This window comes from Acomys russatus, chromosome 22, assembly GCF_903995435.1.
Source record: "Acomys russatus chromosome 22, mAcoRus1.1, whole genome shotgun sequence".
Classification (NCBI taxonomy): domain Eukaryota; kingdom Metazoa; phylum Chordata; class Mammalia; order Rodentia; family Muridae; genus Acomys; species Acomys russatus.
The window spans coordinates 46,734,739-46,806,827 of record NC_067158.1 but is presented as its reverse complement, the minus strand read 5'-3'; the positions used below and the strand labels follow the sequence as shown (position 1 = coordinate 46,806,827).

General features: G+C 34.6%; 1 non-coding gene across 1 annotated transcript; it reads left to right on the top strand.

The window, feature by feature from the left end:
• Nucleotides 1-49,422: 49,422 nt before the first annotated feature.
• Nucleotides 49,423-49,553, top strand: LOC127206037 (small nucleolar RNA SNORA17). Its single transcript, XR_007832732.1, has one exon. It is a non-coding gene; the product is annotated as a small nucleolar RNA SNORA17 (small nucleolar RNA).
• The last annotated feature ends 22,536 nt before the right edge of the window (nucleotides 49,554-72,089 follow it).

Genomic DNA, 72,089 nt, shown 5'->3' with positions numbered 1-72,089 from the left:
TGCTTCTCCTTGTCATAAGAAAAAATAAATATTGTCATTTCTAAAAATAAATAAATAAATAAATAAAATATAAATACACTGTATTCTTGAGAATTAGATGCTTTTTCACTTTTGATTGTTTTTTTTACTCATTTCACTTAAGATTTCTTGAAATTTGAATATCAAAGGAAATTTATTCATTCATAACACTTACACTTAGCTCTCTGCCTACTGGAAGAACTTCCATAGACTTTAAAATATTGATTACTATAATTCCAGTTTTACTTTGAACAATGGTTTGGGGTTCTGTGAGGAAGACTGAGATACTTGGAAACACTGAAATTTTTGCTGTGGTTTCCAGTATAGATTGGAAGATGATATGTAAAAAACACTTTAGATATGAATTTATAGAAGATAGTAACTAATTCGAGTTTAATTGAAAAAAGAGGAGTATGTCAAAAGCCACAATATGATCAGGTAAGTGATTAAAGAGATAAGAAGTCAATATTACATTGGGATGACTGTACCAAGGTGATCAACTCATTATGAATTACTCAAAAGAAGAGAATTTAGGTGTGTGCTATTGCTATTGATTGTTATATATTTATACATTGATTCCTCTGTCTTTCCATTTGATTTCCATATTTCTGCTTACCAACCTCATAGCTATGTAATGTTTACAATATCTCAAATTCCTCCTGATCCAAAGCCACTGCAAACGTTAAGTAAAATAAAGGAGCTTTTATAATAGTGGTGCTCTGTTACTAGTGTGCTGGCTAAATATTTGTGAGAATTTGAAAAGCCATTTGTATGATAGAGCTTTTTTGTTTTTTAAGAAAAAGAAGACCAGCCAGTCATGGTAACACATGCCTTTAATCCTAGTATTAGAGAGGCAGAGACATGTGGATCTCTGTGAGTCTGAGGCCAGCTTGCTCTATAAAGCTAGTTTCTGGACAGCCAGAGGAGGTGGAGGGAGATGAGGAGAAAGATGGAAAAGAAGGAAAGAATAAAGAAAAGAAGAAAAGAAAGGAAAATGAAGAGCAAGTAGAAGAGTGCACTTTCATAAGGAATGATCATCAATAGCTTGGGTACCTGCTACTGTGATTTAATATGAACATTGAAGTCTTTTAAAGACCTAAGAAATTATTCTGGTGAAATTCCATTAAGGACTCGTAACGGAGGAAGGAGGTGGGAAGTCATGAGCGTGAAATTAGATTTTATGAGCTAGACAATTTTTAAAAATTTTAGTTATCTATTTACTTATATATTTGTCTATTTATAAATAGAGTTTCACATACTTGTGGGTTGGCTGGAATCTCAGTACATAGTGGCAGATGGCGCTGCACTTCAGATCTTTTGCCTCTACTTCTCAAATGCTGGGGATACCAGTGTGTTCTACTCTGTTTAGTTGTTAAACCCTGGTGAAAAATAGTAATGCGCTCTAACAATTTAGCCACATCCCGAAGGACACAAAAAGATTTGTTTTAAAGTGGAACAAATGAAAAATTTCTAGGATAATGTACTGTCTGGATTAAATGGAGGGGATCTTTTCAAGATGGAAGATATGCTATATATTTCTCGAGAGGCTGAAGAAAAATAAGGTAATCCTCAGGTGGCTGTGAGTGGAAGGACCCGAATATCTGTGATAGGAACAAAACTTGGGCAGCGTTGGGCCAGACCAAATACCAGGTGGAGTGGGAGCATGGCAGGAAGCCTCACCCCTAACAAGGAACATTGTTCGTACAAAGTTCTGAAAGAGATGCCATCTGTTCGCTTTAAGAGTGTGAACCTTGGTTGGTGGAGCACCTTTCAGTGAAGGCAACACTCTCAAGACAATAAATAAAGAAATAGAGCATGAATTAAACTTGGAGACAAAAGAAAAAAAAGTTGGTGAGTAGAGAAGGCAGATTTTTCTGAGAGGTGGGAATAAAGGGAAATATAAAAAAATGCATTGTATTCTTAAAGAACTACTTATTAATGAGAAAAAAGAGAAAAGTAAAAAGATCCAGAGAAACTAATAATGGTATTATAAAATTATCTATTGATTCAATATTTTATATCTTTATTTTATTTTTAAATAACTATTTAATAAATAAAAGTAGGAAATAAAATTAATTAGATTGTGAAAATGTATGATTATATTATAACTTAATAATAACATTTGAAAATATATTTAAAGTACCCAATTCACTAGAAAATATAATGATTGAAAATATGAAATTTTATTATTTAAATCTCAAAAAATTAAAGTAGTGTTCAAACTGTTAAGATTACAGAGAGCTCAAATAAGGACACAAAGAATTACCAAGAAGAGACTTGATACCCTATGAGCATATACAGGGGGAGGTAATCCCCCTCAGGAACAGTCATAGGGGAGGGGATTAAGGGGAAAATGGGAGGGAGGGAAGAATGGGAGGATACAAAGGATGGGATAACCATTGAGATGTAACAAGAATAAATTAATAAAAAAAAGAATTTTTAAGCTTCAAAATAGCATATTAATTACTATAAAAACTAAGATTATATGATGCTTTCAATTAAATGGTCAAAAATTAAAAGTGAAAGTTCACATCCACTAAGTCATTAAATTATAATCCAAACTGATTAAAATATGTGATTTATATAAGTTCACAAATTTTACATTTATAGATGTACAATTTGAACAGTGTGACTAGAAGCACTCAAAATTTATTCTATTCACAATTAGTGTGAATGTGTCGGTCAATGTAATAAGTCATAAAGAAGGCAAGAACATATGGCATGAAAGGCAAGCTTTCATTTTTTTTAAAGAACATATTCTGTTTGTGCTTATACACATACATACACGATTACATATGTGAATGTTTATATGAAAACACATACATGTGTGGGTGAGAAGTGAATATAAGGGGATTGAAGAAGGAAAGGAAGGAGAGGAGTTATATATTACCACAAAAGTAATTTCTGGAAGACCAAAGTTTTCTGGAAAATAAAGAGGAAATTCAAAGCACCCAGAAATTACAAAAATAATGTATTATACTCACAAAGCAAATATTGTAAAATTCCTGGAAAATATATTATTATTATTTATCTAGAAGAATTTTTTTCACTAGAAATTGATTGACAGATGAAATATAATTTTGTCAAAATTCTATTAGAATTTTTGTAGAAATTATAAATATAAGTTTAAACTTCAAAAGAAAAGAAGTTGTGAATTGAAATGTCATTAGGAAAAAAAAACCTGTTTATGCCCAGTTATCATACATTTACCAAAGCAACAAGAATAAACTTCTTTTGGCTTTAAATCAAAAATAAAGTAATTGATCCAAACCATATAAAGATAGCTGACCTAAAGGTCTCATAAAGAAACTTGATATATGCCAAAATAGAATGCCATTTCCCCTCTACAGAAGTGATCTTTCCAAACAGGGTTCTGGATAATTTCCCATTGGGAAGTCAATTATAAGTTGCAACTTCACCGATTTCAAACCATAAGATATCAATTCCAGTTGGGTTGAAAGCTTATATGTGAAAGCAAAGCAAATTTGAATGCAATATAAAATCCTTTAATGTTTTTGTTCTCATGGAGGAAACAATAATTTATTCAAAGAAGCAAGAAGAAATTGTTTGAATAAACTAAAACCTAAAAGTTGTCTACTGGGTGATCTATTATTTAAAAATGACTAAGTCACTAACCAGAACAAGACACCAAGATCAGAATATTTAAAAGAGTATACCAATCCAATGAGAAATATTGAGGAAGAATTCAGAAACTGGATATAAAAAGCAGACAAAAGTAATATTAGAGCATTTTAAAGAGACTCAAACACAAACATATTTACAAAAATAAACTAAATTAACTCAGTAAACATAGTCTTTTGAATGTCTTCAACACAGCAGTCTGATATACTTTAATATTCAATACATAGATCAATATTAAGATACTGGGAAATTCCAAAGTTTTTAATGAATATCAATCCAAAGAAAATTATAACACTATGGTAAAAAGGCTGGCAAAATGACATTTTATTATTGATTTATTTTATTAAATGTTTTCTCTTCTTTTTTTCATAGATCACTACTGGAGTTATTTAGCTTATTTAATAGACATCTTATTTAATTGTGTGTAATTTTACTAACTCCTGGATTGTAGTACTAACATTTTTGCCTGAAAGGTATTACTCTTATAATTATGTGCAAACTGGTAATTTGAAAACAACAACAACAAAAAAAATTCCCCATTGGCTCATGTATTCGAACATTGGGTCCCTGAGTTGATGATGCTATTTGGAATGTTTTGGAACTTTTAAGAAGTAGAGATTTGTTGAAGGAAGTATGTCACCAAGGATGCAGTTTGAGAGTTTATAGCCTTGCCCCAAATCTAGTTCACTTTCTCCTTCATGATTATGGTTAATAACACAATCTCTAAGACCCCTGATCTGGCTGTCATCTGCCAGGCCTCCTCATCACTGATGGATGCTTCTCTGCAATTATAAACCAAAATAATCTCTCTTCTGTAAATGTTTTTCATAATGGTGTTTTAGCACAGTAACCATCAAGTAACCAATACATGCATGTAATCCTTTAAAATTCCTGACGATCTAAGGACTTTAAATGAAATATTTACACCAGTAAGTGTATCTTATTTTACATGTAAATAAGCCAAACCCCAAGAAAGTTCAAACTTCTATATAATAACAGGGTTGAATTAAAAAAATAAACATAAGCACCTAGTTTAATTCTGCCATCAATCTCTTGCTTAATTTGCATGCAAATGTAGCTTTGTGCCTTCCTGATACGTTTGAATTGAAATATTAAAAAAAAACCCTCGTGTTTTTTTTCTCTAGAATTTTACCTAGATGGATTTTTCCATTTCTGTGTCATAGTACAGGCACTTTATATTTTGATGTTGAAATGAAGTATCTGACACTTTTTACTTAGCCCTTATCACATGTCTGGACGAGAGAACACCTGTGAGCATCACATCTTTGAACAGTCTACCACCTCGGCAGCCTATGATATTTGCTTCCTTTCCCCTGTAGGGAAATGTCAAGAACTCATCTCCATTTTCAAGTTCTTGTCACCTTTGTTACCCAGCAACTGAGGCACTGTCATCTTGTCAGCAATGTCGAACCCTCTTTTACTAACAGCATTGCAACTGTCACTTTCGTGACAGACATATGGTGAAATTCACGTCCTTGCCAAATTTTAAACAAAGTGACTTTAAATCTTAAGTGTTGGAAAGAAGACCCATTCTAAAATGACATAATGAACAAAGTTCTACTCTTTTGACTTACTAACAAGTTCTGTGGGTAGTTGATCTTAAAAGCGTGGAGACAGACAGAAAGTGGAGCTAGACATGCTGAAATTGGTATGCTCCTCAGAATCAGCATGGCCCTGCTGATGTGGCTATCATAGAAAAGCCAGGTTAGATTTTCAGATTGGCTTCTAAGGCGTATGACTTGCATTACTTCCGCTGATGTTTGTTAGCATTTAGCACATTTTACCTATTTTCACACAACAACAACAACAAATTCCACAAGCACCACATGGTGTTAGTATTCTGCTTTCTCTCCATAGGAGTTCAAGTCCACCCGATAGCAGTTTGTACACAGAAGAAAAGTGATGATTGTTCGTTAAAAGCAGCAATTACATAGGTAGTATTAGCTTTGATATATTAAGCAGGAGACAGTGAATGAATCTAGGACACTATCACCAATAAACCTAAAAGATAACAGTACCTGGTATTCTCAAGATTCAGTTGGCTTCATCACGGTACACAGATGCGGGGAAAGTAACAGTAAGCTTCGATTACTCTCTTAGTACTGTCTCCTCATCTGTGAACCTAACTGCCAGTCAGAAGGCGAAGTTTACAGATTCGTATATTGACTGGTTCATCTCAGAATGTCAGTTTTCAAAGGCATAGAGCATTGTGGACAGGGGACATGAAGAAGACCAATCATGTCCATAGGAACATCACCTCCTAGCTAAGCACAGAGGGAAATTTATTCATGTAAGTTATATAAGCTTACACAGTGAAAAGGCATAAAGTTACTGAGGTAGATCGTACTCCGTTCAAATCCTAGCTTTACATCACTTACCCTATATTACTATTATGCCATTTCTTGTTAAAAAGAAGTTTATTCACTCTAACTTTTCTGATGCTATGCAACAGAATTTCATTTTATCTAAGTTTAAAGCAATGCAAGAACATACCACACAATATGATTGCTTGTTTCATCAGAAGAATCTAAAGACAATGTTCCTCCCATCAGCCATAGTGTAGATGTCTTCAAATGCATACCTATATACGCATACTCAGTATGGCTATAAAATTTACTTTAAAAAACCTCTTTTGTGTGTTATTGAAATACATAGACAAAAATCAAAGAGATATTCCTGTAATAAAATATTGAGTATCTACCAATGCACGGAGAAAGTGTTTTACAATAAAATATCTTATACTTGAATATTTTGCTCTAGTTTCTTATTAATAGGAGGAAGAAACATTCCACCCTTTTTAATTGAATCTAATAATTGCAGAGTTCATGCCTATGAGTCATAGTCCTTAATGCTGTGAAACAAAAAGTTGTTTTTTCTTGGTTTTTAGATTTAGATGTTTTGACTCAGTTTCACCTGTGCCTTTCTCTTTACAGCAGAGGTTTTCAACCAGTGGACTGTGACCTCTCCGGGGCCCATATGACCCTTTCACAGGGGTCACTTAAGACTACTGGTAAACAAAAATATTTACCTTGTGATTCAAACAGTAGCAAAATCACAGCTATGAAGTAGCAACCAAAATAATTTTATGGTTTGGGGTCATAACAACATGAGGAACTGTATTAAAGGGTCCAAACATTGCTAAAGTTGAGTACCACTGGTTTACAGGATATTTTGTAGCAATTTATTTGACTACAGGAGACAATACCAACTTCCCAGGAAGGAAAGCATATTTACAAACTAATCACAAAATTAAGGATTTTCCAAGCCATCTACACCTCTAAAATGAAGGAATGTTAAACATCAGCAAGGGAACTAGGCTACCCACACTGTGAATCTATTAGTATAAGCTTTCTTTCTTTCTTTTTTTCTTTTTTTTTTTTTCATATCAACTTTTATTTCTGTCCAGGATTTCTTCAGGTTTTCTATCTTTATTAAATTCTATTTTCTTTTTTTTTTCTTTATTAATTTATTCTTGTTACATCTCAATGTTTATCCCATCCCTTGTATCCTCCATTCCTCCTTCCCGCCCTCCACCATTTTCCCATTATTCCCCTCCCCTATGACTGTTCCTGAGGGGGATTACCTCTCCCTGTATATTCTCATAGGGTATCAAGTCTCTTCTTGGCAACCTGCTGTCCTTCCTCTGAGTGCCACCAGGTCTCCCCCTCCAGGGGACATGGTCAAATGTGAGGCACCCGCGTATGTGAGAAAGTCATATTACACTCTCCACTCAACTGTGGAGAATATTCTGACCATTGGCTAGATCTGGGAAGGGGTTTAAAGTTTACCTCCTGTATTGTCCTTGGCTGGTGCCTTAGTTTGAGCAGGACCCCTGGGCCCAAATCTGCCTATCATATTGTTCTACTTGTAGATTTCTAGGACCCTCTGTATCCTTTTATTTTGCTATTCTCCCATGCGTCTCTCATTTAGAGTCCTACAAATTGGCCTGATATCTTGCTTTTCCACTGACTCTGCATTTAGAAATACCTAGGCACTTTAATTCATAAGTGAAATCTCCAATAAATAAACTTTGGACGTAATGATGGACTGTTCAATCAGTTTAGGAATTCTTAAATTATTGACTATCTTTAATGTTCTTGGTTCAATATTACCTTCCAATTATATCATGTGTCTTTCAGAAACAAATAGATAACTTGGGTACATGCCATTAATCTAAAATGGGGTATTAATTTATTCTAATTTTTAAAAGATGAAACAGAGACTGTACCTTTCATGGTTAAGTGATTGTCCAGTCTCCTGACCCTTTTCTATCTGAACATGATCATAAAAATGGCAATATAGGGTGGACTTTTAACCTGCTTGTTTTATAAATTGCTTTCCGTAGCATTTCTCAAAAGCTCTTAAAGTTCGTGTTTATTATTGACTCTTGCTTTTAGTTGTAGAGCTGCTGGAAAGTTTTCCATTTCAAAGAAGCAAATATATATTTGTTAGAAGAGACTCAGCACTTTCAATGTATAGGAACAATGAACTACATTGCATATAAGGGTAACAGGACACTGACTATCAGATCACAGATATAGCACGAATGGAGAATACTGCTATGTATCTAGGTTCCATCAATGTACCTACCCAACTATATCACCAAGAGAAGTTATCACATGCAGTAGTAATAAAAACAGTTCTCCACGTGAAGAAAAATATGTATATCAGCATAATAGACAACAAATTCATATTCATTGAGCGCCTCATTATTATAAATGATTTTCTATTCTTCCCTAGCCTCCCTCATTGACACCACCTCAAGTACTATATAAATGAAAGCATAAATAAATGCCTTTAAATCTATAATATTCCTATTAAGCAAAGGAGAAACAGATAGATAACTATTTTTTCTCGAAGTATTCGTGGTTCTTCTTACTGTACGTAGTTTATTGTATATATATGTAGTAATATAAATGTACACGTAAAACTATTTAATAAAAATTGCAAAAAAATAAAAATAAATTACACATTAATTCACACACAAAAAGAAAACTCTTCCTTTCAGATAACTTTGAATAAAATTGCCCATTGCTCTTCAGTAGAATACTTGTGTGGAACAAATTACAAAACCTTTCTAAATATAAGGAGACTTGACTTACATATTTGTGTTTTCTTTGTTTTAAAATATATAACTTTGTAAGATTGGATTTGTTGTGTTGTGTATGTATTTATAGTCAGCAGTTTTTCAGATAGTCATAATAATTAAACAGCACATATATAGTTTGAAAAATTACAATTAAAGCTTAGGTAGGTTTTCATTATTTGCATCATGATGTACTTGACAGTGCTGAACTTAGAATTGAAAAAAATTGAATAATATCTAATAACCAATGGTAAGATAATCAAACAGCCAGCTATATGTCACAGGTTTGTAATCCTACCACTTGGAAAGTACAAGCAGAAAATAAGGGGCACAGTGTCCTTCTTGCCTTTACAGAAATACAGAGTCCAGCTTGCACTACATGATACCTTGCATCAAAACACAAACAGAATAAATGAAAACCAGAGTACAAAGCAAGTTGATAACATATTACAAATTACAGGACTACTTTTGTCATTCCCGTATACCTAAGACACATACTCCTGATGTTGGTAACATTTTGAGTTCATAAATAAATATCTAAACAATCAACATAATCTGGGTTGTCAAATATTATTTTGCCTTCTGTCATAATTCAGAGATTGCCAAAATGTTTTGTTCATGCTTCTGTACAGAAATGCAATTGCCTGAAGGAATTACTTTAAGTTTGGGATATGTGTAGTTTTTTCCCCCCACATCCTCAAAGATTGTCATATAGGCAAATATTTTAGTCCTTCCAAGCTAAAAAACATATTTGGATGACATTTAAAAATGGCTTTTGAATTTTGTAAATACATGAAATAAATTTCAAATACAAAAGATGTTATAAATACTAGGCAAGTAGCCAGCCTTTCTTTCTGTTAGAGAAAAACCATTCTAAGAAGCATAGCTTTTCTTTAACTCAAGTAATAACAGAAGAATTTCTATAGATGTTATTTGTTAGAGTTAAACTGAATTTCTTAGAAACTTATTTTAAGTAAATTGGGAATCTACTCTTAAACATTGCTTGAAGTGTTTTCTACCACTCATCTTAAATGAGTTAGCATTGTTACACTTCCAGAATAAAACAATAAGTTGATGAATCAAAGACTGTCAAAGGACTTTATAAGGAGAATAGAAAAATATTTTGAGTATGTGAATTAAAATAATGTCTTCTGGGTTACTCTTTCTGTGAGTGTAGCTTAGAAGGACATGGCCAAATCAACCTGAGTGAGAAAGTGTTTATTTCAGCTTATATTTCCTGGTAACGGCTCAGCATAGAGGGAGGTCAAGGCAGGACTCAATCAGGGCAAGAAACTAGAGGCAGGAAGAAGGAAGGAAGTATTGAACAGATATTTCTGAACTTTTCAATCTACCTTCTTATAGAACCCAGGACCAACAGCCCAGGTATGACTCCAATGACAATGGGTATGTGCCTTCTACATCAATCTTTAGTTAGGAAAATGCTTTTATAGGCTTGTCTAAAGCTCAATTTATGGAAGCGTGTCTTCAGTTGTGATTTCCTCCTTTCAGATGACTCTAGTCAGGATCAAGTTGACATAAACTTAACCAGTACAAATCGTAATTGGATATTTTGAAACACTGATTATTAAGTCCATATTGTTAAAAACTCTGTGTGGGGAGACCATATATAAAAGAAAACAAATAATCTGTGTTCACTGTTGAAGGATTTTGGTAAAATTGTGGAGAAGGAAAAGATTTTACATCTTAATGCTAACTTGATTACTATCTAACATGCTATTTAAATATATAATATATATATAGAGAGAGAAATGTAAAGGTATACATGAGTGTATACACACAAATGCATTCTCTTCACTCTCATTATATTATTCTAGAGAGAAAGGTAAAGAGAAGTATCAATTGCAAAATGATAAATTAATTACACACGACTTGAAGGAAATGATTTTTATATTAAATACTAACCAGAGACTAAAATGGGGTTGCCTGATTTGTTAATTCTGGAAAGTCGAGGGAGTTTCAGGATTAGATTTTGCTTTCCAGATCTTTAGCTGCAGACAGACTGTGCTCAGCATCATGTCATATTCTTTCCTGTGCTCCAGTGGAACCTTCCTGCTGACTCACAGTTTCCTAGAAACATACTAAATACTCTGTGGCTCATCAGTTACTATGCACTTGGCATACAGGCTAAATGGAGTTTTTGGCAAAACCCTGGAAAACTGAAGGATTGCATGCAATGTATATTGTGTGATAAGCACTAAAATCACTTCTTATTGTGTAAAATGTCATTTTGGAAAATAACAAGCATGATAAATATTTATAGAGTCTTAAGTGATGCAGCAAAATAATATGTTAAGTGATTTTGATTAACTTCTTTTAACGTAGAAATTATGTAAATCTAGAAGGTAAGTTGAATAGGTGATAATAGAAACTATAAGTAGCTGAACTTGCCCTCAGCAAGAAGAAAGCAAGTAAAGTGTCTCTTGCTAACCCCTGGGAATAGCATTCAGGAACTGCTTCATGTACCAAAATGCATTGAGGCCAAAGTTCTTTATATAAAACAGCATACTATTTATTAGCCTTTCCCATATACAGTAAGTCGATTTTGAGTTATTTACAGTACATATATAATATAAACTCTAGGAGAGTAATTATTCTTGAAAATCTTTGAAGAGTTTTCTTGAAAATTAATATAAAATAAATCCCATACATGCTAAATACAGTGATATTTTTCTTTATTTTAAGGCTTATCAAGTCTGAGGATTAAAAAAAAATTGCTGTGGCATACTACCTGTTTATGAAATGCGAATGTCATTTTCTGACCATCCTGGGAATTGTTTTGCAAATTATTCTCAAATGAAACTTATAAAGATGTCCACATCAACAGGCAGTTATGGCGTACTGAATGATGCTAAAACCTATTGCTTTTGAAAATTTAACACTTGCCATTATGATAATACTAAGTAGTCATTTCAAGGTAAATTCTTCAGTAGCTATGAATAGATCATAACATTTTTTTCACTCTGTCTCATTCTGCTGTGAGTAAATAGAATTCACAGGTAGGAAAGCAGATCAAAGAAGGTTGCTTCTGAGATAAAAAAGCTAAAGATGAGCAGGTTGCTAAGCTTGGTTGTTCTATCCTCTATGCTTTACATGTTTTGAGGTCTTTCTACAAGGAAGATAAATTTTATTTCAAATTATCCTTGAAATAAAAGCTATGTAAAACTTTATAGAATTGTGAATAGGAAGGAAACAGTAATCATAGCATATGACATACATCAAGCATTCATGACTTCCTGGAACTAGCCTGGCCTTGCACTGTGGCACAATTGTGTGAGGAGATGCTGCTGAGTGTTACTCACCAGAGATGCTGAGTGCTACTCACCAAAGATCTTCACTCACATGCAATTTATTATCAGCATAGCTTTTAAACTTTTTAGTATTTCTTTACTCATCATCTGACCTCTCTGCTCAATAATATATCTCTCCTGTACTACTTCATGGTATCTTCCTTTTTCTATTTTTAATTCTTATTCTACTCATTTTTCAATTGCCTGCCTATCGTAAGTTAGCACCTAACAAAATAAGTTCAATTTTTCACAGGTGATGAAAAACACACACACACACACTCACACACACACACTCTCACACACACACACACTCTCTCACACACACACACTCTCACACACACACACACTCACACACACACATCTCACACACACACACACACACTCCCCCCCACACACTCTCACACACACACTCACACACACACACTCTCACACACACACACTCTCACACACACACACACTCTCACACACACACTCTCACACACACACACTCACACACACACACTCTCAAACACACAATCTGTACATGTTGGCATGTGTCTGTAACCCAACACTGGGAAGGCTGAATAAGGAAGACAATGAATTGTATAAGCTGCATAGGAACACCTTCTCATAAAAATAAATAGATATGGTAGATATTGGGTTACATTCAGAATTTTAGACGGACCAAGATAGGAAAGATGCATTTTTCAAGGTTGCCAAATACAAATAGCCAAAATATTATGATTGTAACATTAATATAATTCCCGATCTTTTGTAGTTCTTCTTGTTGTGCGTAGCTTATTTTATATATGTGTAATAATATAAATGTATATAAATAAAATAATTAAAAAATAAAAATGAACACACAAGTGTAAACCAAACTCCAAAGCAAAACTAATAATAGATAAATAAAGTTTTTTAAATCTAAAAATAAATAGGTACATAAGTAAATATGCTTGAATTTAAATAAACAAAAAATACCAGTAAATCAAGACTCTCATTGTTACTCAAAACAATAACAGCAAATTTATACAAAGCTGTATGTCAATATGATTTTTTTTTGCATTTTCATTATGAAATGTCATATAAAAATAATATTGCCTATTGTGACTTCAGATGTATCAGTAACTTTATTTTCCATATTTACATTATATTTCATAAAGCAAGTCAAAATTCTGTTGTGCAGCAAGTCAGAAAATGTGACAAATAGGCTTTGTAGTTTTATAACAATTATTTTAAAATGAACAAACCTGGATGTTGTATATATTAATGACATGAGAGACATTCATAACCTTATGAGGAATTTGACAGAAATTAACAAAACCACATCCAACGACAACATCATTTTATAATCAAAAACTTATTAAAATAATGGGGAATGTTCAAATAATATTTGAGTAGGAGAAAAATAACAGAGGCAATTTCTTAAATAGTGATGCTTATATTGTTTATAAAGTTCTGAAAAGCTTCTAAAGAAATTAATAAACATGGACTTTGAAAGTGGCTCTCAATGAGAATTATAAAAAGTGATTCACTTGCCCAGAGAAGCCATTTTTGTGCACTTTAAGACATCCAGTAAAGCCAGATAATTTGGGATACATTTGCAGTAACTGTAAATGTATTGAATGAAAGGGCTGAGAGAACGTTCCTTCCTCTCCTGCGGCCAGTTAATAATGGAGGTCTCCTGGAAACCCATCTGCTCTGTTTACAGGATGCGTGGATGCAGTGCAGGGAGGGCCAGTATGGAGACAGCCAACGGAAGTTGCAATTTTGATTCAGAATGAGCAGAAAAAAGTTTTTTTTTTTTTCATTTGACAATTCAGATCCAGTTTGGCTTTGTCCCCTATGCTCTGATAGAAAGACCTTATTATGCATAGTGTTAGTAACCACATTTCACTTCTGCAGTACTCAGCTAAAGATACTATATCCAGGAGACATGGGTTGCTAAGTGCTCATTGTATTTTTAAGAGAGTATAGCTTATGCATGACATAGCTGCCATATTTAGGTAAAATACCTGCATGACCAATCACTCTGTCTCTTTATCTACAGACATGAACATCACAGTTCCCTGCAAGTTACTGGCATGAACTCTGGTGCCCCTTTTCTGACCATGTCCCCCGGATGGGGAGATCTGGTGGCACTCAGAGGAAGGATAGCAAGTTACCAAGAAGAGACTTGATATTCTGAGAGCATATATAGGGGGAGGAGGTCTCCCTCAGTCATAGACATAGGGGAGGGGAGAAGGGGAGAAATGGGAGGGAGGGAAGAAGGGGAGGAAACAGGGGAAGGGCTAACAATTGAGATGTAATATGAATAAATTAATTTAAAAAAAAGAAAAGAAAAGCACTATTACTGTTGGCTTCCTGGATCAATATTCATTCACAGATTATTTATTTTCTTCTACTTCTCAAATGGGATTAAATATACTGAATCTTTTATTCAGAAACACATTTGTATTGTGTTTAAGCAGATGCAAATTCCTTTAGTGCTGTTAGTATCCACTTATAATAAAAATAATTTATGTTGCATAGAGTCTAATGATCCTGCTGAAATTTTTTAAAATTTTGGCTGTTATCTTTTCATTGCTTGTTTTTAAAAACAAACATATGCAAGTAAACACATATGTACATATACATATACACAAACACATATATGTATTGAACTATTGAAATATTCAATTCTTATCACTTCTGTGACAATAACAATTCAAAATTTTTCGATATCTATCTATACATGAGAGTACTTTGCTCCAGCCATTTTTGTTAATTTCTTTCCCAACTACTTTGACTCTATTTAACTTCCTTGGATCATTCTTCTTACTAAATGCAAGATAGAGTCTTTATGATATAATAAAAAATGGAGTAGACATAAGTTGGAAAGACTAGCTACATTATGCCACAAAACCAAATCATCTATTACTTGACCAAGCCACACCGTAAACCTGGTTAAAATGCATGTGTGCATAGCCTTGATGGATAGCTCAACTGGAATGACAGGCTCTTGTGCTGGCATTGCATTGAAGATTTTGGGCTCAATTTACTGCCAGATATATTGTATCATTATTAATATGTTTTACATGTTTATTTAGATAATTTCATTTAATTTAAATTAATACCTAAATTAAATGAACTAAAATAAATATTAAGTTCAACATAAGACTAAATATTCCTTTCACACCAATCATCAGAAATATACTTATTTATTTTATTTTTTAGGTTTTAATGTAATTAAATCATTTCCTTGTCCCTGTCCCGCAGGTTTAGTTATTCGGGTTCTCGAAGGGGGTCGCGGCCTGTAAATGAAGAATAGGGCGGGAGAGAGACACGACTTTTGAAAGGTTGTCTTATCAAGAGTCATTTACTGAAAGCAGGTGTATGATTTTTAAAGTGTGCTTCAGGAAGGGCGGGGGAAGGAGGGAGAGCAGTGGGAAAGTACAGAATCTTCCGGGGAAGGAACCCCTGGAACAATGTGTGGGGCGGGGGGAGGAGACAGGTGGCCCTGCGGTCCTCTGCCAGAGACCACAGCACGTCAGATGTTCATGTACCGTGACTCCTGTGAAAGGCTACAAAGCCATGGTACACTGAGTGTTCCTTTTCTCAGGGCCAAGTTCCCTCTCCTGGGGCCAAGCACGATGTTTGTGGTTTGTTCGTTGCCAGGCAAAATGTTTGATAAGTTCTTTCTGTATAGGCTGGCTGGAAAGGGTCAGCTGGAGTTCAACGCAACCAGGGTCTCTCGGCTCCCAACATTTCCTTTTCCTTTTCTTCACTCCAAGACCTCATATATGCCCGTCTGCTTGTACATTTCTGTTTTACTAGGCCTTTTCTTGGGCTCTTTTCCTTTGTAAAGGTCGTCCTTTAGATCTATGGCCTATCAAAATGTTGTTACATATATTTTCCTATTATATAAGTGTCATTCTCTCAGTCTGTTTGATGTTACTTGATATACGTTTCAGGGCTAACCATTAGGCAGTACATAGCCAATGGTGTGCTCTTTCCTGAAGGAAATTTCTCCCATTTTCACCATTCTGACATTTCCTGTAGTCCTTTGTAGGTTTGAGACTTCATCAGGTTTCTCTCTTTCATGGTAGCATGTCTATTAGTGTGGTTTATTTTTTGGTATTGTTGATAAGACTTCATGGGTATAGCTTCTGACATTTCCAAGGTATATAAATATATGACAATTTCCCCTTTCTCTGTTTTTTATAAATGTTTCCTTCTACAACTTTCCAATAATGCCTGGGCATTAAATGAAGGAGTTGTGTTATTGATGTATTGACCTGAACTCTGGGCTCTACACTGGGAAACTGTAATTGGATGTAGCTTTTTGCTATGATATCTATCTATTGTCTGTTGAAAAGACAAGTTTTATTGACGAGGCATAAAGAGTTCACTTATCTCTGTGTCATAGACAAACATACATACACATATACTTACATACACACATAGAGACATATATACATACACACACACACACACAAACACAAACCCATACACACATGTGTAATGTAGTAAGGGATTATGCTGGCTTAGTGGAGCTTGCAGATTCTGCTCCAAGACCCAGAACCAAAGTAATTAGCTAGAAATGTGGTACAAAGAAACAAAAGAATAACAATTTTCTGATGTATTTTTTTCATAGCCTCTATATACCCATATTTTGTTATTTTTGCCTTTTATTGAAAATAACTCTTCTTTGCACACAATAATCTTGGCTCCACTTTTCTCTCCTTCCATTCCTCCTAGTTTCTCTCCTCCTCCCCTCCTATCTGATCTATCCCTTTTTGTCTATTACTAGGAAACAAATAAACTTCTGAAAGATAATAAGATAAACAAATAATACATACTAATATAAGACAAAAACTAATACATTGAAGTTGAATAAAACAAATACACAAAGAAAAGGAAGGACAAGAGCCCAAGAAAAGGCACATGAAACAGAAACAGAGAGAGATATTTTTATTGTTATGCTCAGGACCCCATAAAAACACTAAATGGAAGCCATACCTAAAGAATCTGCAAGATAAAAAATAAACACAAAAATACATACACACATATATATGTATGCATGCATATGTATATATATGCATACATATAACAAAAAGATAAATTTCAAAAATAGTTTTACATGACATTATGAGACAAGGAACCTCCTGTCACTCCATTGAGTTTGGTTTCTGTCAGCCAACTAGTACTGTGCCGTCAGTCTATTCTTTTTTTTTTTTTTTTTAATTTTTTATTAATTTATTCTTGTTACATCTCAATAGTTATCCTGTCCCTTGTATCCTCCCATTCTCCCCTCCTCCCATTTTCCCCTTATTCCCCTCCCCTATGACTGTTCCTGAGGGGGATTACCTGTCCCTGTATATGCTCATAGGGTATCAAGTCTCTTCTTGGTAAGCTGCTATCCTTTGTTTCCCTAGCTATACTCCCTTTAAAAGAGCTAAATTTTCTTTACCAAATGACTATTTATTGCAGATAGCTTCTGGCTTAGGGGCAGAGAATTACCTCACTTCTTTCAGCTCTAGACCTTGATGTGGTACAGACTTGTACAGGGCCAGTGCGTGCTGCCTAATCCTCTGTGAGTTCATCCATGCAGCTGTTCTGTGCCTTTAAGGGGCCTTGTTTTCTTGGTGTTCTCCATGCCATCTGGTTTAACACTTTCTGCTTCCTCTTCCAAATGGCTCCATTAGCCTTGAGGGAACTGGCTTCACAGAGACATCCTGTTTAAGACAGACAGTTCCACGTTCTCTCATTCTCTTCATTATTTGTGGTTGTGGGTTTTTCTATTTTCTCATATGTTACAGGATAAAGTTTTTCTGATTATTGTTGAGTAAGGCACTGATTTAGGAGTATAGCAGAATGTCATCAGGAGTAATTTTATTACTATTTTTTTTTTTTTTTGTTTTGCTTCTACCGCATTAATATTTGAGCTTTCTCAGGGTTCCTGAGATATCTACTCTCTGGTTCTTGGTCACTCAAGCAGTGTCATGTAAGGGCTCTATCTCATCAAGTGGACCTTAAGTCAAATAAAGTATTGAATGACTTTTCCCACAGGCTTTTTCCTACCATTACCATAGCATATTTTTTTCAGGCCAGACACCACTGTAGAAAGAGGGTTTTGTGGCTGGATTGGTGTTTTTCTCTTTTTAGATGTAGAATAGCTTCATATACCAACAAATGCTAGAAAGTGGGGGTAAAGGCTCTGCATAGGAAACTGCTCAACTGTTGCTGTCTTCAGCAATGGGGCCTTGCTGTCAGTTTACTGTCAGCAACCTTTTGTGTTGACAGCAGTGTATGCTATTTGATGATTCTTATATGATTACTTTGGCCAAAAACCCAATTAGATGTGATTTAGTGCCAGTACTGAAAGCTTCATTTGGTGACAAGAGATGGCCAGTTAGAGCTCAGTTTTTCTAATTATTTGACCATATTGTTGTTATCATCATTATATATGTTTTTATTTTAGGAACTTTCTAATGTTTTAGGATTTCATATTGTCTCTTAAATAGCCCTTAATTGTAGCTCTGTCTCTCCATATTCCATCTGTCACCTCTCTCTCTCTAATATCTCTCTCTACTTCTCCCCAATTCAGCCCTTGCTTACATGTCCATAAATGTCTATTCTATTTTCCTTTCGTAAAGAGAACTAACTCTCCACCTATAAGTCCTTACTGTATGTCTAACCTCTGTGGATGCATGAATGCAGCTAAATTATCATTTACCTTTTTGTGTGTCTGATATACCTTGCTCCGAATGACCCCTTCTATCTTCCTTCCTTCCGTTTTTCTTTCTTTTTCTTTTTTTCTTTTCTTTTGTAGTTCCATCCATTCATCTGCAAATTTCATGATGTCTTCCTGAAAAGATTTGGAGTATCTCAATGTTTATTTATATATCTTCAAATATTTTAAAGAGCAAGGTTCTCTAATAATCCACAGGTGTGAGACAACACATTAAGAATATCATTTGGCATCTGAAGGTATAATCCAGACTGCTCTCAGCTCCACTACTGCATATTTTACTGCAGAAATCAGGAAAATATGGAGTATCTCTTCATTGAGTCAATGGCAGCAGCAAAAATAATAACAAAGAATGTGATTTAAAATGGAGTTGTATTCTGTAACAACTGTTACAGTGAGAAAAATTAATTTTAACTGTTACAGTTTAGAACACTCTTAGAATGCAAATATACATCTAATTGGGGGGCAGATGAATAGCTAGTCAAGTTAAGAAGGAGAGAAATGAATTGTTTGACAACGTGACAGCCAGTTTTAATTATTTTCTAGTAGAATCTTCCATTTACATAGTATGGGACTGTGAGAAAGATATCAATAATATTTAATATTCCTAAGTGATTAATGAACAAAGGTAAAAATGGTAGCTATATCTAGTCATTGTATCAATGATATGAACATTGCATGTGATGTTTCTTGACCAAGATGTATAAACATCTCTATACCCAAAATGGGGAGAGAGACATTGACAACACACACACAAACACACACACACACACACACACACACACACACACACACACACACACACAATCCCATCCGAGCTTCTCTTGGTGAAACTTTGAGTTTATTGTTTATAAGAGATGCTTAGAGTATCATGGGTGAACGATTACTTAAAGAAACACACTTTAATGATAGTTAGATGGCCTAAATGGTTACACAAGCAAGGTGAAGGACTTATGAAAGCTGCTTCCTAGGAGTACACTGCTCAACAGTCTTCCTTCTTTCCTCTTTACCACATTAATACCCTGGGCAGATGTGAACATTGTGACTTTCTGTGTTTTTTGTATTGTGAATGTTTTTGGGGTTCTTGATTCTTAATGCATTCTTTATATTTTGAACTTTTGAAAATTCCTGTCTCTTCCTGAATAGGAATGCTTGAAGTTAATGAGGAAAATTACATAACAAGTATCCACGTACATACATGTATGCCTCATTTTTGTTTCTATTATAATGAGAGAGATACAGAACATATATCCTGATATTTTAGATTCTACATTCATATGAGCAAAACTGATAAAATTGAGAGATCTCTGGATAATTGATTTAGCTTTGTAGCACTCAATGACAATCTCAGAGTGAGAAGTTGATAAAAAAAAAAAAAAAGATTATTTGGAAGAATAAAGACACATAAAGCACAGAGATGTGTCTACAAATAAATATTCTTTGGGTTGACATATGTATGTGGATACTTGTGAAGACAGGCACAACCAACAAATATATCTGTTTTCTATTCACATGTGCATTTTCCTTCCCTAATACTTTGAATGGAGAATTTTCTCTTAATATGCTAAATATATATATAAATGTTCCTTTCAGTATATTTCATGTACCAAAGCAACAAATACATATGTAGACATCTACTAATCTATGGATTAAAAAGTAATGCATTGATTTAAATTATTTCGATATTTCAGCTAATACAATTTTCATTTTATACAATTTACTAGTTTTATATTTTATCCATAATATCTTTGTCAGTTGTCTATTTGTTCTCCTTGTTCTCTCTGGAAGCACAGTGTTGGTTTTTAAGCCTCCTTTCTACATAGAGAAAACTTGGTTACTGCAGGAGGATCTTTAAATTTCTCTTTATGTTAAAATATATACCCTATAACAGTCAAATAAGATAAGCAGGAATACATATTGTACAAGTTACAACCACAGCATTTTATATTGTGCCAGTTTGCATAACACTTTAATAAGGTTTTGCTCTAGTCTCTTATGCATAATGACTTCTTAATTTCAATGTACATGATTAAAGCAGTATCCTTAAAGGCTCTTTAGTGTATTACAAAAGTTTTGTAAAACTGTTGTGAGCTGTTTTATGAACTTTATTACTTCAGCATTTTTAAGCGATGACTCATCAGTTTTGCTTTAGATATTCCTTCTTTAAATTTTTATATGGAGTTAGGTTTTTATTTTTCTGTTATTTTCATTATACTATGATCTTAAAAAGAGAAGGAAATGAATGGAATCTACTTAGTAGTACCAAGAAAATTTGCTTTCTAATTTGTAAGTATCTGCCAAGCCTTAATGCATTCCTTGGATTACCAACAAAATTGCATATTATCACTGGTAAAACAAATTATAATCACAATAATATACAAGCAAAAATCCATCATAAAATCTTAAATTAAAAACACTACAATGTCCAAATGCTAGGAAGTTTCAGTAAAAAAAAAATTAGACTTGACACTATAAAACCAAAGAAATGAGTACAGCAAATTTATTTGTGAGTGGAAACATTTCATATTACTACAAGTGAGAGTTTGATTATGTTAGCATAAATTATACAAGGTTAATACAAGAGCTTCAGAAAAACAGTTGAGTATTATGTCTTATGATCCAAAATTGCAGTTCTATTCATCTTTAGATGCCTCCCACTGTTGTCCAATGTCTATTCAAAATCATGAACAAGAGCATTCATGTTAGATTGTTTTACAATTCTATCAAATTAAAAATACCCTTTATGGATTTTTTATACTAAACCAAAACATAATAGCACAGACATTGTGTTTAAAACAATACATTTATTTCTTGAAGTTCTGTCAGTACACACACTGCTTATACACATGCTTGTGTGCAGGGAGTCAATGGCTGTGCTTAGTGTGCTGTTTACGCAAAGGTTTTAGGTAAGGCTCAGAGAGGTCTCTATTTAAGTGGTTGTTGATTGAATTATCTTCCTAAGTGTGTCACAATGATGATTTTATAATCTTCTTCATGGCTTCCGTGATCACACAGTTTCTAGAGAAGTACTAGAAATCTCTGTACTTTTGATTAACCATAGGAGTTTCCTCATGGAGGAGGGGTGTTTACACACATACCCTTGGGGTTTCCTCATGTAGGAGGGGTGTTTACACACATACCCTTGGAGTTTCCTCATGTAGAAGAGGTGTTTACACACATACCCTTGGAGTTTCTTCATGTAGGAGGGGTGTTTGCACACATACCCTTGTTTTCATATTAAGGTGCCTATTCCAAATATGATGATTACAAGAGATGGGCTCTTGGGTGATAATTAAGTCATTACGTTTACAGTTCCTTTGATGTATGTTATATCCTTATAAGAAGGGATAGATTGGGTTTATTACTCCTTCTTTGCTTTCCTTCATGTGAGAGTAAGGTAAGATGGCCATCTGTGACTCAGCAACAACAGCCTTACCAGATTCATCATTGCTTACTTCTTAATTGACAGACAAATTCAAAGATGACATAGAAAGACAAATAGCTGAGAAAAACAAATGTAAGTTTGAACAAAGGAGGAAGACAGTATTTACCATACACATAAATTCATACTGTAACATTATGCTAACCAAGGGAGTTTGGGATTGGGGAGAAACAGATGACTGGATATTGGAAAAGATGAAAGATACACCTGCTCAAATAAATTCACCTAATCTGTGGGAAAGAAGCAACAGAAACCTAAGGAATGAAGAATAATTTGCCTAATAGCAACCAATGCAGGAATAACTAGATTTGAGACTCATAAGCCATAACATTTCAATGAAAGATTCCTGTACAAAGTGTCAAGATGTAGAAATGTAATTTTCAAAAAGTCTGCAGCATAAAATAAAAAAGTAGAAAGTTTCCCACAAGGTTTACACCCAAGGTAATTTTAGATTAACAAATGTACTTTGGGATGAATTCTTAAATCATATTGTATGTCATTTAAAACACAATGAAAGATGATCATTTGCTAAATTCATTTTTATTTTAAAATTTTAAATAATATTTTATCTATATTAAATATTAATCAATATTGATAACTTAGTTTTAAATACACTTAGATAAGTGAGAAAACTAGACATACTGTAAGAAGAGATGTTCAAAATGTATATATGGTAATGAACTTATATCCAGCTTCAAGATTTATGAAAAGCTGGGAAAATAACTTGAACCATTTTCACATATAATTAACCTGACATCTAAGCAAAGAAAAGAAGAAAACATTCTCATGAAAAATATTCTATATCATATGTGATTAGAGGGTCTCAAATTTGAGCAAAAATGAGAAGGCTCATTTTGCCTTGCATATTGCTGCATTTTGGAAGGCAGCCTCAGCTCCATGATGAGACACACAAGAAAAAGCAACAAACAAGTGACAATAGCCACAAAGACAACAAAGTTAACAGTGAGGGCTCATCATGTATTCATAAGAATAATGAGAGCAACAACTCACAACACTACCAACAGTAAACATCCTAAGATGACGTGGGGCACCAACAACTCCTATCCATCCCTCACGGCTTTACACAATGCTACAGATACTTTGAAAGAGAGTTTGGCTGAGGCAGGGATGTAGGATAATCAGATGATATTTTCTTAGGTATCAGAATAAACTAGTTGAAGTGCTTTAACAATAACATCTGCACACAAATGCAGCTTTATCATAATTGCCAAATATTGAACACATGCTGCCCTTTGTCATATGAGTAGATAAACAACATGTATTGTTCTTTGTCCAAGAGATTATTATTTAGTGATAAAATGAAAGGAGCAACCATTTATGAAATGACATAAAAGAGACTCACTACCTATTGTGCACTCACAGAAGTGAGTTTGAGGAGGCTATATACATATTTGAAACATACACCTCTGAATAAGTTGAAAATATAGAGTCAGATAGAAGATCAGAAGTTCTAATAGATGAGGTTGGAAGAAATGAATTAGAAATGAATACGCAGAGTAGGACAGTTTTAAGGCAGTGACCCTAAATTACATAATATATATATTATAATGTATAATAAATATATATTTAATATATAATATTTATTTTGTATTTAAATTTATGTAATTATATTTGAATATAATGCATATTTTAATATAAATTAGAAGTAATAATAATTCAAAATATAAAGTATTATAATACTATACATGTGAATTATGTCAAATTAGAATTTTTACTACTATACGTATTAACCACACTGAAGACACAAGCTATTTACCAAAAATTTAGAAATAGATGATGACCAATTACAGCAAACAGGCCAAACACAATAAAAATGAAGTCTGTGAGGTGAAAGAAGATCAAGTCCACAAAAGCTCAAAGTAATTCTCATTTTGTTCTACAAACACAACATTTTATTAAAAATATTATCTTCTGGAGTGCATTTTCACACAAAGCAGTTCTTAGGTCTTCCATACATTTAAGGAAATGATACTACACAACATAAGAGCAAAATACTATTATACAGGTCAGGTGAATCCCTCATGAAAAAAAAAAATTGGAAAAATAGTAAAGTCAGCACCAGAATGCATGCTACACAAAGAAATGCATGCAAAATAGAAAAGTGTTGTATTAGGTATGTTTATTACTACCATTAAATTAAAAAAAAAGTAGTTTTAAAAAGCCTAACAAAACTAACTCAAAGGGTTTGTGTTGTCTCACAAATTAATGCCTCAGGTTTGCTTTTTAGATATAAATTATTCATTTTTTATTCATTCTTCCTTCATTTCTTCATTTATTATTATATTCTTTGAAAATAATAATTTCAAGTATCTACATAGTGACTTTTAGTGCTATTCTCTCATTTCTTTCTTTTTTCCCCTATCTATTTGTATGAAATCCTTCATATTCTCAAGAAATCACCCCCTACTTAAGTTTTTCAATGTTCTCTAAATTGCCCCATGTCAGAAGACACTATGGTGATTTCTAGGAGAGGAGAGTTATTAGCTGTCTTACTCAACTGTAAATGCTATGAGTTACCATGCCAACCTGCTAGGCATGATCTACCTTCTTGTACAATAAGGGCATGATTATACTGGGTTCAACCAATGAATTTATGATTAGATGAAAGCTCACTCCACAAGGGGGAACCAGTTTGTTACTGTAACGCTGGTCAAGTACACATGGCTAGAGAGTTCTGAGGTGCTTGAGTGGGGCCTACCTCAACTCTCCTGCTAAACAGACACCTTGTTGAACTGCTTCTTGTGAACTAGTGTTTATACCCATAGATTAATGTTATCCTCAATCTTCATCAGAAAAATCTACCTGTAGAAGTAGATGTTAATGGAGACACTCAGGACTCTACAAAGTGCCAAATATAAATCATGACGGAGTCGTCAGCCTAAGTCAGTAAGTTCTTCATGGCAGCAACATGATGTAACTGATCTCCCTGCATCTGCAGTCAGGAAGCAGAGAGAGAGAGAGAGAGAGAGAGAGAGAGAGAGAGAGAGAGAGAGAGAGAGAGAGAGAGAGAGAGAGAGAGAGAGAGAGATGAATGCTAGTACTTCATTTACTAACTCCTGAACCTCAGCCTATAGGTTGGTGCCTTCCACACTGAGAGTTTCTTCCTCTAATTTAAACCATTTGGAAGCGCTATGTTAGACACACCAAAAATATGTTTCTATATTGCTTTTAAACTCTAGTCAAATTGACAATGAAGATTAACTACCACAAATTGGTCAAGGTCTTATCACTGTACTGAAAACTGAAGGAAATAAATGATCCTCCTTAAGTTGAGAAAATGCTTTATGATTTTGTCTTGATTAGAAGCACATGGATATAAACAAAGGTAAAATATTACTATTCTATATACTTAAAATGTGTGGAGTTGCAAAATGAGACTTATACCTCAGCACGAATGATAACTTACAGACTATACCAATGACTTTCTTAAAATTGTTCACGATATAATTGAATTTGACAAACAAGCAAAATAGCTGTTGATTTGGATCACTGGCTTTATTGTAAATTGCATTAATTAAAATTGGATTTTGAACTAACTGGATAAATACTTGCTTTGTTGATTGTTTTATTTTGCAAGGAAATAAACATAAAGGCATCTACTAATAGGGAAGACACATTTAGTATTGTTTGGTATATTTTAAACATGAATATATATGTTGTTATTTGGGAGCAACTGTAACCCAAAATAAATTATATGCACATATTCAAAGTATCTATAGAGAAGTAGAACTTAATAGTATTTACAGTATTAGTACAAATATAGTCATCATTATTACAACATTCAGTACAGCACATCCTGAATGTCCCCTTGTTAAAAATAATCCCTTTTTGCCTTTCTAATTACTCTTGCTTCTATTAATGAATAATGATTGAAATGCTATAGGGCCAGAAGGACAAATGTTATAGAGAGTTTTGAGTGATTTTTTTTTCTCATTTTGGACACTGCTAAGCCGCACTTCCAGTTCACTTCCAGTAATTAAGTTTTATTCCTTTTCAAGTCTCTGATGGAGTTGAAGACCAGATAGTTTAGTCTTACAATTAACCTTAGTTGTTTAGGGGTTAAGATGATTTTAGGACTAGGCAGATATTTTAAGTTGACAGAGATTAGATATGACATATTGATTCTCATTCAGAATTTTAGCATCACAAAGATATGAAAGATGTTTTTTACAACATTGCCAAATACAATTACCCAAAACACTATGAACGTAACATTCATATAAGCCATGATTGTTTCTTGGTTCTTCTTCCTGTATGTAATTATTTTATATATGTGTGATTAATGTATATGCCAAAAAATAAAATAAAATTTTAGAAGAAAAAAAAGAAAGTAAATGATATAAAAATGAAGCATCTTTCCTTTGACTAAATCATTCAAATAAGTATTTCAAATAAATGTAGGAAGATTTGAATAATGATAATTTGCCTAATATCTATAATAAATGAAACAGTTTTCTAGATATAAACAGTTATAAGGATAAGAAAGTTTGGGAAAGGAATATTAAGACAAATTTTGACTCTATTTTGGAGGACATATATCCTGGAGATATATATTTTAGAGTCTAACTAAGTGTTATTGAGTAGCCTGAGACCAGTAGTATAGACAAGGATGACCTCAAACAGAAATTCATTTGCCTCTGCTCCAAATTGTGTGACATCATGCCCAGTTACATTGTCTGCTTAGTGAAATCCTAATGAGATTTCAATAATCACAAAATTTACTCATAATGTAACTGATATTAAAGATTCTAAAACAGATATAATGATATGTGAATAGAGGAAATAACATCTGTTTTATAACCTAATTAGTAACTGCCCTTGACTTATTGAGGCAAATCCCTGACGATTGCCATATTTATTGTAAGGCACTTAAGTACCTAAAGGATTTAAAAAAAGAACAGAGTTACAAAGTATTTGTCCAGTATTTCAAGACCTGATGCCCTTAAAAATCCAATGATCATTGCTAAAGGAATGTGGAATACCAAACAATTTCTTATGAAACAAAACGTGAACATGCACATTTGTTTCTATAAAAGAAAAATATCAGGAATACTTCATAACATAATAAAATAATGTTCCAATGAATGCACCCTTGGGATACCAACCGGAATGACATAAGTCAAGTGTAGGTGTTGGAACTATTATATGACAACATGTCAATAATTTAAGAAACACCTCAACTTATTAAATAAGTTCAGAGTGTTTCCCTAACAAATATGATTTCCCCTTTCTAATTACCATTTATATTCGTCTGCCAATTCTGAAATTCAATAATGAACAGCTTTCCTTTAGCTTTTACATAATGATGATTTTCATTAAATGTTTAACATCATGTTGCCTTTAAAAACGCATACTGTAAACCCACTACAAACTAAACCTGAAAATTTACTGGCCACGCTGGCCAGGGAATCAGGTAGCCAATTATCATTCTCTTTCCATCCTTCTGTTACAATTCCAATTCCTCAGTCTTATCGCCAGGCTCATAGCAGACCACCTGCCGTGCCCTCAGAATCCTTTCTCCCCCATTGCCCAGGAGAATCAGTAGGCCTTCTATGGCCTTTCTTCCTTCTTCTTCTTCTTTTTCTTTTTTTTAATTTATTCTTGTTACATCTCAATGTTTATCCCATCCCTTGTATCCTCCCATTCCTCCCCGCCCCCATTTTCCCATTATTCCCCTCCCCTATGACTGTTCCTGAGGGGGATTACGTCCCCCTGTATATTCTCATAGGGTATCAAGTCTCTTCTTGGCTACCTGCTGTCCTTCCTCTGAGTGCCACCAGGTCTCCCCTTCCAGGGGACATGGTCAAATGTGAGGTATGCTCAACCTCCTTCCTTCTTCTATATCTCTCAATCTCAGTCAAAAATACTTGAGACAGTTTCTCCCTGAAAACCCTCTGGTCATGACAGCCTCAGAATCAGATCGGTGATCTTCACTTTCCTTCCTATCCACTAATTCCTATTCCCTAGTCTCATCTCCAGCCCGCTAGCAGACCACCAGCAGGGACCTGTGTTCCCTCTCTTTCTCCAGTCCCTGCAGACTCCACAGATAAATATGGCAGACATAGCTTTTACCCTCCTGAGGATTCTTTAAGTTCTTTTTTTTTTTTTTTTTATTGTGGTGGCCAGTATTGCACAGCTGTCAACTGCATTCTCCTGCTCTGAACCTTCTCCCTTTGGCTTACTAGGCTGTTGTTTGAGGTGCTATTAATATAGACATTTCATTTAGGACTGCGCACTCAGGTTCTTACTTTCAGTGCATCAACAACACATGTCGCATTGACAAACAGCACTTATTCTAATGCATACCAAATTTTATTTTACTTACAACTTCAGAGTAAATTTTTCAATGAACAACAACAACAACAACAACAAAAAGAATTTTAGAAGTAATAATCAAACATTGATAAGATTTTGTTGATAACAGGGTCAATTTAATTTAATTTTATTAATTTATTCAGATTACAACCAACCAATGGGCAAGCCATTCTCCACAGTTATATGGAGAGCGGGGATTGACTTTGACATGAACTCTGCTGCCCCATATTTGACCACCCCCCATTGGTGGGGAGGCCTGGTGGCACTTAAAGAAAGAATAAACAGTCTACCAAGATGAAACTTGATAGCCTCCTGTGGATTCTTGAAGTGCCGCATCCCTCCCTTTCTGGCCCCTCTCTGAGTAGAGGCTCCCAATACCTAGAAAAATGTTCTCCCTCACATACTTCTCAGAAAGTCCAGAGAGGGCAATAGCAAATAAGGACCACATAGCCCACCCAACAAAGATTAGACTATATATCAGCACCTAGAAATATAATCATCAAAGCCTGATACTGAGGAGCCAGAATAAAAACAAAATCCATAACAGCTACAACAATATGTCTCCACTAAAAGCCAATAACCCTACGATAGCAGGCCCTCAGAAATGCAGCACAGCTGAAGCACAAGGAAAGAACTTCAGAAGAGCTATTATTCATTTATTCTCCTGAAGATTCAGTCAGAATGGATTTCACAGGGAAAATAATTTACAACAGACGCTAGTGAAGAGATGGGAAAAACTAGGCCCATTTTTTCCTATTGGTGTTGCAAATATTCATTGCTTATAATTTCTTTCGCTCACAAGGAAATAAGTAAAGAGTTCTAACTACTGTTGCCCTCTATGGAATCAGTGTGACGTTTTCTTATACAAACAAACCACCACCAAACATAAATCAACCTGAAAATAAAGCCTAGACTTTCACACAGCCATAAGAATACTTAATCATGTTATATAAATACATGCACATCCATTTCTATTGCTACTCTGATCATAACAAACATGTAGAATCAGTTAAACATCTGTCAAGAGATGACACTACGATGAACATGTAGTGTATGTGCACATTGGAATTTACCTGACTCTTACAATATAAAACCATGGAATTATATTGAGGTACCATTTTTTTTTTAAATTAGTAAATAGGAATATCTTATGTTTTGTTGAAAAATTTTAAAGAAAATTATAACTAAAGGTAAAAAGTACAATATTAAGTTTTCACTCTAACTTTTGGTAAGATATGAGTTTAAAATGAGTATGAACTATGGTTAAATATATAAAATAATGCTGTAAAAATTAACCTAGTTGCTGAGCTTTTGTTATTTCTTTTTGTACACTTAATTTAGATAATAATGTAATAGTCTTTATAATATCCATTGCTTTTTGTCTCTTTTTATAATTTATTCACTTTACATCCTGGTCATAGCTTCATCCCTTCTCACCTTCCAGTCCCACCCTCCTTTCTTCTCCCCACATCTCCCGCTGTATTCCTCAGAAAAGGGGAGCCTCCTTTTCCTTCCATCCCAGCTTATCAAGTCTTACTAGGACTGAACTTGTCCTCTTCCCCTATGTCACACCAAGACAATCCCACCAAGGTGGGTGGTAATTGAAAAGCTAGCAAGAGAGTTCAAATCAGAGAGAGCCCCCACTCCCTTACTAGAGGACACACATAAAGCCTGAGCTGACCATTGGTTCCATCTTTTAAGGGGAACTCGATCCAGTCCATGCCTGGGCCTTTGTGGAAGAAATGTGATCTTGCCTTAGACTGAGTTCAAGGTGAAAGTAGTCTTGGGTGACTGACCCCATTGAGACCCAACTGATATCCCACTGAGATAAATGTCTGTGATAGACTAAGAGGAGCTATTTGGGCCTAGGATTAAGGACAAGGACCAGGGACTTCAGCAGGCTATTGTATTGCAAAATGATCACCAATGGGAGGAGAGAACCAGAGGTGAGACTTTTCCACAAGTCTAGATGTCCCTCAACAAAAGAATGAGTAAAGAAACTGTGGTATATTTTACACAATGAGATACTATCAGGCTATTTAAAACAAGGACATCTTGAAATGTGCAGGCAAATGGGTGAAACTAGAAAATATCTTGAGTGAGATAACCTTGACCCAGAAAGATACACATGGTAGGTACTCATTTATAAGTGTATTTTAGCCATATAGAACAGGATACACATATTGCAATGCACAGACCCAAATGAGATGAGTAACAAGGCAGATGAAAGGCAAGATGCTGAAATCTCACTCAAAGGAAAATAGAATAAACAGATGTAGTGATTGAAGAGAAGGAAAAAGGTAGGAAAGGAAACACAGAGAGCTATAAAGGTGGAAAGGAAAACTGGGGATAGCAGGGGCTGGAGGACAAAAGGCCTCTAGAGAAAAGAGGAACAGTGGGCAGGGGCATCTCTGTGACATGCTGAAGATTCAAGTAAGGGTAGGCTTCCTCGGAAATATGAGAAAGACTATAGCAGAATCTTTTAGTAGCAGGGGCAATAGACACTGAAGAGGATACCCCCTAACTAGATAAGTCCCCTAGTAGAATGATGAGAACATCAACACACCCACAAAATTTCCACTCAAAAATTCACCCTGCCTATAAGATGTGTAGGGATGAAGAAAGAGCCGACAAAGCAGAGATTGATAAAATGTCTGACCAACTTCTGGGCCAACCCAAGACCCACCTCATGGGAGAGAACCAACTATTAATGATACTCTGTTAGACTCTCAGACAAGAGTTCCATAAGAAAGCAGGTTGAGTAGGCCATGGGGAGCAATCCAATAAATGGCACCCCTACATGGCCTCCGCATCAGCTTATGCCTCCAGGTTTCTGTTCTGTTTCAGTTCCTGTCCCAACATCAGTGGGAAATAGCAATAGGGAAGTGTAAGCAAAATAAATTCTTACCTCCTCAACTTCCTTTTTGGTCAGGGTGCTGTATGGCTGCAACAGAAATCCTAATTAAGATACATATGTCATAGTCCCTATAAATGAATCCTATAGTTTTCATTAATATTAATAACAGTATGTTCCAAGAGGCTACTGATGTACAAAAATTCTCATGTAGTGCATCCTTGGACAAACATGGCAGTCATGAATCCTGTCCTTATTTATTATAGTTTTCATGTGTCAGATAATTATGCACTGCATACTCTAAAACATTGGAAACAGGCAGGCTATCAAAAGACTCCAGCTTAGAGAAACATCTAATGGAAACATTAGGATATTATCATATACATTAGTTAAAAATATAAAAATCTATGACTAGGAGAACTGCATTTTGGACAATTTCAGCAACGTAAAACTCAATGAGATGAAATAGGGAAATCTCCATATTCATTAAAAGAACTACTTCCAAAGCAAAGTTAAACAGAAATAGATGATTATTCTATGATCCATTAATTTGAAAAATATTTAATGACCAATCATGTATCCTATGTTATTTGATAAAAAAAACCTAACCAGCGCCAATAGTATTAATTTAATAGAATTTATAACATATATGTCAAAATCTAACACATTTTGTTATAAAATTATTACTTATCATATTGATATATTTTCATATTATCTTAGAAGAGACAGGAAATAATTGAAAAGCAATATTGCATTTTAAGCATTCTTTTTATTCCTTTTTGATGTATGTGTTATGGAAGTGTGTTACTTTACATGAAAGAAATATGACAAAAATTATATAACAGGTTGAGAATTATAATTTGGCATAGGACTTTTAAAAGTATATCTTGAGAGCAGTATAATATAACAATAATATAAATATAAAGTAATATAATAGATTTCTCCAAAGCTAAAACATTTATTTTTTAATACAATAATAAAATAATTATACTGTAGAATTTTGGATTGCATGTTTGGATAAATCCAGATATACATGAAATTATTTAAAATAAATATTTATAGCTCAATTTGGAGATAACTAGCCAGAAGGAACTTAGTTAAGTATCTCTATGAAAATCAAAAATATATAGTAATTTTAGAAATACTATGAATTATGAAAATGAGCAAAATTATAGGCCATTGAAATGTTAACATAAATTTGAAGCTAAAAGTCAGAGAAGATAAAAGGCCAATCATATATATTCTGGTAATATATTAAATAAATTTAAGTTGATGTAATTGGTTAAGAATAACAATTGTTCTTTAAAACTAAAAAACTTCTAAAATATGAAGGTATTTAACTATTTATATAATAGTATTCTAGAAAAACATGTGTATAGACAATTAACAACTGAGTTAGACTCATTTTTTCAACTTAATAGTGCTTTACTGCACATTCAGTAAAATCACATACATTTTGTACTTAGGTCTTATGCTGAACAAGGGATATATTGATGTTGTAGTCTCTAGAGATGCTGGGTAATACGAGGCTCCCACAGCTCTGTCAGCTATATGATCACAGAGATAGTGCTAATACTCTGTAAGGTTTAAAGTGTTCAATGTATTCAATAACTTGAATACATTTATTGTAATTTTGGTTTATGTTATCTTGGATAAGTTTATTCACACATACACCCATTGTAAATCCAGGAGGACCATTATACAGTTGTACAGTATAATACAAACTTAATTGCACACACATGTTTATTATAATCGATGACATGTATAAAATGTGATGTCATAACTGGGACTTGAAATTTTCTTTTATTTTATAACAATATTTATTCACAACAGGGCTAATCAAAAGTCTTCAGAAACTTTAAAGGAGATATGCTTTACAAGTTTAATTTTAATACATTTCTCAAGTAGTTATTTTTAATTTTTGTATACAAAGTTTCAGAAGTATAAGAAAGTACAGAACTTCAGACTTTTAAATAAGAAGGGTTCTTTTGGCAGGCACTTGATTGGTAAATTTGGGATCATATAAAATAAAAAGCAAAACAATCTATAAAAGTCAATTCCCTTTTTACTAAAAAAACTGAAAGATTTTTTAAACTAGGTCACTGACAAAGATATTCATAGGAAGTAAATACATTTCCAATTATCCAAGTTTACTGAATAATTGATTTGGTACAGGATATAGGATCATTCCAGGATAAGCACTGTAGATTTAATATCAGCACAAAACCTTACACCTTGTTCTGCCTACATGATATGCTAAAGTAAAGATGGTTCAGAGAGTATGGGAGAGGTAAACCAGTGACAAATACAGCTTGAGATGCATGACATGAGAGGGAGCTTACCCCTGACATTGGAGAGTCAGGAGCCAGAGGCGGAATAGCCCAGAGACCTTATATAAAACCAAACAGGAATGACAAAAAAAAAAAAAAAATCAATGAAAGGATTTCTAATGATACTCTGCTGTACTCATAGGTTGGTGCCTAGCCAAGGCGTCATCAGAGAACCTTCCCCCAGCAACTCATGGAGATAGATACAGAGACCCACATCCAAACATTAGGTGGAAATTGGGGAGTACTGCAGAACTGGAGGAAGGATTTTAGGAGGCAGAGGGATCTGGCTAGAAATCTGTGCAATGGAGCAAAGGAACTCCCAGGAATCTATGAGGGTGACCACAGAATCAAGTAATCTGGGACTATAGAGGCTCACAGAGGCTGAGGCATCAACCAGGAATTCTGTATGAAATGAACCTCAGCCCTCTGTACATATGTTACAGTTCTGTAGTTTGGTCTTGTTGTGGGACTCATATTAGTGGGAACAGGTGCTGTGTTGTGTTGCCTGCATTTGGAACCCTTTCTATTGGGTTGCCTCCTCTATTCTTAATAAGTCAAAATGTACCTACTCTTACCACAGCTCAATAAGGCTGGTTGATATCACTGGGAGGCCTCTCTTTTTCTGAAGAGCACTGAATGAGTAGTGGGTGGGAGTGGGAGAGGAGATGTGGTTAGCAAGGAACTGGGAGGGGAGAAGGAAGGAGAAAATATGGTCAGGATGTTAAACAAACCAATAGATAGATAGGTAGATAGATAGATAGATAGATAGATAGATAGATAGATAGATAGATAGATAAAACACAAAAATAAATAAGCAAACAAAATATCTATAGTCTTAACTCTTTTTTTTTCTTTTTTTTTATTAATTTATTCTTGTTACATCTCAATGTTTATCCCATCCCTTGTATCCTCCCATTCCTCCCCCCCCCATTTTCCCATTATTCCCCTCCCCTATGACTGTTCCTGAGGGGGATTACGTCCCCCTATATATTCTCATAGGGTATCAAGTCTCTTCTTGGCTACTTGCTGTCCTTCCTCTTAAATAAAAAATAAGTTACTTTCCTACTTCAGACTGAAGAACCTGGGCATAGTTATCATCAAATCAAAAATAGAAATCAAGTTGTAAACAGCTCAGGTAGCTCAATTTGTAGGACTCACTTGTGATCTTTTAGTTCAAAAAGATGTGCATAGCCCAATTCTACAGCTCTGTAAGCCACAGGACACAGCTTGCCTCATAAGCTCAAGTGGTTTCACTTCAAACAAAAAAACCTGTCCTTGAAGAACTTACTGTGGCCCTCCTGCCATGATCCTGGAGTCACCATGGCAGAGGAGTCTGAACTTTCACCAGAGGCAAGTCATTGCCGTTCTTTATCACTTCTGATCCTACCACAAGATGTGAGGCCTCAGGCACTCCTCATGACTCCCTGACTCTTGAAGCTATCATGTCTTAAACACAGGAACACCATGAAAAACTCTCCAGTTTTGCCAAGTTTCTGTGCCAACTGGTGATGCTGATCCTTTATTAATCACAGCTGCCTTGCAAGCCTCACGTGGCCCAGCATCACTGTCCTGGTAAAAGCACAGAAAGGTTTTAGTTCAGTTCTGGGGGTTTCTTGTGTATCACAGCGGTTCTTTGGCCAATGCTGACTAGCAGCCATAGACTCTTGAGCCAAAATATGATGCTAACGTTCTTTGTGTTCTTTTCTTGACTCATAAACTTCATAAGCAAGGTTTCCAGTACCTGCATGTCTCCTAGGAGCCCAGTAAACTTTGAAATCAGTAGAGGAGCAATCAGAAATAATGTAAAAGCAAGAGGGAATGGAGTACACTGAAATCTAGATACAACAGTGCAGGAGAATATATAACCTCATAAAGAATGATGCAGTATGCACAGGACCTGTTGGGTCTTGACTAGAAGGTATCCTAGAAGTGAAAAAGGAAGGAGACACATTCCCCAATACCTAATCCAGAGGCTAGCACCAAATAATAGCCACTTCACTTGCGAATGAAAAATTACTTTTCTCCAAAGGAGTCTCATTGGGGAAAGAAACCATTTTTAAGAGTAGACCCCACGCCCCCAAAAAAGAGTAGGCCCCATGGTTTGCTATCTGTATTATGTTCAGTTGGCACAAAAAAAACTCATCGGCAGCTCTGGAGGTTATTTGTCTCATAATGGTAAATCAGGGATTTTTTTTTTTCAAAATGTTTCTTTAGCTTACAGATCCTTTGTGTATATATTATGATCTCTGATTTTAGACTTTTTAGGGATTCCTGACTGTGCAAACTTGTATCTCTGAATCTTTGTTTCTTGTGCTTTTCCTTTGCCTCTTCTTTGGGTTTGGCTGTTTTGTCATACTCCTATTTGTTTTTTTATTTTCTTATATTATTTTATTATTAGCTCTTAGATGCCTGTTTGTTTTCTAAGGACAGGCAGAAAAGGTGTTTGATCCACATGGAGAAAAGCCTGGAGAGGAACTGGAGGGCATTTCAGGTCCCCCTCCCCCTCCCCCACGTGGTCCAGTAAATCCCACCCCTCTCTAGCCAGCCCATTCCAGTCATTAGTGAGGACTTTTCCAATCCCCTCACCTGGAGCCACCAGTTCCCCAAATCCTGCAGGTGGCAGTCATCATCATCCTTAAAAACCCTGCCTGCCATAGTCCAGGTGTCACTTCCTCTGGCCTCATCCCCTGAGGTTGCTGAGCTCCCCCGGGATCCTCATTTCCCAAACAAGCCTGCCCCTTTTATACTTGTAGTCTGGTTTAGATTGGCTTGTTTCATCAGCAGAGATAACCCATCAGCAGGGAGAGGGGAGACTAAATTAGATTGTATTTCCTGAAAAATATCCATTTTCAGTAGAAGAGTTTTTTTTAAACCATTAAAACAAAACAGAAACAAATAGATTTTCCCTCTTAAAAGTTCTGACCAGATCTTCCATCCTCCCTGAAACCAATATGGCCACTTTCCATCACAGAACACCGCAGTTTCTCTTGTACCAATTTCAGTTCTAGTTTCTTTTTCTGGTGATGTGAACAAAAACAATTGGAGGAACCAGATTTTACTTACTTAAGCTTACAGTTCTACATCATAATCCATCGCGGAGAGACAGGGGCCAGTGAGTCAAGCAGAACCGGAAATAGAAACCTTTAAGGAAGGCTGGTCTCTGGCTTGCTTTCTGTTAGCATTCTGCGTTAGCCTGCCTACTTGTGACGTCTTTGTTTACCTGCCGTGAAGGCATGACTATGTCCAAGGCCATATAAAAGGACAGACCCGGTCAAATATAGGGCACCAGAGTTCGTGTGAAAGTCAGTCCCTGCTCTCCACTCAACTGTGGAGAATGTCCTGTCCATTGGTTAGATCTGGGTAGGGGCTAGATGTTTACTGTACATATTGTCCTTGGTTGGTGCCATAGTTTGAGCAGAACCCCTGGGCCCAGATCTGCTCATCAAAATGTTCTTCTCATAAGTTTCTAGGACCCTCTGGATACTTCTATTTCCCCATTTTCCTATGCTTCTCTCACCTAGAGTCCCAATTGGATGTCCTCGCATCTATCCAAATTTCCCATGTCCCCTTGATGGAGAGGTCCGGTGGCACTCAGAGGAAGGATAACAAGGTATCAACAAGAGACTTGATATCCTATGATCATATAGAGGGGGAGGAAGTCCTCCTCAGTCTAAATTAATAAAATCAAGAAATAAAGACAGGCCCTCCATATTGTCTCTTTTCCTCTCTCTCTCTCTCTCTCTCTCTCTCTCTCTCTCTCTCTCTCTCTCTCTCTCTCTCTCTCCTTGCTCTACCTTCTTACTTCCTCTCTCTCTCCTCTTCTCCCTCTCTGGGGTATCCCCTCACCCCTTTTTGTTCTCTCCCCATGCTAATTTAATAAACTCCTCTACACATAATATCTGCTGTCTTGTACCTTTTTCTTATCGCCTTATACCTTACTGCATTAATTATTAAATATGACACTCTGTATCATGTTCAGCTAGTTTTCTTCTACTACAGTCCTGCCCCAGGTGCCTTGCATATGCCACCTTCCTTTCCCTCTCTCCCCTTTTCATCCTACCCTATCTATCAGCAGCTGTGGCACTATCTTGCAAATACGACCATAGACAAATTTTAACTAGGCAATTCTTTAACTATATTTTCCTCTTCCAAGGTGACTCTGGGTTGTGATGATTTGGCAATTAAAACTAACCAGATTAATGGCCATGTGTGTAATCGTGATTTGTGTTATGGTGCCGACCTGTAGGGACTTCACACTGCAGTTATTTTATAAAATCATGTGAAACAAAAGGTAGAATAGGTTGTTTTTACTATGACATCATTAAAAACCTTTCCCTGGGAAAAGGTACCAAACCTTGGTTCAACCCATTATCTCTCTCCTCTGTTAGAAAGAGAATTTTAAATTCAAGTTTAGGTTCACAAAAGTACCAAGAACATCCATTTAGTATCAGAAAATATACCCAGAAGTTTGCTAGATATATGCTTAAAACCCATTTCTGTCTGGTAAAATTATTTTTCTCTACTCCCTCCACATAGATACTGTAGAAAGCCTTTTGCATCTTTCCTTTAGAGGTCAGTTTTAATTTTTCTATGAATCCCTTGCCAATCTGTTAAACAATACTTTTGCAAGGAAAAGAAAAGCTACAATCTAACAAAGGGAGAACACTTGAGTCTCTCTTCAGGTTATTCCCAGTACTGCAGATTCAGCTTCATATTTGAAGTCCATTTGTGTTCTGGAAGCATCTCACGTGCTTTCTTCAACCACTTTCATATGATAATCTGGTAAAATGGGATACTGGGAGGAGGACTGCACTCTGCACTACAGAAGCAAAACCAGCTCTACAAGGAAGATTAATGAATTGAGAGGATTTACTGAAATGGTGCATCCAAGGGAAGCATTTATATTAAAGAATGCTAAAATTCAGTTTAAAACGAGAGAGCACAGGAAACAGGGAAACAATATTTATTTCTGTTTCTTTCTTTCTTTTTTAGTTATTATTTTTATATTTTATACTTTTGTTATTAGTTTTTATTAGTTAGTTAGTTAGTTATTAGTTCCGAGATGCATTGATGTGGAGTTTACAATGCTGGAATGAGACTGTTAATTTTCTTTATATTTAGTTGGAGTTTTAGATAATAGGAATGAATTTTCATTCAGTGTTTTGAAGCTTGTTATATCCACTATACATATGGCTTAAGTACATCTTTTCTACTCTGCTACAAAATCAGTAAAATAAGATACACAATAAAACAAGATAGCCAGAGTGATAGACGCTTAGGTATTAGACATTTAGATAAAAACATTGATTACATGATGACTAATAAATAGATGATATATAGATGGTAAATAGTACTGATGCAAACACACAGTCTTTCCTTCAAAAGACACAAGAAATAATTTATTCTGCAACCAAGTATTGGTGATCATGTCTTGGGAACACAGAATTTTGGTTATTTCAAATTCCAATGAGGTAATATTTTAATGAACAATGAATTATAATGACAGAATGAAAAAAATCCCAAATCAAGGTACTCCTCAAATATATTTGTGGCAAAAAGTAAACAGGTAGATATAGCTAATTGGAAAATTTTCACCTGTAAGATATTATCTGATCATACTCTTAGATTTTCTTTGGTGGAAAGTACAGTTTTGTTAAGCTATCACATATTAAAAGATCTTTTATGTTACTTGAAGATGTTGAGTACTACACGTAGGTATGCAAGGAATGTCTATATACAGTACTAAATATAATGCAGGGTAAATTGTACTTAAGCTCTAAACCTGCAATATATCCCTAACCACTGAAGTTCTAATCAGTGAATCATTCATTCCTTCAAAAGAACAATTTGAAGATAGAATTCTTTTCTGGGAACTTTCAAGATGGATAGATGGACAGACAGAGAGACAGAGTCCTTTGACATGCTGAGTCATAATCTGGAGTCAGTAAATTGGAAGTCTATGCATACTGATTGGATAATTCACTGTAATCATAGGTCTAACAATGAAAGGACTCAGAAGTAAAACTACCAAGATGAAGGGCTTTGAGAGTAAGATAAAATATCCCAGCTATGTAGGCAGACAGGAAAGAAAGAGTTAAGTTTTTCTTCCGGAACAGTTTTTTTCAGTTGTGAGCCACCATGTGGTTGCTGGGAATTGAACTCAGAACCTCTAGAGGAGCAGGCAGTGCCCTTAACCACTGAGCCATCTCTCCAGCCCCAATGGCAAATTCTTTTCTCAGTTTTTCTTTTATGTTACTATAATTTTCATTTGTTTGTTTGATATCTTTAATTAGTTAAATATACCCTTAGAGTTATATTTTTACTTTTTAGCAAAATATTATTATACTATCTGCAAAATATTTTTATAACTATATGTATCTGTCATTTATTATTATTATTATTGTTGTTGTTGTTATTATTATTATTCAGTCTAACTTAATACAGTATTGATCTATCTATAAACAATCAAGTCTAATAGTATTCTGATATTGATTTAATTGGCACATTGAATCCAACTCACTCTCTTTCATATTTGGATTAGTAAGCGAATGAGCAACACTGTAGATTTAAAGTTTTATAAATTGATTTGCCATTTGAATTCATTTGAAAGGAGCTTTGGACTCGATATCAGAGAAATCCATAAATCATGTAAGATACTGTTTATTTCAACAGGTTAATAGTACCTAAGATTTGAACTATTAATCTATTAAAATTTCCATTTCATTCTAAACAGTTGTAACAACCATATGTGTTTAGTATGTAAAGTTAAGATTTTGGTACATTTTATGAACATTACTAAAATCCATGAGAATTCTTCATGATGATGCGTTGACATTTTCAGGCTAATAGATATTTTAAGTGTTTTTGTTCTCCTCTTTTCCTCCTACTACTTTACAAAATAAAAGCCTTATCAGATTTTATGAAATTTTCCAATGATTTCACATCTGAGAGTGACTCACCCAATTAACTTTCATGTAGCCATGTAACTGCAGAAGATGCACTGTGATAAATTTGATTTGATTATATAAATGATGGTGTCATGGTGATAAATCTCTGCTGTAGTATCTCCTCTGTGTTACATATAGATTTCAGTTTTGTAATACATTTTTTTCTATTTCCCAGAAGTTTTACATGACCACATTTGTTGTTTTTCCATAAATAGAAGTGTTCTTTGCACCTGTTTTAAACATTGCTTCATTTTAAGCCAGTCTCAGGTTCACAGGCCCTAAGGTAAGTTTTCAATTTTTTTTTTTTTGTCATTTGATTGATGATGTCCATAGAAAGAATATGAGCCCCTTCAAAGTCATACATCTTTTCTTTCTAATCAGAATCTAAACTATATCTGGAAATGAAATTGACTGGAAGAAAATATAAACTTACCTGTGAGATAAGCATCTATGAAGTGAGATATTGATAAATCCATACTGTTGAAAATTATAAAGTAAAACTGCACCAAATATACACACTTACCCAAGTATCACATATTAGCAACACTGAGAACTTTGTGTTAGACTTGGTTCACCCCTGTGATCCTGCGAGTAATTCTGAGATACTTGAAACTTGCCATGACCACCGACATTGGCACAATATAATATGCTATATACTGAAAAAAAGATAAGATTTTAAAATTCAAACAAAGACCCTTCAGAAGGCCATGACCTTCACAACATTAAAAAGTATATAAATCCAGTATTTGTAAATTCATGACTGTGCAGGAGGTTTGTATAAGCCCATACATTCACCAGTAAGAGTGTATCACCAAATTTACTTGATACCTGTCAGAGAAATTGTTTTTTAATATATCTGCTATAAGCCACCTAAAACAAGAACCACGAAGCATTCATCCTTGTTCCTGCAATGGATGAATGTCTATTTCTGAATTTTCAATTGTGTGTGGCCATATTTAATGATAAATATACAGCTCAGAAAAAAGGAATGTTTGTATTGTATTGTGTTGTGTTGTGTTGTATTGTATTATACTGTAGTGTACTTTATCAAAACAGGACAGCCCTTGGCAGAAGACACGGATGAGGCTGTAAAGTGCCTATGAATCTTCTCTCTTACAAAAGACACTAGTAGGTTTTGTTATATTATCTCTGAGAAGTTTATACAAATATACAATATATTTTGATACAATCTATTCCCTAGTCTTTCTGCTTAGTCTCTCATGACTTTCCCATCCCAACATTTAAAAAAAAATCCTCCTTTAAAGCAATGTTTTCATTTAGTACTGCTTGTGCTTGTATGAATACATGAACACATCTACAGGAGCAGATTTCAAGGGTCACATGCCTGAAGGAAATTCATGACCAATACCTCAGCAACTCAGCCATTAATTACCAGTATCTTTTCAGCCCAGTCTTCTGTGATGGGGCTCTTAAGTCACTCTTGCATCCATGATGAGGATTTGGCTGGGTTGCTCATATGCAGGTCAGTTGCGTGCTGTCCCATTAAGTTTGTGTGTACAATTGCATTGTTAAGTCCAGAAAAATTATGTTCTGCTGGAGAATTCCACCACCTCTGGCTTTTAAAATAATTTGCCCTCCTTTGTGCTTGTTCTTAAGACTCGGAGAAATGATATATGACTTTCTTTATGAAAATTTAAACAAATTAATCACTAAACTGAACTTCCAACTAAAGATGTTTTCTTTCACTTCAGTGTTGGTGTATGCCAGTTTCTTTTCTTTACTAGGAATGAAATCACTATGTTACACTATTATTCTACTCAGCTCTTTAGTTTGAAAAGTTTCTGTTTTTATTTTTCAATGAGTATAATGTATGAAACTATCTCTACGTTCATCACAGTTAAAGAGATTGTGTTATCATGAAACACTTCTCTTTCTGCCTTGGTGTCCTGTAGGATGGGTTTATGTGTCAGAGTAGTACATTGGGACACATTGATGTTTCATTTTTTTCTTATAAATTATGATAAAAATCTTTGGAATATCAGCAATAAGATGATTATTTTCACAAATGTAATTACAATTATATAAAGATAAAGTGTATATGTGAAAAAATGTGTGCCAAATTATCATTATTTCATACTATATTCTGGCTAAATAATTTAAATCAAAATTCTTGATTAATAGTTAAATATGATAGAAATAAAGTTAGGTAGAGATATAATAATAATAAATACTATAAGATAGGTTAATTTGCTTCTCTGTACTGGCTTTCTATTTACTTGTAATTTTATATTCAATATAAGTTTTGAACTTGGGAGAGATAAAATTTCTGCAGCACAGAAAATTAAGTCTCTTGATGGTTACTTTTATCATAATGTCTGCAGTCATTTGAAATAATGCATTTGAAGGAAATAAAACATTCTATAACACATAATGAATAAATAACAGTTAACAGGTTTTTAATGTTAACTGTGCATTTTTTTTTTTTGTTTAGAGATAGATGCTTATGGCTTGATTACAATCCATGCAAACATTTGATTACGGCTAGGTTTGATTGTCACATTCATTAATAATATTTTTATCTACTTCTCTAATATACATACATATAACAATTTTTCTCCAGCAAATTATTTTATTTATTTTTCCACCACAAGTTTATTTATACTCTATTTAGTTTTAAGTGGAAAAAGAGAGTGATTATAATATTCTTTCTAGACAAAAATTTGATCTCTAGGTGGATTGAGGTCATAACTAAACTTCTAAAATGCTATTTATTTTTTTAAGCTTGTCACTTTTCTCATATATTTAGAAAGCCAACTTAATTGAATGTTGTTTATTTTTGAAAAACTAAATATATATTTGTAAACCATGTGATTTAAAGAGTTACTGTTGGGTTTTAAAATTGTGTGTTATTGTTTTTGAATTTTCAGAGTATTTCACTGCACATAATACATAAATACAGTGTCATGATTAGAATAATGTGGCTTCTTTACATAAATGAAAAGAACATACTACTGCCTTGAAATTTACATATGAGGAAAAAACTCATATGTAATTGTTAACATATTCAGAGTGTGAGTTTCCTGTTAATCCTTGTGTTGAAATCCTATGCTTTGGGTTGATGTTATTAGGTAGTTCCTTTGGGGTTAAGTTATAAAGAAACAGCACTTACCAGTGCTATTAGTGCCCTTAGACAAAATAACAAGAAAAGGCATAAACAAAAAGTGCTTTCCAAAAACTGGAAAGTGATTATTTATCAAACAATAAATAATTCTTTATCCATATTTGAATTTCCAGCTTTCTGGACAGTGAAAAAAAATCATTTTCTAATTCAGCTAGTCTTATCTCACTTAGTTATAGCAGCTGAACACTTACTTATGGTTTTGTCTGTTTTTATCACGATACTTTGAATGAAAGCAGAAAGAAATAAATGGTCAAATGTTTAATTTTCCCCCACTGTGGAAACATAATGTAAAAAATCAAATAAGCTTATTTGAGAATGAAGCAATGGGATCTCACATTTGCCATGACATGAAATCAAGATCTTACTTGATTTTGTAAGGATTGTTCAGTTTAGGGAAATGACACTTAAAAGTTGGAATGGGTTACAAAATGTCATTCAGGCAGAAGCAATTGGCATGGCATCTGATTGGTTCTTATGTGTAATCAATATGGATGCGGTCAGATCATGGAGAAGGGTGGCTCTAGATGCTCTGGAAGAGCACGTAACAAAAAGTAAGTAATGTACAGTTGTATCAGGAAAGCCACATAGCTGAGGATTCTATTTCCAGTCTTTTGGAAAATGAAAAAGTATAAATAATCAATTATATGATAATTTTTCCCTTGGTGATTTTTTTAAAAAAATAAATATACTTGAGATACAGAATCTCTAATTTTCATAGTAAAAACGGCCAATATTTAATATATGTATGTCCATAACCAGTATTTTCTATATAATCTACTTGTGCTTTCACTGAAAGCAAGGACATCTCAGAGATTAATTTCATGCTATCTACTCTGGACTTGAACCCAAGACTCTATCAATGAATGATGAACTTATTTACTATTGTATGAAAAATCTGCCAGTGATTGTGGTAAACTTTACTTTTTAAGAAATTATTATTCCTACCTGTGTAGTATATGTATGCTATGTGAAGGCTTATTCAATTTGTTTATACACACTTCTGAATGCCAGATGAGGGTATCAGATTCCATAGAGCTCATTTTGAACCTCCTAAAATGGATTCTGAAAAAGTAAACATTGAGCAAATAGTGAGTACTCTTTACTACTAAGCTACCTCTGTATGGTCCAAATTATTCTTTTTAGAATATTTGTATCTGTACAGTTACAAATGTAATTACAGTTGTACAAATTGTTCAAAACTGTGTAATTATAAACCAGCAATTACATTTTAACTTATCTGTCTGATGATTATTGAGCAACCATTGCCTTTTCCAATTCATTTATTAACTTCTGTTTTCTTATTATTAGTATTTTGTGTTGTTCAAAAAATAATCTACATTGTTCTGAGTTTTAAATAAATGAGTTTTTTACTATTATAGACTAAGCCAAAGTAAAGGAATAAACAGTAAGTAGCAGAAAGATAAATTATAGAGATAGATAGATAGATAGATAGATAGATAGATAGATAGATAGATGATAGGTAAGGAGATAGATGATAGCTGATAGATTAGTAAATAAAAAAATCAAGTAAAATGGTTAAGTAATCCAGCAAATTTATACTAGAGATGCCATGTGGGACTACAATGGCTCAGGGTTATGAAGAAAGGGTAATGAATTCAGCTGGGTAATGAACCCTGGACACCTCAAACATGAGGAATCAGGAGTTGCCTGCTTCTTCCCAACCTGTGCCATATGGCTGCCTCCCCTACCATCAACCCAAGTAAGAATGTATTACCCTGACAGTTCTCAGACTTTACTATTTCTTTGACCTTATAAAGGTTTCCTCCTTTCTTCCAGCCCCTGAATATGCAGAGGACACATCTACCAGCACATCTGCCCTGACCAATTGTATATGGCCACACAAACCTTTCCACAGGGACCCTAGCCTCCTCTTTCTCATGGCCATAAATACTCTCTTCCCCCACCCCCCACCCCGGCCCCCAATAAACTGAACCAGTTCTATGAAACTGTTCCTAGCTCTTTTTATTGCCTGTGCACTCATGACCCATGGAGACACTTCACTGCACTCCCCCACTGGCTAAGCTCCCTCCCTCCACTGCATCTCAGGCCAGGCTACCCTAAGGGGAAGGACACAAGATAGCAGATGCCCTGCTGAGATAATCACCTGGATCTAGAGGCTTTGTAAGAAGTGGAGTGTGTCCTTCCTCTACTGAAGAAAAGAACAATTAACCCTAGATAGATAATACCACCAAATTGGACACCCAAAACATCCATTGGAAATGGGAATGGGGAAATGGGCTGACAGCCAAGTTCATAGCTTATTTTCAGTGAGTATGCTTTTCATGGCTTAATTTCCCCAGTTTCTTTTTGTGGGAAGTTGGGAATGTCTAATCCAAGATGCTTTGATATGGAACAGAGTTAATGTAAATCCAAGCATCTATGAGAGGCCATTACTGGCTTTAAGGTTTGTATATTATGGATAATGAAATTGAATATATATGTTGATTTTAAGACAAACATTGAAAGGAATGATGAAGGTCTCACCTGGTAATATTCTATCCAAGATTCTTCTTTTGATCAGAAACTCCATGACTATTTCCCTTGTATTTCCTATTAGTGTCTGCTGGAGCATGTATTTTCTTCTGTTAGTTGATTTATTTCTTTTCTTCTGCTTACATTAAATTAAGAAAAACTTATTTAAAAATAAATATCAGCTTTCATGGACAATCTTTGTAGAAAATAGTTGGTAGAGTTTCCACCCCTCATTTATGCAGGATCAACTTAGATCTTTCCTCAAGTGCCAGTTCTTCCAGCTTCTGCACATAAAATGACAGCCTCGATGGCTGAATCATGTCTAAGTTTATTTTTATCATGTTTATGGCTCTTATATTATAACACCGTGAAAAACATGTGTCTAGTGTACATTAAACAAAAACAGTAAATGTTAATATAAAAGTCTTTAAAATAAAACATATTATATTGAATACTCTTAACCCTTGATCTTTAATGAAGTATGTGTTATTGTATCTTTATTTTCAACTTGACTAGGGCAAAGGATAAAGCCAGAAATTAAATCCAAAATGTTTTAGAACACAGTGAACATGACCTTCCTCCATAGAATGATAGTAAATAATTTTCATCTCATTGTTAATATTCATGAAAATATTTTATTGTCATGTTCTCATCCTGAGGCAAGTTTTTTTATTTTGTTTAAATACTAAAAGTAGTAAAATATCCTTATATTTCAGAATTTATATCAGCTTCCTTATAGAGAGATCTGTGTACAAGAGCTTAGGGACATATAAAGTGTGATTCAAAAATAATCAGAATTTTCATCTAATTGCCTAGGATTTTATGTAGTATCTAGTAAACCAATGAATACATAAGAGCACAAGATAACTACTTTCTAATATAAATAACCTGGATACTCTTGTATGGAGTTATATAAACTTTAACTTTATTGTGGTTAGTAATTTTATCACCTGCCACAAGTTAGGATCATCTGGAGGGAAGAAACCTCAATTAAGAACTTGTCTCCACCAGATTGACCTGTGGGTATTTCTGTCAAGAATATTCTTTGTTAACAGCTAATATGGGAGAAGCCAGGCCACTCAAAGTCGTGTCCTCCCTTGACATCTGGTGCTGAGTTATATTAAAAAAAAGTAGGCTGAGTAAGCCATGAAAAGCAAGTCAGGAACACTGTTTCTCCATGGCCTCTTTTCGGTTTCTGCCACCAACCTCTACCTTGGTTCTCTGCTTGCATTTCCCCAGTAATGGACTGTGAACTGAGTTATAAGTTGAGATAAACACTTCCCAGTGTTTATTCATAGCAGCAGAAAAGTGAATTCACAACTGAGAGAGAGAGAGAGAGAGAGAGAGAGAGAGAGAGAGAGAGAGAGAGAGAGAGAGAGAGAGAGAGAGAGAGAGAGAGAGAGAGAGAGAGAGAGAGAGAGAGAGAGAGAGAGAGAGAGAACTGTGAGGGAGGGAAGAGTAGGAGGAGAGAAAAAAAGCACACTTATTTATAGTATTAATGAATACAGGCCTGTACCCATACACATATTATAGATTATGTGAGGATATTATTATGTGTGTTTATGTGTGTGTAAAATTATCACTATAAGAAAAAGCTGACTTATACATCTCTTGCTTCCATTCTATTAAAGAAAACATAAATCAAGAGTTCACAAATGTTTTAAGGAGTTGGGAAAAATACTCAGAGAATTGATTTAAGAAAATGGTGGAATTAGAAAAATAATTTACAGTAAACTTAGAAATATTTGGAGTGTGTGTCATTAATCTCTGAATAATTATGGTCCGCACTGGTGCCTCTAGCATGAACATGGATATTTCTATTTCCAAATATAAATATGCATCAAAGGAAAAAAATTTGAATTTTACATACTTTTCTTATGAGGTCACAATGCTAACTTTCTGGCCCAATTTGAGGAAGTAGTTAGGAACATGGTTTTATTCTTTTTAGTGGTGACATTACCAAGCATTGAGAAACTTTTCTTCAAACTACATTTCTTACTGGAAAATATTCCTGTAAAAGCATCATATGTTCTCACTGTTTCAATCATTTAAATGCATAGTTCCAAGAAAGACCTGTTCAGTTCCTCAAATATATAATTTAAAAACAATAACTACAGTTGTAACTTATATGTATCTTTATACCTTTAGGTCAATAAAGAGCAAACTGGCTGAAACATCCCAAAATTAACAGCCACAGAAAATGTCTAAGTACTAATTAAAGTATGGGAGTAGTTCACAAAGGGTCAAAATAGGAATCAAATAAATTATAACTAATGTATAGAATAGTAGTCTACCTCAAAATTTTAATTAGATTCAGAAGCATACAGACTCTGTGAAAAGAGAAAGATTATGTTGAAAAACATTGAAATGTTCTGTATGTGATTAGATCAGAGATCAGATGCAAAGAGAAAAGTGTTATTACCAAAACTCTGGAATAGTGTCAAACCAAAAAAATATGAATTTGGGCATCACTCTTGAAATACAGTGTCATACAAATGCTTAAATTGAAGAAAGAAAATGTAAACTAAAGATCTAAGATCTAATATTGTTTAGTATTTCATAAATTATTAAAAACATGATTTCTAGAAAACTTTTTTTGTCTTTAATTCTATAACCATAGCTTTTGGGAGGTTGAGACAGAAAAAGAATCATTTGAGTATATGAATTTAAGACAAGTCTGTAACACACACACACACACACACACACACACACACACACACACACGCACACACGCACTCACACACACACACTGAGAGAGAAAGAGGAGGATGGAGGGGAAAAGGAGAGAATATTCTACTTTCAAAATTTGTCATATGAAATTCCTAGCTCTTTCTAAAATTCATGACCACTTTCTCATTGTTATACAGACATACATACATTCATACACACACACACATACATACATACATACATACACATACCTGTATTCTTCTAAATGTATAAGTACACATCTGAAAATACACATACACAACATAAGCAGATGAGCTCATCATTTTTAATGGATATGAATGTAAAGATCTAAAATAAAGTAAAGTAAAATAATGTGATAGATAAAAAAGAATAACAGTGGGTCTTTTAAAGTGGGTGAGTCCCTGCTGCTAGAGGCATTGCAAGTGTGGCTCCTGGGTCACATGTGCATCAGGAAGTGGCAGAGATGAGTGGGGCTATGCCTATGCTCAGTGTTCTGACATATGAATATCTGAATGATTGGTAGCCTAAATTCCCTGAAAAAAAAATAGCTTGAGAGACAACTACCAGCCTGGAGACAAGATGCCCAGACAAGGAGCTAGCCTGAGAAGACCATCAATATGGACAATCAGGTAGGTCCGGATGCGCTCCAGTTAAAATTGTTTTTATAAAACTGTGTTTGTTTCTCAGTTTCTCTCTTAACTTGACTATCACACAAATAACTAAGACTATTTTATATTTGTTTAATAATAAGTCTCACAGCACAATAACTTATCAGTTATTACTCTATTCTTAACCCTCTAAGCTAATTTGGTTTCCTCCCAATGGGCATCCCAGTGATACTTGCACTTTGTAGCTTTCCTGTTCCAGCTCTTCTCTCCTGGTGTTTCCTGAACTTCCGCCCTTGGCTGAATCCCAGGGGTAAATCTCCTACTTCCTCTTCTAACTTCTTCTGGCAGGAAGTCTAGCCCTTTTCTCTCCCTACTCAGTGACTGACTGACTGTAAGCTGCTTTTTTTGGCATACAAGAGGAATAATTGTAGAATAGAATTTAGACAACATTGAGAATCACCTGATCATCAGAACAAGGCCTGCAACAGATAGGAGGGATATGGAAATCAGCATTTGATTTACACAATAACCTTATTCCAGATTCTCCCCCTTTTAGTCTATTGATCGACTCTTGCTATTATAATAACAAACTATATGCAACACAACAATTATTAAAAGTAGTAGGTAAAACATACATTTGTATATTTGGCATTCTTGAATAAAGTATTTTACTATCTAATAATTTCTGTCATCTTAAACAATTTAAGCTTAACTGAGAGTCTATAACTATATAGTCTTCAACCCTATCAAAGTTTAAGTAGGAATAAATATTACCTAATATGTAAGATACAGGCCTATGGCTCTGGGGTTGTGAGAATAGAAGAATTATCTCTGCCCTCCCCTACAGATAAGACTCAGCACAGCAGGCCTTGCATCTCACTTGGACAGCACAGCCAGAGAGCTCATCCCAGGGTCATGAGACTAGTCAACCGGCCGTGTTCCTCACCAGCTGCAACACTTGGGAGCGACAGCCCAGCACCTCACCAGGAAGCAGGGTAGAACTGGTGCTGTTTGCAGAGATTTCTGTTTATGTAACCTGCAGGGCACGAGAACAGGAGAGTTAGTGGCTGACCAGCTAAGATAACTCTCATGCCATGGTCCAGGGCTTTGTATTGGCCCAGATCAACATCTTCCCCATAGATTAATTGCTGGAGTGCATGAAGTGGCTGGTTCTGCAGATCCAAACTACAGAGTCTCCGTGACACAGGGCTATGACAGGATAGCTGAAGGAGTCACACAGAAAGTCCAATATTGAGAGAATAGCAGAAGCCAGACACCTCATACCAGAAAAAGGAGTCATTGCAATGAACATTTGGTATGGACAAAATGGTATACTTTGGGAACACTATGACACAGGTACAGCTTCTACAACAATAATTTTTCTCCTTTGGGTATGAGGGGAGGGCGAGATGAATGAGATTGGGGTGCATGGCGTAAAAATCACAAAGATTCAGTTAAAAAGTTTTTAAAAAGAATAAAAATTATGTTAAAGTGTGTGCTACTGTCTTAAGCTATAAAAATCTAACAGCGTTATTTATCACACTAATAAAATTAAGAAATAACCCACAAGGCCTCACTAGAAGCAGAGAATCATTGGATATAATTTAAATCTGTATGACTAAAGTATGTAGGTAGTAAAGTCAGAAAAGTTTTCTTCACCTGACAAAGAAAGTCCTGAAAAAATGCAACAGGATTTGTATTATTCAATCGATCCGTATTCATTGTGTTCCTGATGGAAATTATGTGCTACATGAGGCTTTGGAATCTCTACTTTTATAGCTATCCATATGAAGTTAGTGAGTGCTATAGGAGAAATTAGTACATTTTAAAAGAAATAGTTAGAAATATGAAAACAAATGTTTCTAGCTCGAGCAGAAAACATAACTCTTAACATGAAATGATTGTTATTTGCGAATTACATTTAAAATAATCTAATTAATATTTGAGTTTATAAATAATTAATGATTTCCAAGTTCACATTTATGTTAAATGGTTTCTAAAGGCCAAATGTCAGGAAATATTAGTATATTAGTAATAATATACAATATTTAGAAACTAAGTTAATTAAATTATAAAATATTTATATAGAAATCTGTAAAGCATTATTGAAGAGAATATTAAAAACAACACAAATAAATGAAATGTTATATTCATTAACTTTGAAATGCAATGTTATAAAAATAAAACTATATGGTGAATTGATATGTGGTCTTACACTAATCTTAATTTTAAAAGTATTCCAACAAAATTTACTAAACATAAAGGAATTGGCATCAGTATACAAGAGGAGTGGAAGAATGAAATTAAACAAACAAATGAACAAAATATCCTGATCCTCCCACATGAGACTTGCTTTTTAAATTTACTTATTTTCTTTTTAAAATATGTATTAAAGTATTCAAGATAGTACATCATTTATACTTGTTATTTGCATTATTTAAAATAACAAATTCATGAATGTATAATAAAATCTGTTATACAAATATGGAATAATTTATAGCACATACCACATTATATTTAAACATACATGCTATTTTAAAATTATGACACATTAACTAAATTATCAAATCAAGATAATAGTTTTTGAGAATATTAATATATCTGTATCAGGTAAAATATTGTGAATGACTAACAGGTTCATAGAAATGCAAACACACACACACACACACACACACACACACATGCATAAAAACACCTACAAGATAAAGCTCAAGTGAGAAGAAAATATATAATTTTATATAAATCAGAGTTCAAAATATTATTTACTACATCCTTACTGTGACATATTTGGTAAATCAATTAAATTTCATGAGATGGTCTACCTTAATCAGAATTAAAGTAATGTTTGAATTGTTATATAAAGTGTTTGAGATTGCAAATTATTGCAGGTATTATGGAAAACAACAGAAAATTTCCACAAAAAGTAAAACCAGAACTACGATATGATCTGTTGACCCTCCTCATGTGCGCGTACACAAAGGAAACAAGGCATTTTGGGGCTGTGTGCTCTCTAAGGTCATTGAAGTATTGTTCATAACTGTTCAAGATGATAGTTCTGCAAGTTGAGAGTTCTGGTGGTTTTACTTTTTTTTACTTGAGACAAGTTTGATTTACTTGGGAAGACTGAACTCATCTGAGAATACTTTCATTTAAAATATTTCTAGGAGAGTCTGCAGGGCATTTTCTTGTGGATGGGACCAGCCAATAATGGTAGTGGTACCCCCTGGGTAGGTGGTTGTGAGCTATAGCATCAAGCTGGATGAGAGAAAGCCATGGAGACAAACCAGTAAGTAACATTCATCCATGGCATATGCTTTATTTACTTCCACCATGTTTCTGCCTTGAGTTCTACCCTGTCTTTTTTCTGTGATGATGTATGATCCAAGAAATTAAATCTTGCACTTTTATGCATAAAACCTTACACATTTGTGAGTATATTGCCATTCTTGTAATTGTCCTGGCTAATAAGGGCTATTTAATTGCTTTTCTCCTTGGCCATGTTTTCTAATGTTTCCTGGAACCATGGAAGATAAACCTCAGACAGGAGGCTTTCAGGTGAAACCCAGAAAAAATGATCATCTAGTCCTATGACCTAAGTCATTTTATCTTCAGAAATAGGGACCTACCTTCAACCACTGAAATATATCCACATGCTACACCAATAATCTATATTATGTGGTTATCGCCTGAACAATTCTGATTAACTATTAACAGGAAGGATTTATCATGTCTGGTCCTTGGGTATTTGCTTTTCTAAGGTTCTTAGTGAGCACTGTCCTTAGTACACACGTTTAACCCATAGAATTAAAGTAATATTAACTGGTGGAAGGAAGCAGTGAGGTTGAAGTTCCTTCATGAGTTTAAGCAGGTCAACAGTGACAGTTAAAACCAGAGAATAAGAAGGAGCCAGAATATTACAACATATTCCCAGTGTTAATTTGAGACCAAGTAGAGCAATTCAGTCAGAAGCTGAGAGAAGCCAGTCTAAATCACACAGCTTGGAAAGGAGTTTGAGTCAGAAGAGCTGAATTGAACCAGACAGCCAAAGTTCAGAAAGGACAAAAAAGGGTGACCTTCAGCAGGAAGTCTCAGAGGCTGCAAACATTCTAGGCCTAGAGTAGATTGTATGGAGGCTAGAACCTTCCACAACTATGCCTATGTTAGTAGGCAGAGGCAGTAAGCATTGGAGATGAAAATTACATCAGGTGAATCAAAGTTACTTTTACATTTGGTAGTAAGCATGAGAGACAAGAATTACAACAAACAAATAAAAGTTACTTTTGCATAGATGCAGAGATCCCTTTATGAACACATTCAGCCTCTGAGATTTATTGCTGAGTAAGCTCACTTTTTCTAGCTCTCTTTGAACTCTAGCTATCTGATTCAATTGAGCTGTTCTGGGTGAAACTCCTCTCCAAGCTGACTGAGTCTTCATCACCTGTGTCCAGGTGATCTTTCTCTGCAGCATGTATCTGTACAACTGTCCTGGTAAAAATGACTTCTTTTGCCTCTGAGCTGATCTCTCTTAAGTCAACTCTCTTTCCTCTCTGTTCTCATGAGAGTTGGGCATATCCTATTTTATCAAATCTTTCTCCAATTCAACAATTTGTCTGCCTCTCAGTTAGACATCATTTTCAAACATGTGCGCTTCCTCCTACAAACTAACTTTACATTCTATGTTAGGAACTAAAAGTGTGTAGTTAAGGTGTGCTTGCATTTCAGCAAGATCACACAGACCCAAGGGTTTGGGATGTGATCAAATCAGCCATGTTTCTGGATTAAAATTCTTCTATGTATCTATGTCTGTTTTCTGGGCTCTTTTCCTTCTGTTGGTTAATTCCTATTCCAATGTATTAGTTTTTTCTTTATATTATTTATTATTATTCCTTATATTTCTGGCTTATATTTTTTTCCACTGAGAAACAGGATGGGGTGAAGATACTATATATTCATCAGAATATATTATGTAAGGAATAAGCTTTTTCAATTACTGAAAAGTATCTACTAGAGTGGACTTTGAATGTTTAATAATTTATATATATATAATTCTATGACATATAATACACATGTAATATGTATAATTATTATGTGGTAATTAAACTATAAATACATTGAAAATCATATAGAAATTATGAGTTCCATTTTTTTCAATCTGTACCTTAAAATCCTCAGTAGCCAACAATGTTCATTCGATATCCTTAGAAAGGTAGTTTGAAGCCCAGTGCAGTGGCACACAGGAAGGCAGTACTCAAGGAGGCAGTGGTAAGCCGATCTCTGTGAGTTCGAGGTCAGCCTGGTCTAAAAAGCAAGTCCAGGACAGTCAAGCTACACAAAGAATTTCGGGGCTGATCATTTGATATTGGTTAATGAATTGGCGAGGCACAATGAACATTATTCATATTGAGAAGTTTGTATATATGCATTTATGAATATATAAAATATACATATAGATATTTGCATTTATATGTGTATGTTTGCATATGTTACATATATATTCTCATGAGCAAAGAGAATATAACTTTGAAAAGATATAGGCAGTATATATGGAAACGTTTGTGCCAAGTAAAGGAAGAAGGAAAGTTAGATAATTATAATTTAAAAAATAAGAGAAATAAATTTAAATGTAACATTTCAAATTGGGCTAAAAATATATTTCATTAAAAAAAATTAAACAGAAATGATTCACTATGGTTACTTGAAAATTAGAAGGCTTAAAATTTGACACTATAAATTACTATTATTCATTTTATAGTGGCATTGATGTCATACATTCCTATTTTGAGAAAATTATCATGAAAATTGTTCTCAATGTTATTTTGACATTATTTTTGATCAAAGGAAAGGAAATGTTGTTGGGAGCTAATTATCCTTAAGTGATGTTTCATATTCTTTGTGTGTGAATAATAAATGACTTTATTTTGATTTTAAAAAGTTTTAATATATTTTCAATTGAAATAGAATTACATCACTTTCTTCCTCCCTTTCCTGTCACCAACACCTCCCACCTGCACTCTCTTAAACATCTCCTATGTCCCTCTTCTCTCGATTTAATAGCTACCTTTTTATTACTATTTTTATTTACATATATATGTATATGTCTAATAAATCTCTATATATGTGAAAATATACAACCAGTTATTCCAGTTTTTGTTGCTGAGTCAAATAACATATCAAGGCTTACCTTTCTATATTGAACAATCTAAAGGGGGGCTAGAAATTCTTAATATAAAGACAATAAAATTTTACACCTATGCTTCCAAATTGGCTTGGTACTACGTTTAACAATATTTATAATGATTTTATCACACTTAACCACAAGTAGAGCTACTTTGGAAGGCAGTAATAGTTAAAATTTATGTCACCAATATTATATTGGTGAATATTTGGTATGTACATTCATGTGGCTATTAACACACACTTTCTCAAATACACATTGATTTGGATTTAAGAGGTTACAGTGTCGTTTAATATTTGGTTATGGATGTTAGGAAGAATGCAGATGTCTTATTGGAAGTTTACAATCATATGGTTATTCAGCTTTTTAACTATATAAATGAATATGTTTCCAAGCCAAAACATGCATAGTTCATATAATACTTGAAGTATTTCTAAAAATAAAGTTAAAGCTATTTTACAACTGATTTATTGAAAATCAACTATGCAGTATTCTTAAGTGGATAAAATATCTTTTACTTTCTTGACCTCTAAAAATGAGCTATATTCATTAAAAACACTTCTTGTGACAATGACTATCAACCATTTGTTTAAGGATAGACAGTTCATTGAGGGGTGTTACAAATTTTCAGAACTATGCCATTACTGCCATAATCTTCCTCTATTAATTCTAAATGCATGTTTTTCTGGATGGTTAAACACTTATATTCTTACAATTTTATTCTTACTCTGTTTTGTTTTGAAAGTTCTGGTTTCATAATTTGGTTGATGAATATCAGTAGACAAGAATTTTGTTCTTAGTCAATTGGTTATTGATTTTTGCGGAAAATGTGAGGTCATATAACCTATCTACAGTAAAATACTAGTAAAAAAGCAATAAAAGAAAACCATTATATAGCACAGTTCCCTAAGTACCCCTTTCCAACTGCTTTATAGCACCCTCCTCCCGAGATTAAAGCATACCATCTTACAGAAAGCTCCTTCAGTTGACACAGAAAATAGACAACTCAAAATAGCTTCCAAATGTCCCTGAAACTGACCACATTCACTAGACTCCTCTTCCAGGAGTAAATATTAAGATTGCATGGAGGAGGCAGAAGTCAAAGAGCCACCTGGAAATCATGTGCTCATACTTGATCTGCTTCCTGAAGACTGTTAAGTGCACCGCAGGCTTCCTGATCTTGTGAGCTTTCACCATGCTGGCATGAATCTAGTGATGCAGCAGTCTGTGAGTCATTTTCCCTCCTGTAAATATCCCATCACTCATATCCCTGTAAAATACTCACTGCCTTATCAAGTTGGTCATTGGAAGTGTTCATACTTTTGTCTCTCATGAGCTCTTTGTCTGTGGCTAGGAGATCTCTCCCCAGAGTAAGAAACCTTGTCACAGGACACTCATCCATTGGTGGTATGAAATAAGAGAAGAAAATCATCTACGGGAATTTTCTTTGTCTGCACAGTTTCATTGTATGACATATGTATATCCAACACATGAGCCTTTATACATTTGGCATGTATCAATTACTTATGAACGTAGGATGGTATATAATGAGTTAGCACCAAAACTGTCGTGAACGTCCACAAAAAACACTTGTTGTTGGATCAATGATTTTGTAACCAGCACAGCAACTTTTCTCTTGTCTATATTATACTCAACTGCAAATTTTTGTGAAATTATATGAAATGTGGCCAATTTATTCCCTATTGCATCTCAGGACAACCTTCCGAGCTAAAGAACACATATATTGAAGAAGGGCCCAATAGCTTGCCTAGTGGTTGTGATTGTGATCAAGTCACCATCACATACCTGAATGTAACACAAGGCAAACATAGGAATGGCAGTGGAGTGTTTAACAGGAAGGAATGGAGGAGAGAGAAAAATACACTGTTTAGTTACAAAGTAATAAAAAGCGTACTTATCAGAAAAAAAAAAAAAAAAAACGTTAATTCAGAACACAAAAGAGTCAAGAAAGTAAAGTAATGTTTGTTAGGTTAATCTTGTTGTGCACTTTGTAGAGATTTTCTTTGTGTTACTCAAATGCTTGTTTCTGTACCGACAGAGATTTGAGAACATTCCAGACTTTGATAATATTTATTTTTATAACTGCTTCATATTTTGTAAATACTCCCTCCAACACCTTCTGATTGGTTTAATAAAGAGTTGAATTGCCAATAGCTGCAGCGGAAGACAGAATAGGTGGGACTTCCAGGCACAGGAAGGAACTCTGGGAAAGAATCTGAGGTGCAGGAGATTGACCAACCGGACATGAAGGTGAAACAGGCACCGGGACTAATAGACTGTGAGATAGTGATCCATGTGGAAGAATGTGGATCAGTACAAATTGGTTAATTTAAGTTATAAGAGCTAGTTGGGAAACAGCTTAAGCTACACTTAAGCTTTCAAAATTAATAAAAGTTCACTGTGTCGTTATTTGGGAGCTGGTGATCTAAAGAAAATCATGTTATAATTGGCACCAAATGTGGAGAAATAAATCTAAACTTAGAGCCTGAAAAAATCCCAGAGGGAAGTTGGAGAAAAACCTTTTCATAGCAACCTCTTTTGCTCTGTGGCTGTAGAGTGCTACTTGGACAGGAAGCTAGGCCCTTTAAAAGTAAGCAGGGTAAACAGCAGCCAACCACCCAGTGGTAGAACTGCAGGGTGGCTGAAAGCCAGTTAGGTCCCGCTAACAGCGCCTTTCAGCATTGAGTACAAGTGAACAGAGTCTGTGAGCATGAAGGGCAGATGCTCTTGCGAGGAGCTGCCCAGATAATGCAGCAGGGTACATAGGCCCAGTGCTTGAAAACATTGAGGTGAGCTTCTTTACGAGGCCCTGCTACACAGACAAGCACTTGAGTGGTGTATTTCAGCAGAGTAGGGCGGGAGGAAGGACTTAGGACATGTGTAGAGCCTCTGCAGCTGTGTAGAAGGAAGACTTCCTGGAGCTACAGTGCCCAGAAACTGCAGCCTTTCTGGCAGGCTTGTGAGTGCTCAATGCATATAACCTCTTGCTTCTGTCAGGACCATCATTGTGTGCTTGAGTGGCCTGGCATCTCTGAACAGCTACAATATGCTTGCAAATGTGCTTACGTGCTGAACAAAGAAGAGAAAATGAGTATGACAGTCACAAAAAACTGAAATAATTAAGTAAAGTGTAGCACATTTTTAATAAATATTTTATTTGGGCCTTTTATCTATTCCTATTTTCCTTCCAAGCAATGCTTTATCCCTCCTAATACCTTCTATGCCCCTCACTAGGTAGGAGAGAAAGAAGGTTAGTGTGGAGAGGGGAATAGACATCTTTACTTCCTCTGGCAGTTTAGGGTCATTGGGTTCTTTGGGACAATACCAATCTTGGTTGACAGTATATCCAACAGTCAAGAAATCCAGAAAACAGCAAATGAACCACAAAGCATCTTCTCAAAATAGTCCTTTCTTTCTCTCCAAAAGTCTCTTTCAAGTGTTTTCTTGAACCTTTCTCCAATGCATCTGTTTCTCTGTCTCTCTGGCCTGTGGTATTTATACACTCTCTGAGTCCTAAGAATTATAATATCTGCAATGATAAAGATCACATCCCTCTCCAAACTGCACAAAACAATTATTAGCTGTCGATCAACTAAGGCAGCCTCATATTGCATACTTGGGATTAAAACAAAAAACATGTTTTCATAACATAGGTGATTTTTCAAAGAGGCCAAAACTTATATTACATATTTTCCTTTTTATCTAAAAAAGTGTTTTCTCTAATTTTAATAAATTATATACAATAAGAAAAGTTATAAGAATTATCAGGTAAAGATTACACATACTTGTTACTTGGTCTCTCCTTCATTTTCTATTTTATCTGCTGAAGTGGTTCTGACTTTGATATCTTGGCTATTAATAGCTATCTACAGAACAGTGCTACTTAATTGCTTTGCAGGTGAGTTTCTCAGCTCCTGACCTGAAATGCCCAACATTAATTTGATATCAGGGACTCCTAGGACATTTGCTGACAAGTGGTTACCTTGTTCGTCCCTTGTTGGTAAGATTTTGGCAAGCTACTTTGAATGACCAGAGGCTAAAACTAAAATATTTATAAATGCTATTGAACTTGAATGTTTGGCAAACAGAAGATCAGATGCAACAATAATTTTAACAATATCTTAGACTCCAGATTGTCCTCTTCAGTAAGTAGAAATTCAACCTCTAGCAATTGTGACCATGTCTTTGGTAAAACAAAGTCTCAACAGACATAGAGCCAGAATCATATTCAATAATCTACCCTTTTATCCTATTATTACTATATGACTCCTTTTTGTCTTTTCTCCCCTCTCTCCCCTATACCCCAAATATTAGACTGAAGATTTTTTTTTTAAAAAGATAAAGCAGAGAAAGAGAGAAATAAATCCCTGAATCTAACCTCCTTTACTTTGTTTATTCCCTGACAATTAAAAACTTGTGATCAATCCCCTTAAGTTTTATAACAAACACCCATCACATATCGAATGAGAAGAAAGCCATGCATCCCACTTCTTGGGAATGGGGTATTGTTCTTTTAAAATCAATTCACACTATCTGGGGGCAACTGTATATTTTGGGGATCCTAAAAAATTGGTAGAATGGCCAAGTCTCAAGAGAGCTAGTATCTGTGTGTTAGGAAAGGGCAAGGCTCAACTGAAGTTCACTTAAAAAGTCTGTGAAGATGTATGACCTGGGGTACTTGTCTTCATTGGTGCCTGGGGCTTTTCCTCTGAAAAGACAGAAACTTTTAAAGGGAATACACATTTCTGCATTAACAAATGTATGAAATTGTAGTGTACATGTATCAGCTAAAGATGATTCTCTGCTTTTGTTTGAGCAGGTGAAAGGCATCAAACATTTTGAGTCCATTTGGACTGTTTAACAAATCCTTTATATAAATTTTATTCATGTTGCATTTAAAGGTGGCATGTAATAATAAGTTGTGGGGTCTCTGAAGCCAACAGTACTTATTGACTATGCTGTTCTCATCTAGAGGTATCAGCATATACGTCACTCATTTTATTTTTTTCTTGGTGTCTTTCTTTATCTCTACAGCCAAGATTTTCAAAAAGTCTCCTCTGGTCAAATCTAATTTTTATTAATTTTAGAGAAATCCATAACTTTTTACTTCATATTGAAACAAAGGCATAACCTCTTCTCCAGTGCAACATATTTCCTGTCTTCCATCCAAAGTTAAAGCTTCCTTCTAATACATAGGCTAATTTAATTTATCATACTTTTTCCCACAATCAAATATCTCTCAGCAGCTGCAGTTTTTCATTAGCATTTAAGAATTTAAAGTTTAAAAAAGCTCCATCTAATTTATATCTGGGGGTCTTTGTCACCCTTTTTGTTTATTAAGCATTTCATTTAAAGTATGATTAGATCTTTCTATAACTGCTTGTCCTGTAGGATTGTGCAGTATGTCTGTAAAATGCATTATATTGTAATATGCAAAAATGTTTCATTTTACTAAAGACATGTGCTAGAGCATTGCCCACCTCAACTGGTACAGGTATCCCCATTATAATTGCACTGTATAATTTCAGAATCTGCCTTTTCAGATATTAACAGAGTTGCCTATTGAAACCCTCCTTATGTATCTATGCCATGGTGCACATACTTTATTTTCCAAATTCTACAAAAATGAAACACATCCAGTTGCCAAATTTCATTTATTTGGGTACCTTTCGGTTACTTCCTGCAGAATATAGAAGTTTGGTTCTCCAAAGAGTAGGGGCATCTTATTATAAATATCCTGGCTTGTTGACAAAGGATGGAAAATTTTTTTTACAAACCTTTGCTGTTAACATGGAGTTTCTTATGAAATTCTGAGGCTTCTAGCATATTTCCAATTAATAGCTAACCAAGCTCATCATTACCTTGTGTATAGAGCCAGACATGCCATTATAGGATCTAATATGTGTTATATACAATAGATGCTTTTTATTTCTGATTACTTGCTGTAGTTGAATAAATAGTGAAGTTATTCTGAATCATCTAAAAAAAGGTTAGAAGTTTTTATATGTAAAATAATGCTTTCTGTGTATTTAGAGTCAGTAACTATTTTAAGAGATTCAGGAAAATCAAATATCATCGTCATAATGGCATACAACTCTGATTTTTTTAACTGAACCATAGGGGCTATAAGCCACTTTACATATTCTTTTCTTTTACCTGTAACTTGCATTTTCTGATTTATTTGCATCAATATAGCTTTCTAAGAAATATTAGAGGGATAATAAATATATTTATACTTGAATTAAATAAAATAATCATAAATATATGACACTTTAAAAGTCTACAATCTAGTCCTGTCGAGTGGTAAGTGTGCAAAGAAAAGTATGTTTGCTAAATAATTTGTTACTGTAACAATTTCAATAACTGATAAAAAAGGAAAGAGGAAATGTGCAGATAAAAGTGATTGGATGTTAGAAAGTTGAAAAAAAAAAACAGCTCAGAAATAAAGAAAACTGATGAGTCTTAGTTAAAATTTAAATATGTGAATATATAAAATGATTTTAGAAGCCAACTAAACAGTTGCTCGCCTGTATTCTCCAAGGCACACATGACCAAATAATTTAGAAAAGCACAATCTAGCAGTATTCACTGTATGCACATTTGTGACACACTTTTAATGACTGATTTCTTTTTATTGGGTTAAAATTACCATGCATCTCTTGAACTACATTCAGTGAGATATAGCAGATTCTAATGGTCTCATTCTTAACCACATTAGTTTACTAAAATAGAGATTAAAAATGGTGACTAAAAGACGGTTTTATTAAACTCAAAATGATCAATAAACTACATGATTGTTTGTTGGGTCTATCTGTCTATCTATCTATCTATCATCTATCTATCTATCTATAGATATATAAAATCTATGATCTATTTATCTACCTAAATGTGTAGACAGCTAGACAGATAATACATGGATAATAGATAGATAGATGTGTAGATAGATAGATGATAGATAAATAGATGACAGTGATATGATGTTGATAGATGATAAATAGACATATAGAGGATAGATGATACATAGTGTGTTTAAATTGGCTACAAATTAGAAAATATATTGATTAACATATTGATAGCCTTCTACATATATTTAATGATTTCAGTATTTTATACTTGGCTAACTTTTCACATGTTATAAAATAAATTTAGTTATTATGGAATTGTCACATGACTGTTTTTCCCGTACTAGTACTTAAATTGTTCTAACACAAAACATCCTCCTCTTGTACATGTTGCCACAGGCTTAGTGATCTCTTTCATTACCTTGTATCCTAGGTCATACATGAAGGCTCTAATCTCTCATGTGATAGTTCTAGGCAGTGGGATCTTTGGGAGATCATGTTCTGGAGAGATTAGAGTCTCCTGACTGGGAACATCTCAAGTAAAAACCCCTGTGGTATGTTTTCTACACGTGGCCCTCTTCATTTCTGTCATTCTCCCAGTATGTTACTTGTAGGTGTTAGTGAGCATCTAAAGCACATTAGCTGTGTGAGCCTTAATATGTACATTAACACTGAAGTACCAATTTCTTTAACTTGAAAATATGCCTGATCTTATTTTTACTCTCTAGTTCTAGTCTCTTTAGTTGATGACATATATTAGATATTCAGTGTGTTCATGAATAAAAAAAATGCTTATAATGAGGAGGTTTGTGACATTACAAGATGAAAATTGTATTTCTTCTTTTAGTGTAAAATGGCAAAGAAGATTACACCAAATAATTCACTGTACAAATAGAAAATTAGAAAAGTAACAAGTAAACTACCCTTTAAGAATTTTGCTTTTCCCACTCAAATTAAATAACTTAAGTAATTTATAAATTAGAGAATTAAAATATGTGCTATATCAATGATAACATTTTTAAAAGGTCATTAAATCTCATATGGAAGAAATGGAAGGAATCTGTAAAGGAAAATCTTAGGAAAAAGCAATTCTTTTTTATTATTATTAATTTATTCTTGTTACATCTCAATGGTTATCTCATCCCTTGTATCCTCCCATTCTTCCCTCCCTCCCATTTTTCCCTTATTCCCCTCCCCTATGACTGTTCCTGAGGGGGATTACCTCCCCCTGTATATGCTCATAGGGTATCAAGTCTCTTCTTGATAACCTGCTGTCCTTCCTCTGAGTGCCACCAGGTCTCCCCCTCCAGGGGACATGGTCAAATGTGAGGCACCCGCGTATGTGAGAAAGTCATATCCCACTCTCCACTCAACTGTGGAGAATGTCTGACCATTGGCTAGATCTGGGTAGGAGTTTAAAGTTTATCGCCTGTATTATCCAGAAGCAGAAAGACTCAAAAGTTATATACTCACTTATATCTGCATACTAGCCCAAGGGGCATGTCCCACGGAAGCCTTCACTTACCAGGAAACTGGGACAGAGGGGAGGACATCCTATTGGGACTCTAGATGAGAGAAGCATGGCAGAATAGCAAAGTAGAAGGATCCAGAGGGTCCTAGAAACCTACAAGTAGAACATCATGATAGGCAGATTTGGGCCCACGGGTCCCGCTCAAACTAAGGCACCAGCCAAGGAAAAAGCAATTCTTAAATTGAAATACACTAATGAAAAGCATACGTATACCTTCCTAAGTAATTTATACATTTCTACTTCTGCATCCTTGGCTTTCTCTTCTGAACTCAGCTACAGACTATGTTGGTTACATGAGCTCCCATGTGTGTAAGTCATTCAAATAAAACACAAATAATTATATAGCATTTTTGTGCCATTTTTGCCTACAATTAACATTAACAATTATCAATTGTAACATTAAAATCTGGGCTTACGTGATGATTAAGATGCACATAAAGATTCGTTTTTATAATTTAATGATTCAATTAACATAAATATTTAGTTATTTTTTTATTTGAGTTGTAAATTTGGAATGTTTATGTTATATAATTTAATTAATAAATCAGGCAGATATTATTATATAGATGTATGGGTAATGCATACATGTAATGCAGCATTAAATTCAAATTGCAACCTAAAATGAAGTATTCTGAATATCTTTTGAGATAGTAGTCCAAGTGTAGCAGCAATTTCAATTGTTTGTTCTGAATACACTATGGAATACTACTCAGCTATTAAAAATAAGGAATTCCCAAATTTGTGGATAAATGGATTGAGCTAGAAATGATCATATTGAGTGAGTTAACCCAGAAGCAGAAAGACTCAAATGGTATATACTCACTTATATATGCATATTAGCCCAAGGGGCATGTTCCAGAAAAGCCTTCACTTACCAGGAAACTGGGAAAGAGGGGAGAACATCCTATTGGGACTCTCGATGAGAGAAGCATGGGAGAATAGCAAAGTAGGAAGATCCAGAGGGTCCTAGAAACCTACAAGTAGAACATTATGATAGGCAGATTTGGGCCCAGGGGTCCCGCTCAAACTAAGGCACCAGCCAAGGACAATACAGGCGGTAAATTTTAAACTCCTACCCAGATCTATCCAGTGGTCTGACCATTCTCCACAGTTGAGTGGAGAGTGGGATATGACTTTCTCACGTACTCTGGTGCCTCACATTTGACCATGTCCCCTGGAGGGGGAGACCTGGTATCACTCAGAGGAAGGACAGCAGGTTACCAAGAAGAGACTTGATACCCTATGAGCATATGCAGGGGGAGGTAATCCCCCTCAGGAACAGTCATAGGGGAGGGAAATAAGGGAAAAATGGGAGGGAGGGAAGAATGGGAGGACACAAGGGATGGGATAACCATTGAGATGTAACAAGAATAAATTAATAAAAAACAAATAATTAGGCTATCCACTAAAGAAACACTTACAAAAAAGGAGAAACTGGAATTTTCCCCCATTAAATTCGGGTGTGCCCTGGTGAGTAAAGAGTGTCCATGCAGGGTTATCAGGTTATGGGTTATCAGGCAGCTTATTCCTCATTGTTTCAGTACAGTTCGGTCGTTTGCTGATGTGACTACATCTTGGGCTTTAACCACATTATTTTACTGTAAGACCAGATTGAATCCAGGAAAACCTTGTGTAGAGATGTAAAGCAACCTTCTGTTGCTCATAAATCATAATTTGTGTTCCTTATGTGTGAACAGACGGTGTAGGTAAACAAACCAATTTGTGAAAGTTAGCTATTTTCCCCTAAAGTTTCCATTTTCTCACAATCCTCTTTTTTAGCTATTATGGATCCCTTTTGCAGTCTTGAATCTTTTCCCCCCTCAATGTAGCTCACTAAGAAGTATTTCTAGGTGTCTAAAGGTCCACGTTTTACCGTTTACAGTGATACTTCATGTTTTTGATTGTTCATTTTAATGACAGTGTGTATAGAATATATATGTAACATGTATAAACATAAAATATATATACTTTTTTTGAACTGTTTCAAATATATAAACTTTCAGATTGTACTGTTTAAAATATTTCTATTTTTAATATTTTATTCATTCCTATAATTATTTTTAATCACTTCATTTACTTCTCTGTGTGTGTGTGCATGTGTATTTCTCACACACAATCTATAATGCATGTGTAGAAGTTAGAAGACAATTTTCAGGAATTGATTCTCTGCTTCTACCATATATGTCTCACAGACCAAACGCAGGTTGTTACCTACTAGCAGGCACTTTTTACTGGCTAAGATATGAGGTAGGTACTATTTACTGGTTTGTTTCGTACTAGCTCAAATGGAAATAAAGCTTTTATATTGAAGATTTATCATGTATGTCTTATAGTTACATATCATCTCTATGAGGAAATTGTAGTAAAACATTTTGACTGGTGCTTGGATTCTGATATATTCAAGTGCGTGTACTTGTGCACTCATAGTAATGCTTCTGGCTCCATGGAGCAGGTGGAATGGATATTCCAATAATCTAAAAGATGAAATTGTCAGTTCCTTCAAACCATGGCAATGAAAATACTGTAACACTATCATGTTAGTATAGCTTTAAGATCAGCCTGGATAAAGGGAAAAGAAACCCTGAGTCCAAGGGAGAATGGCACCGTTGGAAATGTCCATGTTAATCCAGATCATTTGGCAAGTTGGAATTACAGCCTTCCCTTTCATTCCCATTTGGCTCCTCCTTATTTTACTGAGTCTTCAGTTTTCTTCTCCAATAAATCATCTTCATTTATAAACCTCATGATACCTTTGGATACATTTTTATTTCTCTCAAATCATCACCTTTTTGTAGTGATGCAAGTTCTTCCTTTGATATGCCTGGCCTGTGGCCTTTGTCTTCCCATCTGTCATTAGGCATAATAATCTATGACAGACAATATGTCCCATTGATGATTCGGTTTCTGACTCTAGTTATCTCTAGTTTCTTTGCTTTTCCCACTAGAATGTTTACTGCTCTTGAACTGGAATTTTAAAGGAACAATTTTTGTATGAGAGCTGCACTATCATGGTAGAAGTTTCCTTTGCACGCTATCATTGTCTGTGGGTAATAACCATCACAATCTCCAACAGCAATCTATGTTTTATCTGCAAACTATGTTGTTTGCTACTCTTGAGTTATGTCCTTACTCTTTTATTTCCATGTAAACAATTAACTTACATGATAGGTTGGATACACATAAGTAGAGGGTGATGGTTAATACATTAAAGTAAATTATCGTAGTAATTGTACAGGTGTCATATGTGTACCTAAAATAGGTTTTTCCAGCTAATTTCATTTTCATCATCCTGAAGTATTAAATAAGCACATTTCCTATGCTGCAGATTAGATGTTTAGCATTTATTCAGTATATTTACTGAAGCTTTGTACTATTTATTCCTATACATTCATTCGTCCATGCTGCTTGGGCCAAACACTTTTCTGCTTTCTCTTTCTATGTTTCTTACTTCTTTTAAAACTCCACATGTAACAAACATTTTATATTGTTTTTATTTCTTTGTCTGACGTTCCATGTGGTCTACTCCCTTCTAACTTCACTTGAAATATTGTAAAAACCGAGACGCTTTAAGTTTATAACATGGTTGTCAATCTAACACATTAAATAACATTTAAATTATTTCTTATCATAGGTTATCTACTGATATAATAAAAACAGAAGTGATTTAGGGAGTTAAGGGCTCATTTCTTTAACAAATTGAATATGTTTTAATTGAAATAGAATTATATTACTTTCATGCTGCCTTGCCTCCCTCTAGGCCCTCCCAGGAACCCTTCCTTGACTCCCACTAATACTTCTAATGCATACACTAATAATCTACTTTATGTGATTATTATTGTTACAAACATACTTATTTAAGTGTGTATATGCAGAAATATATATGAATGCAATATGCTGTCAGCTTTTAATGCTTGTGTATACATGACTTCATTGTTAACTCTTAATGCGTTGAACAGGCAAAAAGGTGCTCATTCCTAAGACAGGCTAATTCTCTTCACAAAAGTCATTAGTTTCCAATAGTTCTTTTTCAAGGGTTGCAACCCAATAACATTTTTCTTTTCAATTCTCACATGTCCACTGACATTTTATATTTCATTATATTAGCTATTTGCAGAAAAGACATTTATCAGCTTTCCTCAGTTACTTGTATTTCCTTGTCTAGGATTGAGGTCTTGAAGACTTAGCTGTTCTTTTGACATATTCATTGGTGTCATCCTTGTTCTGCTCATATTTGCACAATCATGTAAGTGAGACTTTATGAATGTAGATTCTGATATTCCAGAAGGCACAAACTTAGAGCAAATTCCCTGATGCTCTGGCTCCCACAATCCTCTGCTCCCTCTTCCAAAACATTCCCTCAGCCTCAGGTACAAGACTATTTAGTAGACATATGCCTTGGGTTTTGCTTCCACAACTCTGCATTTTGATTGGTTGTGCTTTTCTACAATGTTCTCTCTCTCTCTCTCTCTCTCTCTCTCTCTCTCTCTCTCTCTCTCTCTCTCTCTCTCTCTGTGCTGAAAAGAGACATTTCTTTGATGTAGGGTTAAGTTTTTTTTATGTTTGCCTATAAGAACAAAGATTGTTTGTTAGGGATTATGCTGGTATGGTAAATTAATGGTTATAGATTGCTCACCAGTAATCATAACTTTGCTAGTAGTGAGCTAGGTTTCTAGTATCAGGCATGGTTGGGTTTTCTGTCTTTGAATGGGTCTTAAATCCAATTAGTAATCTGCTTTTACCACCAATTGTGAGTGCCATTACTGTACCCTTAGTTTTTAATTTTATGGGGAACTTCTACATAGTTTTTATTAATGGCATAACAATTTACATTTTCACAAATTATTATACTAGAATGCCCTGGCCCGCCGGGGTTCAACTAACGCTGGGGAGGAAAATTTTCCTGTTTGGAGACAGAACACTAGACACGAAGAAGGGGGCAAGTCTGCATTCTGATCAAACCCCGTTTATTGAGAATTTTTACAGAGTTTATATAGGCACAGAGGCATGGGTATTTGCTTAAGCAAGGGTTGCTATGGATACCTAACTCTGGAATGATCCAGTAGGTAGGTATCTACCTTTACAGCTGCTAATTGCAGGAGAGAAATTCCAGGAAAGTCATGAGGGATCTGGATAGTCAGGAAAAGCTCCCAGAACAGCTGCTCACAGGCACCTGGCCTTTAATCTGATCTTATCAGTAGTCCCACTGAAAAAGGAGTAGCTCGGGGGTCTGGAATGACCAGCCCCCACAATAAACCACAATAGGTGTCTAACTGCCAACCTATGACAAGGTCAGTGAGTTTCTGGTGAATGGCAGACTTCTGGAGAATAGGAACCTAGGTTCTGACAAGATGGCTGAACATTGGCCGTGTAGCCCGTCCCCAACACTAGAACATATATTTTCCATTAAAAAGTCATGTTCTCCGTGTTTATGTCATTAAAGTTCGCTATACAAACACTATTTTCATCTGGGGCTCAGGAATCTCTTCAGCATTTCTTTAATATTGTTTATAAACACCTTGTCTCTCTTATATTTGTCTTTGTTTGTTATGATTAAGACTATGTCAACAAATGCCTATCATTCTAACAAATGTCCTTGAATGTTATTAAAATTTTTTATATTAGTATTATTTTTAGTTTCCATATTAGTATATAAAATTTCTCTTTTATTAGTCTTTTTCCTCTTTTCTTTTGTTTGTTTTCCTGAATCATTCTTCATTTCTTTGTTCCTTTGTTCCTTTGTTTCTTTATTTCTTTCTTTGTTTCTTTGTTTCTTTTTTGGAGAGAGGGTCTCACTATGTACCTCTGGTTATCCTGTAACTCACTGTGTAAACTGAACAGGCCTTGAGTTCACAGAGATCAACTTAAATCTGCACCCTCCCGGCTCCCAGGGCTATGACTAAGGTATTTTTTAATCATAGTATTCTTTTTCTTCTTCTTCTTCTTCTTCTTCTTCTTCTTCTTCTTCTTCTTCTTCTTCTTCTTCTTCTTCTTTCTTCTTCTCTTCTTCTTCTTCTTCTTCTTCTCTTCTTCTTCTTCTTCTTCTCCTCCTCCTCCTCCTCCTCCTCCTCCTCCTCCTCCTCCTCCTCCTCCTCCTTTTCTGTGTAGTCTTGGTGAGATAAGATTTCTATGTGTATCCTTGGCTATCTCCTCTTACTCTGTAGACCAGACTCTAACTCACAAACTCTGCCTGCCTCTGTTTCCCCTAGTGCTGTGATTAAAGGCATATGCCACCGTGCCTGGCTATGTGCTATCTGGATTCTTATTTTTTTGATGTTCACTTAGTAACTGAATCAAAATCAGTGCTGAAATAAGGTACAATCATGATGCTAGTTTTTCAAAGCTTAAGGTAAATGTCAAAAGTCATATAGTTGTAGCTTGTTCCACCTTAAGTGTGAAATACTAGCTATACCTCTATAAGAGAGAATAAAATTGGCTAAGTCAAGGTCAGGCAGCTTTGTATAATTGCAAAGATATAGTATATTGTAGTGCTAATTGCATAATTGTTCTTTACATATCTTAAGAAAACTTGGCATTTAATATTGTTCTTTAATAAGGTGCATGATGCAATACTGTAGTTTCTAGAAACAATTGTGCATAACTTTTTATGATTTATGAATTAAGAGGATAGGCCAGAATGTGGGAAGAATAATTCTTTTAACTGGGTTACTAAAAATGATTAATGAAAGGGATATGTCTGAAATTTATATATGAGCTTCCAACAGACAAACTAATAATGTATTTGTTAAAGTTGCTACGGTTTTTTGTAAGAGAGTATTATCATATTGCTCTTACCTTTGTATAAGTGATGAATATCTTTTGGTGAAAATAATATGTGGATACATCTTAAGTATGTTGATTTGCCAAGCAGAGAGGTGGAGATGTTGGTTTATGTAAATTCTCAGGTCTATATAGTTGTCATGCCTAAATTTTAAGATTACTACCTAAGGTCATACACTAAGATGTATCTGGGAGGAGAGGGAAGAAGAGAAAGAATATGAACCAAATAAAGTTTATGAAAAATATTATGGGAAAAATTTAAAAGTCACACACCCTATACTTAATACTTTATAATAAAATATTTAATTCTTAAACAACAAAAAACTTGAGTATTATTCTTATCTCTTTACGTGGAAAATGAGAAAGTGATTTACATGAAAATCAACACTTTGTCAAATTGCACATTGTTAAGTGACTTAGTCTGCATAGTAATTTGCAGAAATGAGGTCTCTAATTTAAGAATCATGCTTCTAAACAATATCTGCAATTCCTCTGAAAATATAAATAGCATGAGCACTTGAAGGATTTCTACTTAGAAATTTAGGAATTTATATAGACATATAGCTGCAATCTTGTATAATAGTAAGTTTCATAGGCACATTTAACAAATACAACTCAACTATCTCTAACTAAATTCATGATTGATATTAAAACATTCACCAGCATATTTATATTTTTGTAGATATTTAAAAACAGCTGTTCAGAAAATAATAACTGCTTGCTTCTACAAATTTCACAGGAGAAGGTATATTTTAAAATATCAATTTATCAATAACACCTTTCAAAATAGCTAAATGACAGAAACATGTTCTTGTATAAACATCTAGGGAAGGAAAATGACCTTCTCTGCTTATACTTTTAGACCGTGGAAACATTTGCTGATGTTAAAAAGAGAAGGAAATGTACAAAATAATGGCCCTTTCTATTAGAAGTATGTTCTATTTTTAGAAAACATGTTCTAGGATTTTCCTTGCATTTTGTTGTTTTCACCTAGAAGATAAAAATAAAAATAATGCTTCTATGAGATATCTTCCAAAATGTGTAATTCAATGAGGATGCTCATAGTTTATCAGAAATTGAAGAGGAACTACGTAACACCTTATTTAAGAATCT